This window comes from Heterodontus francisci, chromosome 19, assembly GCF_036365525.1.
Source record: "Heterodontus francisci isolate sHetFra1 chromosome 19, sHetFra1.hap1, whole genome shotgun sequence".
Classification (NCBI taxonomy): domain Eukaryota; kingdom Metazoa; phylum Chordata; class Chondrichthyes; order Heterodontiformes; family Heterodontidae; genus Heterodontus; species Heterodontus francisci.
The window spans coordinates 89,192,580-89,264,668 of record NC_090389.1 but is presented as its reverse complement, the minus strand read 5'-3'; the positions used below and the strand labels follow the sequence as shown (position 1 = coordinate 89,264,668).

Genomic DNA, 72,089 nt, shown 5'->3' with positions numbered 1-72,089 from the left:
TAGATGATGTGCACAATGCTCATGGACAAAAAAAATCACTAGCAAGAAAAGCAAGATACCATCAAGTAAAACACATACCACAGGCCAAATTTAGAGAGATTAAGAAACTGCTCTGTCACCTTAGGAGAATACGAGCTCCCCATCTGCCGCGATCTACGGAGAGTGACCATCACTCTGAGGCCACCTGTGTGCAGACCCGAAAAATCAGATGGGCAAAGGTAGCCTAAATGAGGAGTTCATAGAATGTTTTCGGGATTGTTTTACAGTATGTTCTTGAGCCAACCAGAGAGCAGGCTACACTGGACCTGGTATTATTCAATGAGATAGGATTAATTGATGACCTCATAGTGAAGGCACCCCTAGGTAGCAGCGATCATAATATGATTGAATTTTACATTCAGTTTGAGGGAGAGAAGAGTGGATCCAAGACTAGTATTTTAAATTTAAATAAGGGCAATTATGAGGGCACGAAAGCAGAACTACTAAAGTGAACTGGCAAATTAAGTTAAGGGATAGATCAACAGAAGTGCAGTGGCAGACATTTAAGGGGATCATAAGATCATAAGAACTAGGAGCAGGAGTAGACTGTCCGGCCCCTTGAGCCTGCTCCGCCATTCAATAAGATCATGGCTGATCTTTTCGTGGACTCAGATCCACTTACCCGCGCTCTCACCGTATCCCTTAATTCCTTTATTGTTCAAAAACATATCTACCTTAGCTTTAAAAACGTTTACTGAAGAAGCGTCAACTACTTCACTGGGCAAGGAATTCCATAGATTAACAACCCTCTGGGTGAAGAAGTTCCTTCTTAATTCAGTCCTAAATCTGCTCCCTCTAATCTTGAGGCTATGCCCTCTTGTTCTAGCTTCACCTGCCAGTGGAAACATCCTCTCTACTTGTATCTTATCTATTCCCTTCATAATTTTATATGTTTCTATAAGATCCCCCCTCATTCTTCTGAATTCCAATGAATATAATCCCAATCTACTCAGTCTTTCCTCATAAGCCAACCCCCTCAACTCCGGAATCAACCTAGTGAACCTCCTCTGCACCCTCTCCAGTGCCAGTATATCCTTTCTCAAGTAAGGAGACCAAAACTGCACACAGTACTCCAGGTGCGGCCTCACCAGTACCTTATACAGCTGCAACATAACCTCTCTGCTTTTAAACTCAATCCCTTTAGCAATGAAGGACAAAATTCCATTTGTCTTCCTAATTACTTGCTGTACCTGCAGACCAACCTTCTGCGATTCATGCACAAGGACACCCAGGTCCCTCTGCATAGCAGCATGCTGCAACTTTTTACCATTCAAGTAATAATCCTTTTTACTGTTACTCCTACCGAAATGAATGACTTCACATTTATTAACATTGTATTCCATCTGCCAGACCTTTGCCCACTCACTCAATGTATCTATGTTCCTCTGCAAAGTTTCACAGTCATCTGCACACTTTGCTCTGCCACTCATCTTAGTGTCATCTGCAAACTTTGACAACCTACACGTGGTCCCCAACTCCAAATCATCTATATAAATTGTAAATAATTGCGGTCCCAACACCGATCCCTGAGGCACACCACTAGTGACTGATTGCCAACCAGAATAGCACTCATTTATCCCCACTCTCTGCTTCCTGTTAGTCAACCAATCCTCTATTCATGCTTTACCCCTAACGCCATGCATCCTTATCTTATGCAGCATCCTCTTGTGCGAATACACAGAATAGATAGATTCAAACAAGAGAGAAAAATTCCAAGCTATCTGTGGTTAACTAAAACATTTTAAGATAGTATCAAACTTAAAGAAAAAGCATGTAATTGTGCAAAGAATGAATAGATAGGACTAGAAAAGAGGATCTGCTGAGTGACTATGAGCAACTCAGGGCCAAATTAAAAAGCAGAACCTCAAAGGTAATAATCTCCAGATTACTACCTGAGCCACGTGCTAATTTGCATAGGGTAAATAAGATTAGAGAAGTGAATGTGTGGCTCAAAGATTAGTGTGGGAGAAATGGGTTCTGATTCATGGGGCACTGGCACCAGTACTGGGGAAAGAGAGAGCTGTTCCGTTGGGATGGGCTTCACTTGAACCATACTGGGACCAGTGTCCTGGCGAATCGTATAACTAGGGTTGTAGATAAGGCTTGAAACTAAATAATAGGTGAGCGGGTTCAATTGAAAGGAAGTTTAAAAAGTCGAATAGTAACGAAAGAGCAGAGGTGCAGGGTAGTGAAGGAACATACATTAATCAGAGACTGACAGGAAGGGACAGAGAATACACGCATAAGAGTGCAGCAGAAATTAGAACCAGAGTAGGTAAAAATGGTAAAAAGTCAAAGCTTAAGGCTCTTTATCTGAATGCACATAGCATTTGTAACAAGATAGATGAGCTGACGGCACAGCTAGAAATAAATGAATATGATTTGATAGCTATCACTGAGACGTGGTTGCAGGATGACCAGGACTGGAAACTCAATGTTCAAGGATATTCAGCATTCCGGAAGAATAGGCAGAAAGGAAAAGGAGGTGAGGTAGCCTTGCTATTAAAGGGAGGGATCTGTGCATCTGTGAGTAATGATATAGGTGTAATAGATCGTGATGTAGAATCAGTTTGAGTGGAAATAAGAAATAGCAAGGGAAAGAAATCACGGGTGGGAGTGGTCTATAGGCCCCCGAAGAGTTGCCTCTCTAGGACAAGATATTAATCAGGAAATAATGGAGGCGTGTAAGAAGGGCACTGCAATTATCATGGGTGATTTTAATCTGCATATTGGCTGGACAAATCAAATTGGCAAGGGTAGCATGGAAGACAAATTTGTACAGTGCATCAGGGATTGTTACTTAGAGCAATATGTTGCAGAACCTTCCAGGGAACAGGCTATTTTAGATTTGGTATTGTGTAATGAGGTAGGATTAATAAGAGATCTCATAGTTAAGGATCCTTTAGGGGGAAGCGATCATAACATGGTAGAATTTCAAATTCAGTTTGAGGGCGAATAACTTGGGTCTCAAACCAGTGTCTTCAACTTAAACAAGGGCAATTACAGAGGTATGAAGAAAGAGTTGTCTAAAGCGGGCTGGGAAGATAGACTACGGGGAAAGTCAGTAGATGAGCAGTGGCAGACTTTTAAGCAGATATTTCATAACACTCAGCAAACATTTATTCCAGTAAGAAGGAAGGACTCGAAGAGAACGATGAACCACCCGTGGATAACAAAGGAAGTTAAGGAGAGTATCAAATCAAAAACAAAGGCGTGCAATGCGGCGAAAATAAGTGGTAGGTCAGAGGATTGGGAACTTTTTAGAAACCAGCAGCGGATGACTAAAAAACTAATAAAGAGGGAGAAAATTGATTATGAGAGTAAATTGGCAAGAAATATAAAAACAAACAGTAAGAGCTTCTACGGGTATATAAAAAGGAAGAGAGTAGCTAAAGTAAGTGTGGGGCCCTTAGAGGATGAAAATGGAGAATTAATAACAGGGAAATGGCAGATAATTTAAACCAATATTATGCATCGGTCTTCACGGTGGAGGACACTAGAAACATCCCAACAATAATAGACGAACAAGGAGGGAGGGAGGAACTTGTAACTATCTCTATCACGAGGGAAAAGATGCTGGACAAACTGATGGGACTAAAGGCAGACAAGTTGCCAGAACCTGATGGCCTCCATCCAAGGGTTTTAAAAGAAGTGGCTGCAGAGATAGTGGAGGCATTGGTCATAATATACCAAAACTCACTGGATTCCGGTAGGGTACCAGCGGATTGGAAAACAGCTAATGTGACATCCCTAATCAAGAAAGGAAGGAGACAGAAAGCAGGAAACTATAGACCAGTTAGCTTAACATCTATCATTGGGAAAATGCTAGAGTCCATTATTAAAGAAGAAATAGCAGGACATTTAGAAAAATATAATGCAATCAAACAGAGTCAACGTGGTTTTATGAAAGGGAAATCATGTTTGACAGATTTTTTAGGGTTCTTTGAGGATTTAACAAGCAGAGTGGATAAAGGGGAACCAGTAGATGTTGAGTATTTGGATTTTCAGAAGGCGTTTGATAAGGTGCCACATAAAAGGTTATTACACAAAATAGGAGCTCAGGGTATTGGGGGTAATGTGTTGGCATGGATTGAGGATTGGCGAACACACAGAAGACAGAGAGTCGGGATCAATGGGTCTTTTTCAGGTTGGAAAGCCGTAACTAGTGGGGTGCCACAAGGATCGGTCCTAGGGCCTCAACTATTTACTATCTATATTAATGACTTGGAGGAAGGGACAGAGTGTAGAGTATCCAAATTTGCTGACGATACAAAAATAGGTGGGAGGGCATGTTGTGATGAGGACACAAAGAATCTGCAAAGGGATATAGATAGGTTAAGTGAGTGGGCAAAAACGTGACAGATGGAGTTCAATGTGGGAAAGTGTGAGGTAATCCACTTTGGTAGGAAGAATAAAAAGCAGATTATTATTTAGATGGAGAAAGACTACAAAATACTGCAGTACAGAGGGATATGGGTGTTCTTGTACATGAAACACAAAAGGTTAGCATGCAGGTGCAGCAAGTAATTAAGAAGGCAAATGGAATTTTGGCCTTTATTGTTAGGGGGTTAGAGTTTAAAAATAGGGAAGTCTTGTTACAACTGTACAGGGTGTTGGTGAGGCCACACCTGGAGTACTGTGTACAGTTTTGGTCCCCGTATTTAAAGAAGGATATACTAACATTGGAGGCAGTTCAGAAAAGGTTCACTAGGCTGATTCCTGGAATGAAAGGGTTGTCTTATCAAGAACGGCTAAACAGGTTAGGCCTTTATTCATTGGAGTTTAGAAGAATGAGAGGTGATGTGACAGAAACATATAAGATTCTAAGGGGGCTTGACAGGTAGATGTTGAGAAGATGTTTCCACTAGTGGGGGAATCTCGAACTAGGGGATATAGTTACAGAATAAGGGGACACACATTTAAAACTGAGATTTAGTTTTTTAGTTTTAGTTTTAGAGATACAGCACTGAAACAGGCCCTTCGGCCCACCGAGTCTGTGCCGACCATCAACCACCCATCTATACTAATCCTACACTAATTCCATATTCCTACCACATCCCCACTTGTCCCTATATTTCCCTACCACCTACCTATACTAGGGGCAATTGCTAATGGCCAATTTACCTATCAACCTGCAAGTCTTTGGCATGTGGGAGGAAACCGGAGCACCCGGAGAAAACCTACGCAGACACAAGGAGAACTTACAAACTCCACACAGGCAGTACCCAGAATTGAACCCAGGTCACTGGAGCTGTGAGGCTGCGGTGCTAACCACTGCGCCACTGTGTCGCCCACCACTGCGCCACTGTGATGCAAAGGAATTTCTTCTCTCAGAGGGTGGGGAATCTCTGGAATTCTCTACCTCAGAGAGTTGTGGAGGCTAGGTCACTAAATGTATTTAAGGAGGAGGTAGATAGATTTTTGAAATCTCGGGGAGTTGTGGGTTAGGCAGAGCAGACCCGAAAGAGGAGTTGAGGCCTGGGACAGATCAGCCATGATTTTACTGAATGGCGGGGCAGGCTTGAGGGGCTAAATGGCCTACTCCTGTTCCTATTTCTTATGTTCTTATGCTGGCCTAGCCAGTGAAGCCCACATCCCACGAATGAATAAAACAAAACTTGTTGGTGCTGCGGGCTGACAAGTCCCTGGGTCCTGATGGACTTCATCCTAGGTCCTAAAAGAAGTGGCTAGTGAGATAGTTGAGGCGTTCGTTTTAATTTTCCAAAATTCCCTAGATTCGGGGAAGGTTCCATTAGATTGGAAAATAATGAATGTAACTCTTTCCTTCAAAAAGGGAGGGAGACAGAAAGCAGGAAACTACAGGCCAGTTAGCTCAACATTTTTTTTATTCATTCATGGGATGTGGGCGTCGCTGGCTAGGCCAGCATTTATTGCCTATCCCTAATTGCCCTTGAGAAGGTGGTGGTGAGCTGCCTTCTTGAACCGCTGCAGTCCATGTGGGGTAGGTATACTCACAGTGCTGTTAGGAAGGGAGTTCCAGGATTTTGACCCAGCAACAGTGAAGGAACGGCAATATAGTTCCAAGTCAGGACAGTGTGTGACTTGGACGGGAACTTGCAGGTGGTGGTGTTCCCATGTATTTGCTGCCCTTGTCCTTCAAGTTGGTAGAGGTCGTGGGTTTGGAAGGTGCTGTCTAAGGAGCCTTGGTGCATTGCTGCAGTGCATCTTGACATGTGCCTTAGGGAAAATGTTAGAAGCTATTATTAAAGACGTTATAGCAGGACACTTAGAAAAATTCAAGGTAATCAGGCAGAGTCAACATGGTTTTGTGAAAGGGAAATCATGTTTAACCAATTTATTGGAGTTCTTTGAGGGAGTTACATGTGTTGTGGATAAAGGGGAACTAGTGGATGTATTGTACTTAGATTTCCATAGACATTTGATAAGGTGCCACATCAAAGGTTATTGTGGAAAATAAAAGCTCATAGAATCATAGAAATGTTATGGCACAGAAAGAGGCCACTTGGCCCATCGTGTCTGTGCCAGCCGAAAAAACATTCCACCCATTCTAATCCCACCTTCCAGCATTTGGTCCGGAGCCCTGCAGATTGCGGCACTTGAGGTGCATATCCAGACTCCGTTTGAATGAGTTGCGGGTTTCTGCCTCAACTACCCTTTCAGGCAGTGAGTTCCAGACCTCCACCACCCTCTGGGTGCAAAAATGTTTCCTCATCTCTCCTCTAATCTTTCTACCAATCGCTTTAAAATCTGCCGCCTAGTTACTGACCTCTCTGCTAAGGCAAATAGGCCCTTCACCTCCACTCTATCCAGGCCCCTCAAAATTTTGTACATTTCAATCAGATCCCCCCTCAGCCTTCTCTGTTCCAAGGAGAACAATCCCAGCCTATCCAATCTTTCCTCAGAGCTGCATTTTTCCAGTCTGGGCAACATCCTCGTAAATCTCCTCTGTACCCTCTCTAGTGCAATTACATCCTTTCTGTAATGAGATGACCAGAATTGCACACAGTACTCAAGTTGTGGCCTAACCAATGATTTATACAGTTCCAGCATAACCTCCCTGCTCCTATATTCTATACCTCAGCAAATAAAGGAAAGGATTCCATATGCCTTCTTAACCACCTTATCGACCTGTCCTGCTACCTTCAGGGATCTGTGGACATTTACTCCAAGGTCCCTGACTTCCTCTACACCTCTCAGTATTCTCCCATTAATCGTGTATTCCTTTGCCTTTTTGGACCTCCCCAAATGCATCACCTCACACTTCTCCAGGTTGAATTCCATTTGCCATTTTTCTGCCCTTCTGACCAGACCATCAATATCTTCCTGCAGACTACAGCTATCCTCCTCGCTATCTACCACACGGCAAATCTTTGTGTCGTCTGCAAACTTCTTGATCATGCCCCCAACATTTATTTCCAAATCGTTAATATACACCACAAAAAGCAGGGGACTCAGTACTGAGCCCTGTGGAATGCCACTGGAAATAGCCCTCCAGTCGCAAAAACAGCCGTCAACAATTACCCTTTGTTTGCTGCCACTGAGCCAATTTTGTATCCACATGGGATTTAATTTTTTTAACCAGTCTGCCATGTGGAACCTTGTCAAAAGCCTTGCTAAAATGCTTGTACACCACATGGGGAGGCGGTGGTGTAGTGGTATTGTCATTGGACTAGTAACCCAGAGATTGCTCTGGGGACATGGGTTCAAATCCCAACACAGCAGATGGTGGAATTTGAATTCAATTTATAAATCTGGAATTAAAACCTAGTCTAATGATGAAACCATTGTCGATGGTTGTAAAAACCCATCTGGTTCACTAATGTCCTTTAGAGAAAGAAATCTGCTGGTCTGGCCTACATGTGACTCCAGACCCACAGCAATGTGGTTGACTCTTACATGCCCTCTGAAATGGCCTAGCAAGCCACTCAGTTGTATCTAACCACTATGAAGTCAATAAAAAAAAAGGAATGAAACCGGATGGACCACCCGGCATCGACCTAAGCACCGGATATGACAACGGCAAACCCAGCCCTGTCGACCCTGCAAAGTCCTCCTTACTAACATCTGGGGGCTTGTGCCAAAGTTGGGAGAGCTGTCCCACAGACTAGTCAAGCAACAGCCTGACATAGTCATACTCACGGAATCATACCTAACAGACAATGTCCCAGACACTGCCATCACCATCCCTGGGTATGTCCTGTCCCACCGGCAGGACAGACCCAGCAGAGGTGGTGGCACAGTGGTATACAGGAGGGAGGGAGTTTCCCTGGGAGCCCTCAACATCGACTCTGGACCCATGAAGTTTCATGGCATCAGTCAAACATGGACAAGGAAACTTCCTGCTGATTACCACCTACCGCTGTCCCTCAGCTGATGAGTCAGTACTCCTCCATGTTGAGCACCACCACTGAGGGTAACAAGGGCACAGAATGTACTCTGTGTGGGAGACTTCAATGTCCATCACCAAGAGTGGCTCGGTAGCACCACTACTGACCGAGCTGGCTGAGTCCTAAAGGACGTATCTGCTAGACTGGGTATGCGGCAGGTGGTGAGGGACCCAAGAGGGAAAAACATACTTGACCTCGTCCTCACCAATCTGCCTGCCACAGATGCATCTGTCCATGACAGTATTGGTAGGAGTGACCATCCCACAGTCGTTGTGGAGACGAAGTCCCACCTTCACATTGAGGATACCCTCCATCGTGTTGTGTGGAACTACCACCGTGCTAAATGGGATAGATTTCGAACAGATCTAGCAGCAGAATTATACTCAACCACAATCTGTAAACTCATGGCCCAGCATTTCCCCCACTCTACCATTACCATCAAGCCAGGAGACCAACCCCGGTTCAATGAAGAGTGCAGGAGGGCGTGCCAGGAGCAGCACCAGGCAAACCTCAAAATGAGGTGTCAACCTGGTGAAGCTACAACCCAGGGCTACTTGCGTGCCAAACTGCATAAGCAGCATGCGATAGACAGAGCTAAGCAATCCCATAACCAACGGATCAGATCTAAGCTCTGCAATCCTGCCACACCCAGCTGTGAATGATGGTGGACAATTAAACAACTAACTGGAGGAGGTGGCTCCACAAATATCCCCATCCTCAATGATGGGGGAGCCCAGCACATCAGTGCAACAATCTTCAACCAGAAGTGCCGAGCTGATGATCCATCTTGGCCTCCTCCTGAAGTCCCCAGCATCACAGATGCCAGACTTCAGCCAATTCGATTCACTCCGCATGATATCAAAAAACGACTAAAGTCACTGGATACTGCAAAGGCTATGGGTCCTGACAATATTCCGGCAATAGTACTGAAGACCAGTGCTCCAGAACTTGCCGCGCCCCTAGCCAAGCTGTTCCAGTACAGCTACAACACTGGCATCTACCCTGCAATGTGGAAAATTGCCCAGGTATGTCCTGTACACAAAAGGCAGGACAAGTCCAACCCGGCCAATTACTGCCCCATTAGCCTACTCTCAATCATCAGTAAAGTGATGGAAGGTGTCATCAATAGTGCCATCAAGGGGCACTTGCTTAGCAATAACCTGCTCAGTGACGCTCAGTTTGGGTTCCGCCAGGGCCACTCAGCTCCTGATCTCATTACAGCCTTGGTTCAAACATGGACAAAAGAGCTGAACTCCAGAGGTGAGGTGAGAGTGACTGCCCTTGACATCAAGGCAGCATTTGACCGAGTATGGCATCAAGGAGCCCTAGCAAAACTGAGGCGAATGGGAATCAGGGAGAAAACCCTCCGCTGGCTGGAGTCATATCTAGCACAAAGGAAGATGGTTGTGGTTGTTGGAGGTAAATCATCTCAGCTTCAGGACATCACTACAGGAGTTCCTCGGGGTAGTGCCCTAGGCCCAACCATCTTCAGCTGCTTCATCAATGACTTTCCTTCAATCATAAGGTCAGAAGTGGGGATGTTCGCTGATGATTGCACAATGTTCAGCACCATTCGTGACTCCTCAGATACTGAAGCAGATACAGAAATGCAGCAAGACTTGGACAATATGCAGGCTTGGGCTGATAAGTGGCAAGTAACATTTGTGCCACACAAGTGCCAGGCAATGACCATCTCCAACAAGAGAGAATCTAACCATCTCCCCTTGACATTCAATGGCATTGCCATCGCTGAATTCCCTACTATCAACATCCTAGGGGCTACCATTGACCAGAAACTGAACTGGAGTAGCCATATAAATACCGTGGCTACAAGAGCAGGTCAGAGGCTAGGAATCCTGTGGCGAGTAACTCACCTCCTGACTCCCCAAAGCCTGTCCACCATCTACAAGGCACAAGTCAGGAGTGTGATGGAATACTCTCCACTTGCCTGGATGGGTGCAGCTCCAACAACACTCAAGAAGCTCGACACCATCCAGGACAAAGCAGCCCACTTGATTGGCACCCCATCCACAAACATTCACTCCCTCCACCACTGACGCACAGTGGCAGCAGTGTGTACCATCTACAAGATGCACTGCAGCAACGCAACAAGGCTCCTTAGACATCACCTTCCAAACCCGCGACCTCTACCAACTAGAAGGACAAGGGTAGCAAATGCATGGGAACACCACCACCTGCAAGTTCCCCTCCAAGTCACACACCATCCTGACTTGGAACTATATCGCCGTTCCTTCACTGTCACTGGGTCAAAATCCCGGAACTCCCTTCCTGACAGCACTGTGGGTGTACCTACCCCACATGGACTGCAGCAGTTCAAGAAGGCAGCTCACCACCACTTTCTCAAGGGCAGTTAGGGATGGGCAATAAATGCTGGCCTGGCCAGCAATGCCCACATCCATGATGAATTTAAAAAAAACTGCACTACCTTCATCTACCTTCCTTGTTACTTCAAAAAATTCGATCAAGTTGGTCAGACAAGATCTTCCCTTAAACAAATCCACGCTAACTATCCTTGATTAATCTGTGCCTTTCTAAATGACAGTTTATCCTGTCTCTCAGAATAGATTCCAATATTTGCCTACTACTGAGTTTAGACTGACTGGCCTGTAATTATTCGGTCTATCCCTCACTCCCTTTTTAAACAGAGGTACAATGTTAGCTGTCCTCCAATCCTGTGGCACCACACGTGTATCCAGTGAGAACTAGAAAATGATGGTCAGACCTTCTGCTATTTCCTCCCTTGCTTCTTTTAACAGCCTGGGGTTCATTTCATCCGGCCGTGGTGATTTATCAGCTCTTAAGGATGCTAATCCCATTGATACGTCCTCTCGCCCTATGTTGATCACAACCAATACTTCACACCCCTCTTCCTTAACTACAATATCTGCATCGTCCCCCTCTTCTGTGAAGACAGATGCAAAGTTCATTCAGAACAATACATCTTCCGCCCCTACACATAGGTTACCTTTTTGGTCTTTTATGAGCCCTACTTTTCCATGGTGTAGGGGGTAACATATTGGCATGGATTGGCTAGCTAACAGGAAACAGAGAGTCGGCATAAAGTGGTCATTTTCTGGTTGACAAGATGTAACGAGTGGTGTGCCGCAGGGATCAGTGCTAGGGCCTCAACTTTTTACAATTTCTATAAATGATTTGGATGAAGGGAACAAAGGTATGGTTGCTAAATTTGCTTATGACACAAAGTTAGGTAGGAAAGTAAATTGTGAACAGGACCTAAGGAGGCTACAAAGGGATATCGATAAGTGAATCGGCAAAGTTCTGGCAAATGGAGTATAATGTGGGAAAATGTGAAATTGTCCAATTTGGCAGGAAGAATAAAAAAGAAGCATATTATCTAAATGGTGAGAGATTGCAGAGCTCTGAGATGCAGAGGGATCTGGGTGACCTGGTGCATGAATCGCAAAAGGTTAGTATGCAGGTACAGCACGTAATTAGGAAAGCTAATAGAATGTTATCATTTATTGCGAGGGGAATTGAATACAAAAGTAGGGAGGTTATGCTTCAGTTATACAGGGCAATGGTGAGACCACATCTGGAGTACTGGGTACAGTAATGGTCTCCTTATTTAAGGAAGGATGTAAAAGCGTTGGAGGCAGTACAGAGAAGTTTTACTAGACTAATACCTGGAATGGGTGGGCTGCCTTATGAGGAAAGATTGGACAGGCTAGGCTTGTATCTACTGGAATTTAGAAGAGTAAGAGGTGACATGATTGAAACATATAAGATCCTGAGGGGTCTTGACAGGGTGGATGTGGAAAGGATGTTTCCTCTTGTGGGAGAATCTAGAACTAGGGGTCGCTATTTAAAAATAAGGGGTTGTCCATTTAAGACAGAGATGAGGAGAAATTATTTCTGTCAGAGGGTCGTGAGTCTTTGGAATTCTCTTCCTCAAAAGGCAGTAGAAGCAGAGTCTTTAAATCTTTTTAAGGCAGAGGTAGATAGATTCTTGATAAGCAAGGGGGTGAAAGGTTATCGGGGGTAGGTGGGAATGTGGAGTCGAGGTTACAATCAGATCAGCAATGATCTTATTGAATAGCGGTGCAGGCTCGAGGGGCCGAGTGGCCTACTCCTGCTCTTAATTCATATGTTCATGTGAAGCACTCCCTCAGTACCACACTGGGAGTGTCAGCCTGACTTACCTGCTCAAGTCTCTGGAGTGGGACTTGAACCATGACCTTCGGACTCAGAGGTGAGGGAGCGCATGCTGAGGGATGGCTGAGACTAATTCAGGGTGGGTCAGGGAGGTTGTGGGGATGGAGGAGGTTACAGAGATAGGAAGGGGCAATGGAGGTATTTGACACAAGAATGGGAATTTTAAAATCGAGGTGTTGCTGGACTGGGAGCCAATATGTCAGCGAGTACAGGGGTGAGGGGTGAATGGAACTTGGTGCGTTAGGATACAGGCAGCAGAGTTTTGGATGAGCTGAAGTTTACAGAGGGTGGAAGGTGGGAGGCCGGCCAGGAGAGCACTGGAATAGTTGAGTCCGGAGGTGACTAAGGCAACGGACGAGGGTTTCAACAGGAGACAAGCTGAGGCAGGGTGGAGTCAGGTGGCATTAGACATGGAGATGGTGAGGAGATGGAGCTGGAAACTCAAAGTCACCGAGGAAATGAAGATTGAGGCCACACCAGCAACGACTGGGATGGGAGAGTATAGGAGATGTTCCCAGGGCCAAAAGCATCAAAAAGGTGGAGCAGAAGTTGTGATTGATTGAGTAGATCAGAAGCATCGAGGCAAATGGAGGACCAAAGGCTCGACAATTAGGAGTTTACAAGTGTCACTGTAAATGATTTGGCTGAGTGTCTTTTCCAGGGAAAGAAGCAGGGAACAGGATGTGGGTGGAGTGAGTGAAGTGTCAGCTAATTCGTATGTTCATTTGTGCAGGATTTTAACTGAAGACTGCTAGTAGCATCCTCTACCTGTCCCCATCGCCACAGGGCATGCTTGTCTGATATGTTGATCGATGATTGCTGAACAACCTGCATATTGATAATATTCAAGTGGGTGAGTTTTGTGCAGAGCTGCTCTCACTCTCTCATCCAAGGCAGCTAATGTTGCTTGGTGCAACTTCTGCCACAAGCGCTGTAGTGGAAAGGATGCATGTTTTAATTTTGGAGTTATCCTTCTCCTAGATGAGCTGCTAAACAAGCTGGGGAGCCTCACCTGCCCTTTCTACATTGCCACCTAGTCCGTTGACACTGTCTGTGTTCTTCTGCACTGTCGGCTGACAAAGACTTTATCATTTGTTTAAAATCAGAGTTTTCTGTCTCCTAGGTAGGCTGCCAAGGCTTACGGGTTCCACTCTCTCCCCATAACCCTATATCAATCCCAAACTAATCCCACAGCCCTGCTCTCTCCCCATAACACTATCAATCCCCAAACTAATCCCACAGCCCTGCTCTCTCCCCATAACCCTGTATCAATCCCAAACTAATCCCACAGCCCTGCTCTCTCCCCATAACACTATCAATCCCCAAACTAATCCCACAGCCCTGCTCTCTCCCCATAACCCTGTATCAATCCCCAAACTAATCCCACAGCCCTGCTCTCTCCCCATAACCCTGTATCAATCCCCAAACTAATCCCACAGCCCTGCTCTCTCCCCATAACCCTGTATCAATCCCAAACTAATCCCACTTCCCTGCTGTCTCCCTGTAGCCCTGTATCAATCCCCAAACTAATCCCACAGCCCTGCTCTCTCCCCATAACCCTGTATCAATCCCCAAACTAATCCCACAGCCCTGCTCTCTCCCCATAACCCTGTATCAATCCCCAAACTAATCCCACAGCCCTGCTCTCTCCCCATAACCCTGTATCAATCCCCAAACTAATCCCACAGCCCTGCTTTCTCCCCATAACCCTATATCAATCCCCAAACTAATCCCACTTCCCTGCTGTCTCCCTGTAGCCCTGTATCAATCCCCAAACTAATCCCACAGCCCTGCTCTCTCCCCATAACCCTGTATCAATCCCCAAACTAATCCCACAGCCCTGCTCTCTCCCCATAACCCTGTATCAATCCCCAAACTAATCCCACAGCCCTGCTCTCTCCCCATAACCCTATATCAATCCCCAAACTAATCCTACAGCCCTGCTCTCTCCCCATAGCCCTGTTTCAATCCCCAAACTAATCCCACTTCCCTGCTGTCTCCCTGTAGCCCTGTATCAATCCCCAAACTAATCCCACAGCCCTGCTCTCTCCCCATAGCCCTGTTTCAATCCCCAAACTAATCCCACTTCCCTGCTGTCTCCCTGTAGCCCTGTATCAATCCCCAAACTAATCCCACTGCCCTGCTCTCTCTCCATAGTCCTTTATCAATCCCAAACTAATCCCACTGCCCCACTCTCTCTCCATAGCCCTGTATCAATCCCAAACTAATCCCACAGCCCTGCTCTCTCCCCATAACCCTGTATCAATCCCCAAACTAATCCCACAGCCCTGCTCTCTCCCCATAACCCTATATCAATCCCCAAACTAATCCCACAGCCCTGCTCTCTCCCCATAACCCTATATCAATCCCAAACTAATCCTACAGCCCTGCTCTCTCCCCATAACACTATCAATCCCCAAACTAATCCCACTTCCCTGCTGTCTCCCTGTAGCCCTGTATCAATCTCAAACTAATCCCACAGCCCCGTTCTCTCCCCATAACACTATCAATCCCAAAATAATCTCACTGCTCCGCTCTCTCCCCATAGCCCTGTATCACTCCTAAACAAATCCTTTTGGTCCTCAAACCCATTTAGACATTATTTTCCAAGGTGTATATGGCCTCCTTAATTTTCTTACCAACTGTAATATTTCACACTTATCGATATTGAAGTGCATTTGCCAATTACACACCCATTCTGCAGCTTTATTAATGTCTTCCTGTATGTTGTCATTGTCTTCCTCTGTATTAACTACTCCTCCCCAATTTGGTGTCCACACATTTTGTTGTATTATGTACTTGCAGCAATTGCCATGGAAACCACTTCCTAAGGCAAGTCCTGGATTCTCTGCAGATCACCATATTCTGCTTACAATCCTGACAGACCATGAATCCAACGGCAGAGTTTCTACGTTCCAGAAATTAATTTAAGGCAAATTTGTGAGTTAAATTCCAGCTGCTCCTCAGCCCCGTACTACACACTGTACGGTTTACATTCAAACACCAATGTCTGCTTCCTTTCCGATGATTCTGCAATGACATTGTCAAATTGTACACATTGTAGGTGGCACTCTCACCACTGAATTGGAAGGTCGTGGGATCAGCAGCACTCCCTCAGTACTGACCCTCTGCCAGTGCAGCACTCCCTCAGTACTGACTCTGTGACAGTGCAGCACTCCCTCCATACTAACCCTCCGACAGTGCAGCACTCCCTCAGCACTGACCCTCTGCCAGTGCAGCACTCCCTCAATACTGACTCTGTGACAGTGTAGCACTCCCTCAGTACTGACCCTCTGACAGTGCAGCACTCCCTCAGTACTGACCCTCTGACAGTGCAGCACTCCCTCAGTACTGACCCTCCGACAGTGCAGCACTCCCTCAGTAATGACCCTCCGACAGTGCAGAGCTCCCTCAGTACTGACCCTCCGACAGTGCAGCACTCCCTCAGTACTGACCCTCCGACAGTGCAGCAAAATCCTGGCTGACATTCCCGCTACAGTACTGAGGGAGTGCTCCACTGTTGGAGGAGCAGTACTGAGGGAGTGCTGCACTGTCAGAGGGGCAGTACTGAGGGAGTGCTGCACTGTCAGAGGGGCAGTACTGATGGTGTGCTGCACTGTTGGAGGGGCAATACTGAGGGAGTGCTGCACTGTCAGAGGAGCAGTACTGAGGGAGTGCCACACTGTCAGAGGGGCAGTACTGAGGGAGTGCTGCACTGTCAAAGGGTCAGTACTGAGGGAGTGCTACACTGTCAGAGGGTCAGTACTGAGGGAGAGCTGCATGGTCGGAGGGACAATACTTAGGGAGCACTGCACTGTCAGAGGGTCAGTACTGAGGGAGTGCTGCACCGTTGGAGTTGCCAATTTTCAGATCAGATGTTAAACCAAGGTCCTGTCTGCCCTCTAAGATACACATACACGTTCCCACAGCCACTAATTCAATGAAGGGCAGTGGTGTTCTCCTCAGTGTCCTGGCCAATATTTATTACTCAACCAACATCAAACAGATTATCTGGTCATTATCACATTGCTGTTTATGGGAGCTTGCTGTGTGCAAATTGGCTGGCGGGTTTCCCACATGACAACAATGACTACTTTTCAAAAAGTACTTTAATGTCTGTGAAGTGCTTTGGGATGTCCTGAGATTATGAAAGGCAGGATAGACATGCAAATCTTTCTTTGTAATGTAGTACTGTGACGGTGAGCTTTTAACAAAGGGTTATAGAGTCATAGACCAAGGTTATGCTTATAGATCAAAAAATAATGCAGAGGTGTTACATTTTAAAATTGTAATGCTGGTGATATTTTCTGTGAGGTTGTTGAGAGTCAGTTTCTTTTCTTTTGGGCCTCCTTATCTCGAGAGACAATGGATACGCGCCTGGAGGTGGTCAGTGGTTTGTGAAGCAGCGCCTGGAGTGGCTATAAAGGCCAATTCTGGAGTGACAGGCTCTTCCACAGGTGCTGCAGAGAAATTTGTTTGTTGGGGCTGTTGCACAGTTGGCTCTCCCCTTGCGCCTCTGTCTTTTTTCCTGCCAACTACTAAGTCTCTTCGACTCGCCACAATTTAGCCCTGTCTTTATGGCTGCCCGCCAGCTCTGGCGAATGCTGGCAACTGACTCCCACGACTTGTGATCAATGTCACACGATTTCATGTCACGTTTGCAGACGTCTTTATAACGGAGACATGGACGGCCGGTGGGTCTGATACCAGTGGCGAGCTCGCTGTACAATGTGTCTTTGGGGATCCTGCCATCTTCCATGCGGCTCACATGGCCAAGCCATCTCAAGCGCCGCTGACTCAGTAGTGTGTATAAGCTGGGGGTGTTGGCCGCTTCAAGGACTTCTGTGTTGGAGATATAGTCCTGCCACCTGATGCCAAGTATTCTCCGAAGGCAGCGAAGATGGAATGAATTGAGACGTCGCTCTTGGCTGGCATACGTTGTCCAGGCCTCGCTGCCGTAGAGCAAGGTACTGAGGACACAGGCCTGATACACTCGGACTTTTGTGTTCCGTGTCAGTGCGCCATTTTCCCACACTCTCTTGGCCAGTCTGCACATAGCAGTGGAAGCCTTACCCATGCGCTTGTTGATTTCTGCATCTAGAGACAGGTTACTGGTGATAGTTGAGCCTAGGTAGGTGAACTCTTGAACCACTTCCAGAGCGTGGTCGCCAATATTGATGGATGGAGCATTTCTGACATCCTGCCCCATGATGTTCGTTTTCTTGAGGCTGATGGTTAGGCCAAATTCATTGCAGGCAGACGCAAACCTGTCGATGAGACTCTGCAGGCATTCTTCAGTGTGAGATGTTAAAGCAGCATCGTCAGCAAAGAGGAGTTCTCTGATGAGGACTTTCCGTACTTTGGACTTCGCTCTTAGATGGGCAAGGTTGAACAACCTGCCCCCTGATCTTGTGTGGAGGAAAATTCCTTCTTCAGAGGATTTGAACGCATGTGAAAGCAGCAGGGAGAAGAAAATCCCAAAAAGTGTGGGTGCGAGAACACAGCCCTGTTTCACACCACTCAGGATAGGAAAGGGCTCTGATGAGGAGCCACCATGTTGAATTGTGCCTTTCATATTGTCATGGAATGAGGTGATGATACTTAGTAGCTTTGGTGGACATCCGATCTTTTCTAGTAGTCTGAAGAGACCACGTCTGCTGACGAGGTCAAAGGCTTTGGTGAGATCAATGAAAGCAATGTAGAGGGGCATCTGTTGTTCACGGCATTTCTCCTGTATCTGACGAAGGGAGAACAGCATGTCAATAGTCGATCTCTCTGCACGAAAGCCACACTGTGCCTCAGGGTAGACGCGCTCGGCCAGCTTCTGGAGCCTGTTCAGAGCGACTCGAGCAAAGACTTTCCCCACTATGCTGAGCAGGGAGATTCCACGGTAGTTGTTGCAGTCACCGCGGTCACCTTTGTTTTTATAGAGGGTGATGATGTTGGCATCGCGCATGTCCTGGGGTACTGCTCCCTCGTCCCAGCACAGGCATAGCAGTTCATGTAGTGCTGAGAGTATAGCAGGCTTGGCACTCTTGATTATTTCAGGGGTAATGCTGTCCTTCCCAGGGGCTTTTCCGCTGGCTAGGGAATCAATGGCATCACTGAGTTCCGATTTGGTTGGCTGTATGTCCAGCTCATCCATGACTGGTAGAGGCTGGGCTGCATTGAGGGCAGTCTCAGTGACAGCATTCTCCCTGGAGTACAGTTCTAGGTAGTGCTCAACCCAGCGGTCCATCTGTTTGCGTTGGTCAGTGATTATGTCCCCCGATTTAGATTTGAGGGGGGTGATCTTCTTGATGGTTGGCCCAAGAGCTCTCTTCATGCCATCATACATTCCTCTGATGTTTCCAGTGTCTGAGGCCAGCTGAATATGACTGCATAGGTGTTGCCAGTAGTCGTTTGCGCAACGCCTAGCTGTTCTTTGTGCAGTACTTCTGGCTGCTTTAAGTGCTGCGGATGTTAAATCGCTGGGGGCTTTCTTGTAGTTCAAAAGTGCAATGCGCTTAGCGGCTATGACAGGTTCCAGCTCTTCATTATGAGATTGAAACCAGTCTGCATTTCTCTTCGCACTTTTGCCGTAGGTGGTCAAAGCTGACTCATAGATGGCGTCTCTGATGTGGGCCCACTTGGTCTCAGCATCCCCTGTGGGAGTGTTTTGAAGGGCTGTTACAAGTGAATTTAGAAATTTTTGTAACAGCTGTGGGTGAGAAATTCTGCTCGTGTTGATGCGCGGGTGGCCCTTCTGCTTGGAATGATGCAACTTCTTTGGTCTGAGTCTAACCTTGCTGCACACCAGGGAGTGGTCGGTGTCGCAGTCCGCACTGTGGAAGCTGCGTGTGATTTGAACACTGTTTAAGGCGGCTCGCCTTGTGACAATGAGGTCTAGCTGGTGCCAACGACGTGATCTTGGGTGCCTCCATGAAACCTGGTGACAGGGTTTAGTGTGAAAGAACGAGTTGGTGATGCAGAGGTTATGATAGGTACACAACTCAAGCAGTTTCTGCCCGTTCTCATTCATCCTTCCAACGCCATAGCGCCCAAGGCAGGAGGGCCATGAGTCATGGTAACCCAGGAATATCCAGCACTTTGATTCACGTTACTCATTGCTGCTAAGGAAAACTCTCCACATAAATAAAAATAAAGATTGTATATTTGAAATGAGAACTGTTTAATTTTAATAAAATACAAAAAGCTCCAACCATTGGGGGAAGGTAAATCTGGCCTGCAGCTTGGCGCCAGAGTGCGCATGCGCGGAATTCCGGGATAGGGCAGTTTCCCTGTCGCTAGGGATGCTGGGAAAGAGCTCGCCATTGTTCGCAGCCGTTTCCTGCTCACAAATTCCCGGATGAACTGCGTGCGACCCAAGGAAAATCCCTGGGGTCGTCCCCATTCTCTGCCTCAGCATCAGGATAAGTTCAAAGGGAAAGATGGAGGACTTTAATATGTAAGAACAATATATATAATGCATTCATTCATTTATTTTAAATAATCAGTATGAAATCCGATCGTGTCATTTTCGTCCAATAGATTATAACATTACGGTTTGAACAAACACACCTGAACAAATGTGTTTGACTCTCAATTGCTTCTTGTTCAATTTAGATCACCAGTGTTGCTATCAACAAAGTGTAAAAGTTGTTTTAGTTGTGTAGTGCCTTTCAAATCAAATGTCTTTAAAGACATCACTTAAAGTTTGTCTGACTTCCAGTCTTGGATGAGCCCCAATTTCCTCCAATTAAACATTAGGAAAACATTGTCTTCGGTCCCCATTCTGTTCTCTGACGAGCAATTACATCCCCCTCCTTGACCACTGTCTCAGCCTGAACCAGATTTTTTGCAGACTCAGTATCCGATTTGACCCTGAACCTTCTCAGATGTTCAATGCTCATTTGTTACTGAGCTTGGCAGAGGAGTGGCAATAAAGGATGATATAACAGGTACTGAAAGGCTGAAAATAACAACAACAGGGAGATAGCAGAAGAACTTTGGATAGAAATGATTAATAAGGGCACGTTAATAATGGTCTAGTGCTGTACCAACCGAAGGTCAGCAGATAAATGGGGAAGTGTGCAAGCTAGAGAAAGCACAAGGAATTGATTTTTTTATCATAATTGCAGGCTGTTTCAAAATCCTGGAGATGAAGTGAGCAGATAAAGAATAAGGTGAATGAAGTTACAGAGATTATCGATAATTCCACTAAATCCAACATAGGAACCCAGTAGAAAATCTGATATTACATTCAATAAACAATATGCCAAAAGGAGGATTGTTCTCTGGGGGAATGGTGAAGACTCCAAGATATAACAAAGAACAAAGATAAGAACAAAGATAATTACAGCACAGGAACAGGCCCTTCGGCCCTCCAAGCCTGCGCCGATCCAGATCCTCTCTCTAAACATGTCGCCTATTTTCTAAGGTTCTGTATCTCTTTGCTTCCTGCCCATTCATGTATCTGTCTAGATACATCTTAAAAGACTCCATCGTGCCCGCATCTACCACCTCCGCTGGCAATGCGTTCCAGGCACCCACCACCCTCTGCGTAAAGAACTTTCCACGCATATCCCCCCTAAACTTTTCCCCTTTCACTTTGAACTCGTGTCGTCTAGTAATTGAAACCCCCACTCTGGGAAAAAGCCTCTTGCTATCCACCCTGTCTATACCTCTCATGATTTTGTACACCTCAATCAGGTCCCCCCTCAACCTCCGTCTTTCTAATGAAAATAATCCTAATCTGCTCAACCTCTCTTCATAGCTAGCGCCCTCCATACCAGGCAACATCCTGGTGAACCTCCTCTGCACCCTCTCCAAAGCATCCACATCCTTTTGATAATGTGGCGACCAGAACTGTACGCAGTATTCCAAATGTGGCCGAACCAAAGTCCTATACAACTGTAACATGACCTGCCAACTCTTGTACTCAATGCCCCGTCCGATGAAGGAAAGCATGCCGTATGCCTTCTTGACCACTCTATTGACCTGCGTTGCCACCTTCAGGGAACAGTGGACCTGAACACCCAAATCTCTCTGGACATCAATTTTCCCCAGGACTTGTCCATTTACTGTATAGTTCACTCTTGAATTGGATCTTCCAAAATGCATCACCTCGCATTTGCCCTGATTGAACTCCATCTGCCATTTCTCTGCCCAACTCTCCAATCTATCGATATTCTGCTGTATTCTCTGACAGTCCCCTTCACTATCTGCTACTCCACCAATCTTAGTGTCGTCTGCAAATTTGCTAATCAGTCCACCTATACTTTCCTCCAAATCATTAATGTATATCACAAACAACAGTGGTCCCAGCACGGATCCCTGTGGAACACCACTGGTCACACGTCTCCATTTTGAGAAACTCCCTTCTACTGCTACTCTCTGTCTCCTGTTGCCCAGCCAGTTCTTTATCCATCTAGCTAGTACACCTTGGACCCCAAGCGCCTTCACTTTCTCCATCAGCCTGCCATGGGGAACCTTATCAAACGCCTTACTGAAGTCCATGTATATGACATCGACAGCCCTTCCCTCATCAATCAACTTTGTCACTTCCTCAAAGAATTCTATTAAGTTGGTAAGACATGACCTTCCCTGCACAAAACCATGTTGCCTATCACTGATGAGCCCATTTTCTTCCAAATGGGAATAGATCCTATCCCTCAGTATCTTCTCCAGCAGCTTCCCTACCACTGACGTCAGGCTCACCGGTCTATAATTACCTGGATTATCCCTGCTACCCTTCTTAAACAAGGGGACAACATTAGCAATTCTCCAGTCCTCCGGGACCTCACCCGTGTTTAAGGATGCTGCAAAGATATCTGTTAAGGCCCCAGCTATTTCCTCTCTCGCTTCCCTCAGTAACCTGGGATAGATCCCATCCGGACCTGGGGACTTGTCCACCTTAAAGCCCTTTAGAATACCCAACACTTCCTCCCTCCTTATGCCGACTTGACCTAGAGTAATCAAACATCTGTTCCTAACCTCAACATCCGTCATGTCCCTCTCCTCGGTGAATACCGATGCAAAGTACTCGTTTAGAATCTCACCCATTTTCTCTGAGTCCAAGCATAACATTCCTCCTTTGTCCTTCAGTGGGCCAATCCTTTCTCTAGTTACCCTCTTTCTCCTTATATATGAATAAAAGGCTTTGGGATTTTCCTTAACCCTGTTTGCTAAAGATATTTCATGACCCCTTTTAGCCCTCTTAATTCCTCGTTTCAGATTGGTCCTACATTCCCGATATTCTTTCAAAGCTTCGTCTTTCATCAGCCGCCTAGACCTTATGTATGCTTCCTTTTTCCTCTTAGCTAGTCTCACAATTTCACCTGTCATCCATGGTTCCCTAATCTTGCCATTTCTATCCCTCATTTTCACAGGAACATGTCTCTCCTGCACGCTAATCAACCTCTCTTTAAAAGCCTCCCACATATCACATGTGGATTTACCTTCAAGCAGCTGCTCCCAATCTACATTTCCCAGCTCCTGCCGAATTTTGGTGTAGTTGGCCTTCCCCCAATTTAGCACTCTCCCTTTTGGACCACTCTCGTCTTTGTCCATGAGTATTTTAAAGCTTACGGAATTGTGATCACTATTCCCAAAGTAGTCCCCTACTGAAACTTCAACAACCTGGCCGGGCTCATTCCCCAACACCAGGTCCAGTATGGCCCCTTCCCGAGTTGGACTATTTACATACTGTTCTAGAAAACCCTCCTGGATGCTCCTTACAAATTCTGCTCCATCTGGACCTCTAACACTAAGCGAATCCCAGTCAATGTTGGGAAAATTAAAATCTCCTATCACCACCACCCTGTTGCTCCTACATCTTTCCATAATCTGTTTAAATATTTGTACCTCTATCTCACGCTCGCTGTTGGGAGGCCTGTAGTACAGCCCCAACATTGTTACCGCACCCTTCCTATTTCTGAGTTCTGTCCATATTGCCTCACTACTCGAGTCCTCCATAGTGCCCTCCTTCAGCACAGCTGTGATATCCTCTTTGACCAGTAATGCAACTCCTCCACCCCTTTTACCTCCCTCTCTATCCCGCCTGAAGCATCGATATCCTGGGATATTTAGTTGCCAATCATGCCCTTCCCTCAACCAAGTCTCAGTAATAGCAATAACATCATACTCCCAGGTACTAATCCAAGCCCTAAGTTCATCTGCCTTACCTACTACACTTCTTGCATTAAAACAAATGCACCTCAGACCACCAGTCCCTTTATATTCATCATCTGCTCCCTGCCTGCTCTTCCCCTTAGTCACACTGACTTCATTATCTAGTTCCTTACAGGCTTTTGTTACTACCTCCTTACTGTCAACTGACCTCAATTGGTTCCCATCCCCCTGCCACATTAGTTTAAACCCTCCCCAACAGCGTTAGCAAAAGCACCTCCAAGGACATTGGTTCCAGTCCGGCCCAGGTGTAGACCGTCCAATTTGTAATAGTCCCACCTCTCCCAGAACCGGTCCCAATGTCCCAAAAATCTGAACCCCTCCTTCCTGCACCATCTCTCAAGCCACGCATTCATCCTGACTATTCTTTCATTTTTACTCTGACTATCACGTGGCACTGGTAGTAATCCTGAGATTACTACCTTTGAGGTCCTACTTTTTAACTTGGCTCCTAACTCCCTAAACTCTGCTTGTAGGACCTCATCCCGTTTTTTACCTATATCATTAGTGCCTATGTGCACAATGACAACTGGCTGTTCACCCTCCCCCTTTAGAATGTTCTGCAGCCGATCTGAGACGTCCCTGACCCGTGCACCTGGGAGGCAACATACCATTCGGGAGCCTCGTTTTCGACCACAGAACCGCCTATCTACTCCCCTTACAATCGAATCCCCTACGACTATAGCCCTTCCACTCTTTTTCCCGCCCTTCGGAACAGCAGAGCCAGCCACGGTGCCATGGACCTGGCTACTGCTGCCTTCCCCTGGTGAGCCATCTCCCTCAACAGTATCCAAAACGGTATACTTGTTTTGGAGGGAGATGACCGCAGGGGACTCCTGCGCTGCCTTCCTGCTCTTTCTCTGCCTTTTGGTCACCCATTCCCTTTCTCCCTCAGCAATCCTAATCTGCGGTGTGACCAATTCACTAAACGTGCTATCCACGACCTCCTCAGCATCGCGCATGCTCCAAAGTGAGTCCATCCGCAGCTCGAGAGCCGTCATGCGGTCTAACAAGAGCTGCAGCTGGACACACTTCCTGCACGTGAAGGAGTCAGGGTCATCAGCCATGTCCCTGAGCTCCCACATTGAGCAAGAGGAGCATGATACGGGTCTGAGATCTCCTGCCATTTTTAATCTTAAGTTTAAACTTAGTTAAATGAAAAAGGAACGAAAAGTTTTTACCAATCACAATAAAACCAGAGAAATCGAAAAAGCCTTACCTTATAAACACCCCACCGAGTCCTTTTTTTTGGTTAGAGGAGGAGGGCGGATGGGAGACACTACAAGTGTGGTGTCTCGGGTTCAGAAACCGCCCAAATATATAGTGTTTTACTTACCCAGCAGCCCCCTGGCCTCCGCCGAAAAACAAAAGGAAATTAAATTTACTTTCAAACGGACTTTCCCAGCTGCTCACTCGCTCACACGCTGCTCCCGAAAAAGCTGCTGCACTGAAAGGAAAGTTATTTTAAACCGCCCAAATATATAGTGTTTTACTTACCCAGCAGCCCCCTAGCCTCCGCCGAAAAACAAAAGGAAATTAAATTTACTTTCAAACGGACTTTCCCAGCTGCTCACTCGCTCACACGCTGCTCCCGAAAAAGCTGCTGCTTTCATTCATCATAAATCATTAGATTTATTCTGTAATAAAGGAAGAATTTTCATTTTATAGAGCCTTTCTCATTCTCAGGATGTCCTGAAGGGCACCACAGCCTGTGAGTTACTTTTTGATACATTGGAAAATGGTGCAGCTAATTTATCCACAGTAAATGAGATAGATGTCCAGATAATCTGTTTTTAAGTGATGTTGGTTGAGGGATAAACGTTGGCCCAGGACACCAGGGAGAACGTCCCTGCTTTTTATCAAATAATGCCATGGGAACTTTTACATCCACATGAACTGCAGACAGGGCCTCAGTTTAATGTCTCATCTGCAAGACTGTGCCTCCAACAGCGTAGCACTCCCTCACTACTGCCCCATTGACATTGCACAGAATCATAGCATCGTTACAGCACAGAAGGAGGCCATTCAGCTCATCGTGTCTGGCACTAGCTCTCTGAAAGAGCAGCTCCCTCAGTTCCATTCCCCAACCTTTTCCCTATAATCTTGCACATTCTTCCTTTTCATATACCTGTCTAATTCCCTTTTGAATGCTTCATTTGAACCTGCCTCCACCACGTTCTCAGGCAGCACATTCCAGACCTTAACCACTCGCTGCTTAAGAGGTTTTTCCTCATGTCACTTTTGCTTCTCTTACCAAATACTTTAAATCTGTGCCCTCTCATTCTCAATCCTTTCACAAGTGGAAACAGTTTCTCTCTATCCAGACCCTCTTGATTTTGAATACTTCTATCAAATCACCTCTTAGCCTTCTCTTCTCTAAGGAAAACAGCCCTAACTTCTCCAATCTATCTTCATAACTGAAATTATTGCCACCAAAAGACCCTAAAGCAGTGGATCTCTTCACCTCCAACAATTTTCTCTTCAGTATTGCTGAAAATAGAGACATGTTGTTGAAGCTTTTCATCTTGCACTCATCAGGACAATCCGAAAGAATACCAATGTAAGGGAAAACAATAACTTTATACAGTATGAGAAGAGAGTTCTGATTGGTTGGTAAGTGAACTCTGATTGGTAGAGCAATAGCAACACCTCTCCAACTAATCACTAGACTGGGAGCGTCAGCTTGGATTATGTGCTCAAGTCTCTGGAGTGGGGCTTGAACCCACAAACTTCTGCCAACAAGGTGAGAGTGCTACTAGTTGAACCACACTAAACCTATCAGAGCCTAATACAGTTGCTAAAAGATTTCTATGCTTCTGTCTGCTGCTCTAGTTTGTGTTATTGCCCTTCAGTGTTCACTTTCCAATGGTGTCATCAAATTGGCTTACCCCATAGGGAGATGGGAAAAATGAGTCTACACTCATCAACGGACCCACACAGGACAGACTTGCATTTACCTAGTGCCTTATCACATCTCCACCGAAATATCTCAGGGCCTTTCACACGCTTTGAGAATTACTTTGATATCCAGTTACTGTCCTAATGTCAGGTGATAAAGCTTCCAGGAATTTGTCCAACCAGAGTTGGGAACACCTGCACCAATATAACCTCCTACAGCCCTACGAGATCTCTGATTTCCTCTAATTCCGGCCTCTTGCCCATCTCCGATTTTAATCGTTCCACAATTGGCAGTTGTGCCTTCAGCTGCCTGGGACCAAAGGTCAGGGAAAGAACCAGGTTACATGTTGGATGTTCTTTTCCCTGCAGGAGGTCGGCCTATGGAACAAGTTGCGGGCTCATGCAGTGAGTTTTTTGATGTACTGGGGGGGTACATCCGGAAGGGAGCTGGCCAATCCATAGCTGGAAAGGAGATTACAGCCTATCAAAGTTTGGGAAAATACCAGGTAATACAAGCAACAACAACAACTTGCATTTATATAGTGCCTTTAGCCGAGTAAACCATTTCCAGGCGCTTCACAGGAGCATTATCAAACATAAATCTGACACCCAAACCACATAAGGGGATATTAAGACAGGTGACTGAAAGCTTGGTCAAAAAGGTAGGTTTTAAGGAGTGTCTTAAAGAAGGAGGGAGAGGTGGAGAGGTTTAGGGAGGGAATTCCAGAGCTTAGGGCCCAGGCAGCTGAAGGCATGGCTGCCCATGGTGGAGCAACTAAAATTGGGGATGCTCAAGAGGCCAGAATTAGAGGAGACCAGAGATCTGGGAGGGTGGTAGGGCTGGAGGGGGTTCCAGAAATAGGGGAGGGGTGGGAATGAGGCTATGGAGGGATTTGAAAGTTCCAATTGGCTATGGGAAGGAACTTTATTGATTTTTTTTCTCCTTATTTGGCTTTGGGCTTCCATCTGAGTTTGTTTTTACTTCTCCCGGGGAGATTGCAGGGCTGCTGGTGGGGTCAGGCACAATGCTTCAGATATTGTGACTGTGGAGCAGGCTTGATGGCCTTTTCCCCTCCATTGTTTTTGTATGTTCGTTATCCTTGTACAGTTTACTCTGAATGAATTTAGGCTCCTCCTCAAATTACCACAGAAACCCTTTAGCCCTTCATCAAACTTAGTTGCTATAAGGATTCAGGTCCCAGTGGCTTTGTGGGCAGCTCCAGCCCTTAGCACATATTAACCGATGGAGAGTTACACTCTTGACTACATTGCATGAAAGCAGCAATTGAGCTTTATTTGGATTAGATGTTCCAGAGGGAGAACAAAGCCTTTTGTAGGAACTTTCAAGAAAACAATTGGACATGTACTTGAAGAGGAATAGATTGCAGGGTTATGGGAGAATATTCCTCACCGCAATTTTGCACCTCACCTCTGGAGTGGAGATGACCTACGGGATGGACGCGAAATTATTCAACCTCCGTCGCCTCGGCTCCAAAACAAAGGTCACTCCAACTTCAGTCATTGAGCTTCAGTACACAGACGATGCTTGTGTGTGTCCTCACTCAGGGACTGAGCTCCAAGTCATCATTGACTCCTTCACTGAAGCATACAAGAGGATGGGCCTTACTTTAAACATTCAGAAAACTAAGATCCTCTTCCAACCCACTCCCACAGCAATCATCACCCCCCGATCAGGATCCACAGTGAGACCTGAAAGCATAGACCAATTTCCATATAAAATCATAGAAAGTTTACGGCACAGAAAGAGGCTAATTGGCTCATCTCGGGAGTCACCTCTCAAGGTATCCCTGAGGAAATCATTAGCCATGTTAGAACTAACTGAGCCAAGTGGAAGCAAGTCTTCCTTGGTGCTGAGGGACTGCCTAAGAAGAAGAAGAAGACGATGGAGAGAAATCTTTGATGTGGGACCGAATTAGATAGTTCTTTCAAAGAACCAGCACTGGCATGATGTGCTGAATGGCCTCCTTCTCTGCTCTAACATTATTAAGCTTCAGGTAAACATAAACAGCTAATGGTTCGCGCCAAGCACAGGGAGGAAGGGAGTAATGTTGCTTGGAGTGAAGGATGGAATGCAAATAAAATCAAAGGGTTCAAAGAGGAGCAATAAATACATTGCAGGAGAAGCTTAAGTGCTTTTATATTAATACAATCGCATTAGAGGATCAACTCTTACAGCCAGATACATGTCCAGTGAGCGCAAATACTGATCTATTGGCAGCAGAGAGATTTTACCTGTTCAGGACACTAGAGCAGGGAAAGAGTAAATCAAGCAAGGGTTAGATTTTATAAGAAAAACCATGCAGGTGGATCATCATCTGTAAAGAGGTGAGGTGTGTGAAGTGTGTAGCCTTTGCAAGGACTGCTGATTGGCCTGGTCTGGAGTTTTTAGCGTTTTTCTGCTCTTATTTCCCTTTAATTTAAAAAAAAATTCATTCGTGGGATGTGGGTGTCACTGGCTAGGCCAGCATTTATTGCCCATCCCTAATTGCCCTTGAGAAGGTGGTGGTGAGCTGCCTTCTTGAACCACTGCAGTCCATGTGGAAGGAATGGCGATATAGTTCCAAGTCAGGATGCTGTGTGAGGTTTGGAGGGGAACTTGTAGGTGGTGATGTTCCCATGTATTTGCTGCCCTTGTCCTTCTAGTTGGTAGTGGTCACGGGTTTGGTAGGTGCTGTTGAAGGAGCTCTGGTACTTTGCTGCACTATATCGCCATTCCTTCACTGTCGCAGGGTCAAAATCCTGGAACTCCCTTCTTAGCAGCACTGTGGGTGTACCGTCTTGTAGATGGTACACACTGCTGCCACTTTGCGTCGGTGGTGGAGGGAGTGAATGTTTGTGGATGGGGTGCCAATCAACCGGGCTGCTTTCTCCTGGATGGTGTCGAGCTTCTTGAGTGTTGTTGGAGCTGCACCCATCCAGGCAAGTGGAGAGTATTCCATCACACACCTGACTTGTGCCTTGTAGATAGTGGACAGGCTTTGGGGAGTCAGGAGGTGAATTACTCACTGCAGGATTCCTAGCCTCTGACCTGCTCTTGTCGCCACGGTATTTATATGGCTACTCCAGTTCAGTTTCTGGACAATGGTAGCCCCTAAAATGTTGATAGTGGGGGATTTAGTGATGGTATTGCCATTGAATGTCAAGGGGAGATGGTTAAATTCTCATTTGTTGGAGATGGTCATTGCCTGGCACTTGTGTGGCGCGAATGTTATTTGCCACTTATCAGCCCAAGCCTGGATATTGTCCAGGTCTTGCTGCATTTCTACACGGACTGCTTCAGTATTTGAGGAGTCACGAATGGTGCTGAAAATTGTGCAATCATCAGCGAACATCCCCACTTCTGACCTTATGATTGAAGGAAGGTCATTGATGAAGCAGCTGAAGATGGTTGGGCCTAAACACTACCCTGAGGAACTCCTGCAGTGATGTCCTGGAGCTCAGATGATTGACCTCCAACAACCACAACCATCTTCCTTTGCGCTAGGTATGACTCCAGCCAGCGGAGAGTTTTCCCCCGATTTCCATTGACCAGTTTTGCTAGGGCTCCTTGATGCCATATTTGGTCAAATACTGCTTTGATGTCAAGGGCAGTCACTCAATTTGCATTGAGTTTTAAAGCTGCAGATTTAAGGATGGAGGGAAGACTGAAGGAGGTAAGGAGATGGTGGGAAGGAACAAGTTTGAGTCAGACACAGAGCGATGAGTCCTAATTCCAGCTCTGTGTATGTAGGACAGGATATTTGCAACGTGAAAGGAACAAGAAAGGAAAGGCATAGCAGTATGGAAAAGTAGAGATGATGGATAGGCAAGGATAAAGAATGGGAAGAAAGACTGTAATGTCAGTCATGGTTCAATGGTTGTGCTCTTGCCTCTAAGTCAGAATGTTGTGGGTTTTAAGTTCCAACTCCTGCAATTTGAGCACAAAATTTATGCTGACACTTCAGTCCAAAACTGAGGGAGTGCTGCACTGTCTCTCTGGCGAGATGTTAAACTGAGGTCCAGTCTCCCCTCTCTGTGGATGTAAAAGGCACTATTTGAAGAACAGTCGGATGTGTTCTTTTCCATGTCCTGGGGCCAATATTTATTGCTCAACCAACATCACTAAAACAGATATAAAAACAAGAAATGCTGGAACCACTCAGCAGGTCTGGCAGCATCTGTGAAAAGAGAAGCAGACTTAACGTTTCGGGTCAGTGACCCTTCTTTGGAACCCGAAGAAGGGTCACTGACCCGAAATGTTAACTCTGCTTCTCTTTTCACAGATGCTGCCAGACCTGCTGAGTGGTTCCAGCATTTCTTGTTTTTATTTCAGATTTCCAGCATCCGCAGTATTTTGCTTTCACTAAAACAGATTAGCTGGTCTTCTGGTTTTAAGGAGCAATTTAAAGGAGGAGAGAGAAGTGGAGAGGTTTAGGGAGGAAATTCCAGAGCTTTTAGAGTCCAGGCAGCTGAAGGCACAGCCACCAATGATGGATTGATGGAAATCGGGGATGCTCAAAAGGCCAGAATTAGAGGAGCACGGATATTTTGGAGGGTTGTGATGCTGGAGGAGGTTCCGGACATAGGGGAGAGGAGGGGCGAGGCCATGGAAGGATTTGTAAACAAGGATGAGAATTTTTAAATCGGGGCATTGTTTGACCGGGAGCACAGGGAATGATGGGTGAATGGGACATGGCACGTGTAAAGATTGGGGCCTGGTGGTTCATGGGTCACAGTATGAACATTCCTGGTGTAGCCCACTGACACTTACTGCCAAGGGTCACCAGAGGAATAGCCATTTGGACGAGGCATCGAAAGGCATCAGACAATTTATGGAACAATATCTCCGGATGAGTCAACACCTTCAGGAGTCTGGGGAAAGAAATAGTGGACACTATCAACATTGTTGTAACCCTATATCCAGCATCGAGTACAGGATGTGCCCTGACTGTTCCCTCTGAACTGGAAGTGATGTATGATTGACAGTTGCGTGTAGTTTAGTTGAAACAGTTGATCAATTACCCACCACATGTTTTGATGAAGTCTTTACAAGTGTGTTGCCAGTTGAAACTTATTAACAACTTTTTTTATTCTTTCATGGGATGTGGGCGTCACTGGCAAGGCCAGCATTTATTGCCCATCCCTGATTACCCTTGAGAAGGTGTTGGTGAGCTGCCTTCTTGAACCACTGCAGTCCATGTGGGGTAGGTACACCCACAGTGCTGTTAGGAAAGGAGTTCCAGGATTTTGACCCAGCGACAGTGAAGGAACGGCGATATAGTTCCAAGTCAGGATGGTGTGTGACTTGGAGGGAAACTTGCAGGTAGTGATGTTCCCATGCATCTGGTACCCTTGTCTTTCTAGGTGGTAGAGGTCGTGGGTTTGGAAGGTGCTATTGATGGAGCCTTGGTGAGTTGCTGCAGTGCATCTTGTAGATGGTAGACACTGCTGCCAGTGTGTGCCAGTGGTGGAGGGAGTAAATGTTGAAGGTGATGGATGGGGTGTCAATCAAGCGGGCTGCTTTGTCCTAAATGGTGCCAAGCTTACTGAGTGTTGGAGCCACAGGCAAGTGGAGAATATTCCATCACACTCCTGACTTGTGCCTTGTAGATGGTGGACAGGTATTGGAGAGTCAGAAGGTGAGTTACGCGCCTTAGAATTCCCAGCCTCTGACTGGTGTTTGTAGCCACAGTATTTATGTGGCTGCTCCAGTTCTGTTTCTGGTCAATGGTAACCCTCAGGATGTTGATAATTGGGGATTCAGTGATGGTAATGCCATTGACTGTCAAGGAGAGGTGGTTAGACTCCCTGTTGTTGGAGAGGGTCATTGCCTGGCCCTTGTGTGGCATGGATGTTACTTGCCACTTATCAGCCCAAACCTCAGTGTTGTCCAGATCTTGCTGCTTAATGACATGGGCTGCTTCAGGATCTGAGTAGTTGTGAATGGTACTGAACATTGTGCAATCATCAGCGAACATCCCAAATTCTGATTTTATAATGGAAGAAAGGTCATTGATGAAGCAGCTGAAGATGGTTGGTCCTAGGACACTACCCTGAGGAACTCCTGCAGTGATGTCCTGTGACTGAGATGATTGGCCTCCAACAACCACAACAATCTTCCTTTGTGCTCAGTATAACTACAAACAGTGGAAAGCTTTCCCTCTGATTTCCATTGATTTCAATTTTGCCAGGGCTCCTTGATGCCACACTCAGTCAAATGCTGCCTTGATGTAAAGGGCAATCACTCTCACCCCCTCTCTTGAGTTCAGCTCTTTTATCCATGTTTGCACCAAGGCTGTAATGAGGTCATGAGCTGAGTGGCCCTGGAGGAACCCAAAATGAGCATCAGTGAGTAGGTTATTGCTGTGTAAGTGTCGCTTGATAGCACTGTCGATGACACCTTCCATCTTTTTGCTGATGATCGAGAGGAGACTCATGGAGAAGTAATTTGCTGGATTGGATTTCTCATACGTTTTGTGAACAGGACATACCTGGACAATTTTCCACATTGTCGGTAGGTGCCAGTGTTGTAGCTATACTGGAGCAGCTTGGCTAGAGGCATGGCAAGTTCTGGAACACAAGTCTTCAGTACTACAGTTGGGATGTTGTCAGGGCCTATAGCCTTTGCAGTAAATGACTAGTTAATCAATAAGATAAAGAGAAGGAACTAAGATAAGGAACAGGAAGGCCTTTGTTGTAATTGTCAACGGTGCCTCTGTTGGTAGCACTCACCTCTGAGTCAGAAAGTTGTGGGTTCAAGTCTCATTCAGACTTGAACACAAAAATCTAGGGTGCCACTTCAGTGCAGTACTGAGGGAATGCTACGCTGTTGGAGGTGCTGTCTTTTGGATGAGACGTTGAATCAAGACCCCACCTGCCCTCTCAGGTGGACCTATAAGATCCCATGGCACTGTTTTAAAGAAGAGCAGGGGAGTTCTCCCTGGTGTCCTCGCCAATATTTACCCCTCAATTAACATCACAAAAACAGAGGAGCTGGTCATTATCACTTTGCTGTTTGTGGGATCTTGCCGTGCACAAATTGGCTGCTGCATTTTCTACATTACAACAGTGACTACATTTGAAAAGTACTTCATTGGCTGTGATGTCCCGAGGTTGTGAAAGGTGCTATAGAAATGCAAGTCTTTCTTTCCTTGTAATTGTCAGGTTGCCAGTTCTGAATGCCGTGCTCCCACACATTCTACTGACTCTGCTGCACAGGAGATCAGTGCAGTGCATCTCGCCAGACTTCACAAACCTGTGGTTGTTGTACAGTGGCTGCTGATAAATCGCCATGTGACTTAAATGCAGTAGTGATTGGATTATCTTTAAGTACGGACTCTGACCAGGTGTTTCTGCTCTTTGTTAATGAATGTGGGAGCTGATTAGAGCATCGTATAAATTAATATTTAAATTGTCATCCTCTGCAGAATAGTTTATCAAGTCAAAATACGTTTTTTATTCCTTCTTGAAATATAGGCGTCACTGGCAAGGCCAGCATTTTTTGCCCATCCCTAATTGCCCTGAAATAAAAATAGAAAATGCTGGAAATACTCAGCAGGTCTGGCAACATCCTTGGAGTGAGAAGCAGAGTTAACGTTTCAGCTCAATGTCCTCTCGTCACAACTGAAAAACATTATAGAGATTAAACAGGTTTTAAGCAAGTACAGAGGCAGGGAAACGGGGGGAGGGGGAAAGAACAAAAGGGGAGTTCTGTGATTGGGTGGAAAACAGGAGAGGTTGAATGACAAAAGTGATGATGGTACAGGGTAAAAGGGATGGTAACGGAACAGAAGAAGTGTCAACAGGAGATATAAATGGTTAACACAGAATAGCAGAGGGGTTGGGAAACACAGGAAATCTGACAACGAGGAGAAGGTTCCCGTGGCCCAGGAATGTGGCAGAGAAAGTGTGGGGGGAGACCTCAGGGGTGCGGACTGCCCCTCACTGACTGTGTGCCAATGGTGGACACCCCTGCCCAAGTGGTCCAGTAACATAACCATTACACGATCGTACCTATTCCAACTTAAAGAGTTGAAGGATGTCGATATGATGCACAGGTAAACCTGTCTATCTGATGCACTAGTTATCACTTTGGAACATGCATAGTCTCTGAGTACCAGTGATCTCGCAGATCAAGCTTAGATGTTAGGAGGTTAGAATCATTGACTGAGCACAGGAGAAAAAGTGCAAAAGAACCCGAGGTGACACATGGAAACATTTTTTTACGTGGGGAGTTGTGATCAGGGTTGCACTGCCTGATAGGGCGGTGGAAGCAGATTCAGTAGTAACTTTCAAAAGGGAAAAATTGGATAAATACTTGAAAGAAAACAATTTACAGGGCTATGGGGGAAGTGCAGGGGGAGTGGGACTAATTGGATAGCTCTTTCAAAGAACCAGCACAGGCACGATGGACTGAATGGCCTCCTTCTGTACTTTATCATTCTATGATTGTATAAGGAGACTATTCAACCCATCATGCCTGTGCTAGCGCTTTGAAAGAACTGTCCAGTTTAGTCCACAACCCGGTGTTTTCCCTATAACTCTGCTAGTCCTCTTAAGTATACATCCAATTGCGTTTCGAAAATTCCTACAGCATCTTCTTCTGCTTCTCTTTCATGTAGTGTGTCCCACATCTTAACATCCCTCTGTATGAAAATTATTTTTAATCTATAGCCTTTGGTTACTGACCCACTTGCCAGAGGAAACCGAGAAAACTGTTTCCTCCATCTACACCATATCTTCTCTCTCTGTATCTACTCCATCAAAACTCCTCATATTTTTTAAACTCTCTATCAAATCTCTCTTTAACCTTCTCTGCTTGAAGGAAAACAATCCCAGTTTCTGCAGTCCCTCCACACATCTGAATTCCCTCATCCCTGGTATCATCCTGGTAAATCTCCTCTTCACCCTCTCCAAGGCCCTGACATCCTTCCTGAAGTGTGTCGCCCAGAACTGGACACAATCCTCCGGCTGAGGCCTAGCCAGGGATTTGTAGTTTAGCATGACTTCCTTGTTTTTCTATTCAATGTCCCTCTTTTCAATGTCCCATTACTGCCTTATCAACTTGCCCTGCTTCCTTCAAAGATTTGTGAATATGCACCTCCAGGTCCCTCTGCTCCTGCATCCCCCTGGACTATATTACACTGCCTCTCCATGTTTTTCCTCCTGAGTCCATCACTTCATGCTTATCCACATTAAATTGCATCTGCCCTGTGTCTGTGCATTCACCAGTCTGCCTATAACTTCCTGAGTCTACTATTATCATGTTATGTTACCAAGTTATGTATCAACCACAAACTTTGAAATCGTACTCCCTATGCCCAAGTCCAAGTCATTTATAGAGAAAAAGAAAAGCAATGGTCTTATTATTGTCTCCTGGGGCCCCCACAGTATACTTCTCTCCAATCAGAAAAACATCCGTTCACCACAACTCTCTGCTTCCTATCCTTTAGCCAATTCTGCACCCTTGTGCTTGTATCTTCCAAATAGTTCCAAATGGTTATTTTCCCAGAGAATAGCCAATCTCTGGCTGTTAGCTGGATCTGTGGATAGGCCGATTCACTGAATCCCTTTGAGCGGGAGCTGGGGCTGAGATCACCTTTTTCAAGGTGGGGAGTTAACCTGGTAACATTAATCAGACTCAGAGTGATTTCTTGGACTTGTTTCGATCACCTCTTTGGGAGCACGGGGGAAGGGTAGTCAGTGAGGAATTTCCCAGATTTTATTTGCCCCCTAATTGGGCGGCACAGTGGCGCAGTGGTTAGCACCGCAGCCTCACAGCTCCAGCGACCCAGGTTCGATTCTGGGTACTGCCTGCGCGGAGTTTGCAAATTCTCCCTGTGACCGCGTGGGTTTCCGCTGGGTGCTCTGGTTTCCTCCCACAGCCAAAGACTTGCAGGTTGGTAGGTAAATTGGTCATTGTAAATTGCCCCTAGTATAGGTAGGTGGTAGGAGAATGGTGGGGATGTGGTAGGGAATATAGGGTTAATGTAGGATTAGTATAAATGGGTGGTTGTTGGTCAGCACAGACTCGGTGGGCTGAAGGGCCTGTTTCAGTGCTGTATCTCTAAATAAATAAATAATTGGACCTGCGATTATAGCTTTTTTTTAAGCTTCTTTCGTGACATGGCTGTGGCTGGCAATGATCACTGTGTGACAACTGTGTGGGACAGGCTGGATGGAACAGTAGGTTGTTTCTTGTCTGTCATTTCCGTGCGTGTGCGTGTTAACACCTCCCAACTGAACAATGCGAGTCTGGCAATCATGAAGCAACCAGTAAAGGTGACAGGATGGCTGCTCCTGGTTTCAACAGGGATTTATGAGATTTTCTACATTCATAATCCTGCCAAACAACAGCTGGGAGGCCGCAGTGGAAATTAAATGAGTGTAATGGATAGTCTCTCCAGTCCTTGAAATACGTGCCACTTTAACTATCAGCAATAAACAAACGTTTGGTATGTGGTGAGTGCAAGCAGGATGATGACATTTGTTTTGATATGAAGCCCTCTTGACACTTAATCAAGAATGACGCTGCTAACCAGCTTGCCTGGACTCATTCATCGTCTCACCCTCTCTCTTGCCTTAATTAGGATGGGAATAATCAGGGAATGGGAACAAGTTCTCCTGGTGTCCCTGTTGCGCAGTCCTTGGCCAAACTAAGCAGCAGGAATGTTAAAACCCACAATCAACGGATACATCAAGGTCAGCCAGACTGTGGGCTCAAGGCCACTTGGAACTGAGATGAGAGCGCAAAGTTTCATCTTGACAGATATAATAAACAACAAAAGAAAGACCTGCATTTCTATAGCGACTTTCAAAACCTCAGGATGTCCCAAAGTGCTTTTACAGCCAATGAAGTACTTTTGAACTGTCGTCACTGTTGTAATGTGGGAAACACAGCAGCCAGTTTGCGCACAACAAGATCCCACAAGTGCAGTGTAATAATGATCAGATTATCTGTTCATATGATGTTCGTTCAGAGATAAATTATTGGCCCAGGACACCGGGAGAACGCCCCTGCTCCTCTTCAAAATCATGCCATGGGATCATTTAGGTCTACCTGAGAGGACAGACAGCACCTCGGTTTAACAGCTAGTTCAAAAGACGGCAACTCTGCCAGTTAAACACACCCTCAGTACTGCCCCTCCAACAATGCAGCACCTCCTCAGTACTGTCCCTCTGACAGTGCAGCACTCCCTCAGTACTGTCCCTCCAACAGTGCAGTATTCCCTCAGTACTGTCCCTCCAACAGTGCAGTATTCCCTCAGTACTGTCCCTCCGACAGTGCAGTACTCCATCAGTACTGTCCTTCCGACAGTGCAGTACTCCCGCAGTACCGCCCCTCCAACAGTGCAGCACTGCCCCTCCGACAATGCAGCACTCCCTCAGTAATGGTGCTGCAACAGTGCAGCACTCCCTCAGTACTGTTCCTCTGACAGTGCAGCACTCCCTCTGTACTGTTCCTCTGACAGTGCAGCACTCCCTCAGTACTGTTCCTCTGACAGTGCAGCACTCCCTCAGTACTGTTCCTCTGACAGTGCAGCACTCGTTCAGTACTGTCCCTCTGACAGTGCAGCATTCCCTCAGTACTGTTCCTCTGACAGTGCAGTACTATCTCAGTACTGTCCTTCTGAAAGTGCAGCACCCACTCAATGCTGCCCCTCTGACAATGCAGCACTCCCTCAGTACTGTCCCTCTGACAATGCAGAACCCCCTCAGCACTGCCCCTTTGACAGTGCAGCACTTCCTCAGTACTGCCTCCTTGTCAATGCTGAACTCCCTCAGTACTGCCCCCTGACAGTTCAGCACTGACCCTCCGACAATGCAGTGCTCCCTCAGTACTGCCCCTCCCACGGCGCAGTGCTACCTCAGTTCTGCCTCTCTGACGACACAGCGCTCCCTCAGTACTGCCCTTCTGACAGTGCAGCGCTCCCTCAGTACTGTCCCTCTGACAGTGCAGTGCTCCCTCAGTATTGACCCTCCAACAGTGCCTCTGGAAATAGTGAATGGTGGTTATCTTCCAAAATTCTATAGACTCTGGAGTTCCTACAGATTGGAGGGTGGCAAATGAAACCCCACTATTTAAAAAAGGAGAGAGAGAAGAAACAGGGAACTACAGACCAGTTAACCTTACATCAGTATTAGGGAAAATGCTAGAGTCTGTTATAAAGGATGTGATAGCAGAACACCTGGAAAACATAAATGGGATTGGACAAAGTCAGCATGGGTTTACGAAAGGGAAAGCATGCTTAACAAATCTACTGGTGTATTTGAGGATTTAACTAGTAGAATAGATATGGGAGAGCCAGTGCATGTGGTGTATTTGGATGTTCAGAAGGCTTTTGATAAGGTTCCACATAAGAGGTTAGTGGGCAAAATTAAAGCACATTGGATTGGGGGTAATATACAGGCATGGATTGAGAATTGGTTGTAGACAGGAAACAGAGAGTAGGAATAAACAGGTTTTTTTTCCGGGTGACCGGCAGTGACGAGTGGGGTACCGCAGGCATCAGTGCTTGGGCCCTAGCTATTCACAATATATATTAATAACTTGGATGAGGGAATTAGATGTAACATTTCCAAGTTTGCAGACGACACTAAGCTGGGGGGGGATGTGAGCTGTGAGGAGGATGCAAAGCAGCTCCAATGTGATTTGGACAAGTTGGGTGAGTGGGCAAATGCATGGCAGATGCAGTATAATGTGGATAAATGTGAGGTTATCCACTTTGGTTGTAAAAACAGAAAGACAGATTATTATTTGAATGGTGATAGATTGGGAAAGGGGGAGGTGCAACGAGACCTGGGTGTCCTTATACACCAGTTGCTGAAAGCAAGCGTTCAGGTGCGGCAAGCAATTAAGAAGGCGAATGGTATGTTGGCCTTCATTGCAAGAGGATTCGAATACGAGAAAAGATGTCTTACTGCAGTTATACAGGGCCTTGGTGAGACCACATCTGGAGTATTTTGTACCGTTTTGGTCTCCTTATCTGAGGAAGGATGTTCTTGCCATGGAGGGCGTGCAAAGAAGATTAATTCCTGGGATGGCAGGATTGGCGTATGAGGAGAGATTGGGTCGACTAGGCCTGTATACACTAGAGTTTAGACGAATGAGAGGGGATCTCATAGAAACCTATAAAATTCTAACAGGACTAGACAGGCTAGATGCAGGGACGACGTTCCCGATGGCTGGGGAGTCCAGAACCAGGGGTCACAGTCTCAGGATACGGGGAATGCCATTTAGAACTGAGATGAGGAGAAATTTCTTCACTCAGAGGGTGGTGAACCTGTGGAATTCTCTACCGCAGAAGGCAGTGGAAACCAAGTCATTAAATACATTCAAGAAGGAGATAGATATATTTCTTAATGCCAAAGGGATCAAGGGATGTGGGGAGAAAAGGGTAACAGGATACTGAATTAGAGGATCAGCCATGATCTTTTTTGAATGGCGGAGCAGGTCCGAAGGGCCGAATGGCCTACTCCTGCTCCTAGTTTCTATGTTTCTATGTGTGGTATTTCTCGGTGAGATCTAGTTTGCTGAAAATTGTGTTCAACGAAAAGTAGATTCCGCAATGTTTTATTGGTATCAGGTATCTTCATGATGCACATTGTTGATTTCTTATTGGGTGAATTCTTATTGCAGAATTTGAGAAATGTTCCTAGATTAGGATGGTATTTAAGATTGGGAGTCAGGTTTGTGGGGCTTTTAAATATATTGGTTCAGATATTAAGCAGAGTAGGTTTGGACTAACTTTAAATCAACAATCCTAATTAGAGAGTGTTACTCCCATCCCGGTTAATCGTGCTAGGTTGTCACAGAAAGATGATATATCTAAAGAAGAGATAGAGCAATTGCGAAGCTTGATTGGTCAATTAAATTGGTTGTATACTCAGCCATAAAGACAGGGCTAAATTGTGGCGAGTCGAAGAGACTTAGTAGTTGGCAGGAAAAAAGACAGAGGCGCAAGGGGAGAGCCAACTGTGCAACAGCCCCAACAAACAAATTTCTCTGCAGCACCTGTGGAAGAGCCTGTCACTCCAGAATTGGCCTTTATAGCCACTCCAGGCGCTGCTTCACAAACCACTGACCACCTCCAGGCGCGTATCCATTGTCTCTCGAGATAAGGAGGCCCAAAAGAATACTCTGACTAGACCTGATGCTAATTTTGATGTGTTGGAGTTCAGTACTATGATGAAACACCCAAAAGTCGAATGTTTTAAGGGCAAATAAAACATTTAAAAACATTAAATCTGGAGAAATGTGTACTAAAGTTCCCATCCTTGGGTGACCCAAAGGATATGAGACTCGTCAGTTTTAGTGATGCTTCACATGCGAATCTTGCTGATAGGTATTGAAGTGCAGCTGGTTTCATAATAGTTTTGATGGGTGGAAATGGAAAATGTTGTCCCATAGCTTGGGAAGATAAGAAAATAAAAAGGTTGTTAAAAGTGCTTTAGCTGCGGAAACACTGGCTCTTGTGGAGGCAGTGGATATAGGGTTCTATTTATAAATATTTTAGATGAGATTCTGTACAAGGGGTGTGCTGAAGATCAGATACCCATTGAATGTTATGTAGATAATTGTTCCTTGTGGGATAATGTACACTCTACAAAAAGTGTGAGCGAAGAAAGGTTATGGATTGATCTTGCTGGATTGAAACAAAAACTGGAGAGAAAGGAAGTCTCTAAAATTAAATGGGTACATGCAAGTCATCAACGATCGGCACAAGCATTTCTTTTCATAAAACAAAGATTATTAGGGGTCCAAGAGGAGGGGCGTCATGCAATATAATGCTTTGTACAGAACGTGGAATTTATTTTTATTTGTTTTGAAATGTTTGTGCATGTTAAACTTGAGTTTTAATTAAAGAACAAGAAGGGAATCTGTTAATTGTGTTTAATCATGTGCAGGTGAAGGGTGTTAATTAGGGTCTTGAGTATATATCAGGAGACACTGAGACTGGGGAAGGTTTGAGTGAGGATCTGCATGTTTGTAGTCTTTTAACTTTGTAAAATAAATGCAAGACTAAATAAAGATTGGCTTCCCCCTTAATCCTTCAACAACAATGTGGCTCACCACCACCTTCTCAAAGGCAATTAGGAATAATGGCTGGCCTAGCCAGCGATGCCCAAATCCTGTGAAAGAATTTTTAAAAAAAATTCTGGAGTAGAACAGCCCTGTATACCAAAATCCAGGTTATTAACGTATACCAAAACTAGAAGTGGTCCTAATACCAACATCTGGAGAACACCACTGTATACCTCCCTCCAGTATATAAAAAAAAAACATTCATCACTACCCTCTTTCTGTCCCTTAGCTAATTTCATAGCCATACTCTTTAACTCCATGGCCTTTATTTTGCCAACAAGCCTATATATGGTATTTTATCAAATAACTTTTTGAAAGTCCATATACACATCAACAGCACACTATCCTCATCAGCCATCTCCAAAGAGCTCAATCAAATTATTCAAAGATAATTTGCCTTTAACAATCTGTACAGGTTTCATTTATTAACCCACACTTTTTAAAAGTGCCAATTAATTATGTCTTGGATTATTGACTCTAAAGATTTCCCCACCACCAGTGGACTGTAATTGCCTTGTTTATCCCTCTTTTTGACCAGATATAGTGATGTTGATTGAGGGATAAATATTGGCCAGGACGCTGAGGAGAACGCCCCTACTCTTATTCAAAATAGTGTCATGGGATCTTTTATGTCCACATGAGACCCAGATGGGGCCTTGGCTTAAGGTTTTATCCAAAGGCTGCATCTCTGACAGTGCAGCACTCCCTCAGTACTACACTGGGAGTGTCAGCCTGGATTTTGTGTTCAAATCATTGGAGTGGGACTTGCCTCTGAATTAGATTGACGGTTCGAGAGTGTAGTTTCTGCCCTTTCCTGCTCCTGCTACTGCTCTACTCCTCCTCATTCTCTAGAAAATTTGAAATTATCAGAAGAATCAGAATGTAGAAAAATGTGCGTGACCAGAACCTCGAACCCCCCACTCCCCCCAGCCCAAAAAAATCCACCAAACTCAATTTTGGTATTTTCAATTGAGCACCAGCATCCACTGCTTTCTGGGGGAGAGAGTTCCAGATTCCCACTCCCCTTTGTGTGAAGAAGTGCTTCCTGACATCACCCCTGAACGGCCTGGCTCCAATTTTAAGGTTGTGCCACTTGTTCTGGACTCTCTCCACCAGAGGAAATCTTCTTCTTAGGCAGTCCCTCGGCATTGAGGATGACTTGTATCCACTACGGTTCAGTACGTTTGAACATAGCTAACAAGTCCAATACATTAACCTCAGACTCTACCACATGTGGGGCAGATGACTTTTGAAGAGTTGGATAGGCGAGTTACTTGGGGGTCTGTGCGCTGCTTCTACTGCCTGGACTCGGCTTCTGTGTGCTCCTGTTGAAATCTCACAAGATGTTTGGTACCTTCCCGAATGCACCTTCTCCATTTTGAACGGTCGAGGGAAAGGGAGTCCCATGAGTCGGTGGGTATGTTTGATTTCTTCAGAGATGCTTTGAACACATTACGAAAGCATTTCCTCTGTCCTCTGGGAGCCTTTTGCCACAGTGAAGCTTAGAGTAGAATAGTTGCATCAGGAGCTTGGTGTCAGGCATGCGGGTGATGTGGCCCACCCAGCGAAGATGGCTTTGCGTGATTAGCACCTCAATGCTGGGAATGTTGGCTTGGTGGAGGATGTTGACATTAGACCGCCTATCCTGCCAACGAATGTGAAAGATTTTGCAGAGACAGCATTGGTGGTTTTTCTCCAATGCCTTGAGGTGCCTGCTGTAGATTGTCCAAGTCTCCAAAGCATGTAGGAGCACGGAGATCACAGCAGCCTGGTAAACCATGATCTCGGTCCCGGGTTAGAGGTCCTGGTTCTTGAATATCGTCTTCTGCCATCAGCTGAAGGCAGAGCTGGAACATTGAAGCTGGTGGTTTGTCATCTATGTCTGCCTTCGTTGGGAGGAGACTCCTGAGGTATGGAAAATGGTCCATGCTCTCCAGGGTCTCACTGTGGATCCTGTTGGGGCTGCGGGGGTGCTGTTATGCTATGGGAGTGGGTTGGAAGAGGACATTATTCTGGTTGGTTTAAAGTAAGACCCATCCTCTTGTATGCTTCAGTGAAGGAATCAACGATGACTCGGAGCTCAGTCTCCGAGTGAGGCCACAGACAAGCATCGTTTGTGTACTGAAGCTCAATGACTGAAGTTGGAGTAACCTTTGTTTTGGAGCCGAGGCGACGGAGGTTGAATAATTTCCCATCCATCCTGTAGGTTATCTCCACTCCTGTGGGGAACTTGCTGGAGGTGAAGTGCTAAGTTTTGGTGTAGAAGATGGAGAAGAGGGTTGTTTGATGCCAGACTTCACTGAAACAGGGTCTGTGGTGGTCCCGTTGGTCAGGATTCTGGCTTGCATATTATCATGTAGTATGCCAAGGATGGTAACAAATTTCTGAGGGCAGCCAATCTTGAGGAGGACTCTCCATAAACCCTCATCTTTGACAGATTCAAAGGCTCTCTCTATCTACCCTATTAACTCCTTTAATTATCTTAAACACCTGAACTAGAATAATGCTTAATCTTCTCTACTCGAGGGAATACAAGCCGAGTGCATGCAACCTATTCTCATAATTTTAACCCTCTTAACCTCAGTATCATTCTGGTGAACCTGTGCTACTCCCCCTCCAAGGCCAATATCTCCTTCCTGAGGTGCGGGGCCCAGAACTGAACACAGTTACTCCAGAGGGGGTCTGATCAGAGTTTGATACAACTTAAGGATAACTTTCACCCTTTTGTAGTTCATTTGCGCTAAGGTAACAGCTGTAAATGGTATGTCAGGGTTTTTGACACAGGCTGTTCCAGGAATTTAACTGGATCTAAAATAACAGTGCTTCCCTTTAAATAGCAGATGATTACGCAGTGAAATATGAAGATTGGAGTACGAGCAAAGCTAATGAGTCCTGAGCTTCACATTTCACCCTGGCCTGTTGGATTTTTTGCACTTTCTTTGTGTTAACTCTTGGAACCCTGCACCTCAGCTTTGTGGCTTTCGATTAATCCTGTGGCACTCAGCGGTCGGGCTGATTAGTTCAGTCTGCCTATAAATTCTCTCACATTTAGTCCGAGGTCTGAATGTCCGTGCCCCTGCTTTCTTCCTCTCGGCATCTGATGCTCCCCCGCCCCCAATGCCCCCACATGTGCTGCAGGGCAGTCATTAAAATTGTTGGCAGGTCTGTTGTGAGGTTTTTCTGTCTGAGGAATGCGTTTGAGTGCTAGCTCAGCCGAGTTGGTGGCTCTCCTGCCTCAACCTCACAAGGATCTGTGTCCGAGTCCCACTCTGGGAACACACAATCTTAGCTAACATCACAGTGCTGCGTAGGCAAGGTCCCACCTGTTAGACCCGGCAGAGGCCCCGATCTCTCTGTTCCAAAGCCAACTTTTAAGCTGGGAGCAGTGGGGGGTGGAATTTCGACTTGATTTGACTTCATCCATCTGAACAGCTGTGGCTCAGTGGGTAGCACTCACTCTCCCATCACTGTGTCAGAAGGCCATGGGTTCAAATCCTACTCCAGAGACCTAAACCCATAATCCAAGCTGACGTTCCCAGTGCAGTGCCGGGGGAGCGCCACACTGTCGGAGGGACAGTGCCGAATGAGCGCCGCACTGTCGGAGGGACGGTGCCGAATGAGCGCTGTGCTGTCGGAGGGGCAGTGCCGGGGGAGTGCTGTGCTGTTGCCGGGGGAGTGCTGTGCTGTCAGAAGGACTGTGCTGGGGGAGTGCTGTGCTGTCGGAGGGGCAGTGCGGGGGGAGTGCTGTGCTGTTGGAGAAGCAGTGCCGGGGGAGTGCTGTGCTGTTGGAGGGGCAGTGCCGGGAGAGTGCTGTGCTGTTGGAGGGGCAGTGCCGGGGGAGTTCTGTGCTGTTGGAGGGGCAGTGCTGGGGGAGTGCTGTGCTGTTGGAGGGGCAGTGCCGGGGGAGTGCTGTGCTGTTGGAAGGAAAGTGCTGGGGGATGCTGTGCTGTCAGAGGGGCAGTGCTGGGGGAGTGCTGTGCTGTTGGAGGGGCAGTGCAGGGGGAGTGCTGTGCTGTTGGAGGGGCAGTGCAGTGGGAGTGCTGTGCTGTCGGAGGGGCAGTGCCGGGGGATGCTGTGCTGTCAGAGGGGCAGTGCCGGGGGAGTGCTGTGCTGTTGGAGGGGCAGTGCAGGGGGATGCTGTGCTGTCAGAGGGGCAGTGCAGGGGGAGTGCTGTGCTGTTGGAGGGGCAGTGCCGGGGGAGTGCTGTGCTGTTGAAGGGGCAGTGCCGGGGGAGTGTTATGCTGTCAGCGGGGCAGTGCAGGGGGAGTGCTGTGCTGTTGGAGGGGCAGTGCCGGGGGAGTGCTGCGCTGTTGGAGGGGCAGTGCCGGGGGAGTGTTATGCTGTCAGCGGGGCAGTGCAGGGGGAGTGCTGTGCTGTTGGAGGGGCAGTGCCGGGGGAGTGCTGCGCTGTTGGAGGGGCAGTGCCGGGGGAGTGCTGTGCTGTCAGAGGGGCAGTGCAGGGGGAGTGCTGTGCTGTTGGAGGGGCAGTGCCGAGGGAGTGCTGTGCTGTTGGAGGGGCAGTGCCGGGGGAGTGCTGTGCTGTTGGAGGGGCAGTGCAGGGGGAGTGCTGTGCTGTTGGAGGGGCAGTGCCGGGGGAGTGCTGCGCTGTTGGAGGGGCAGTGCCGGGGGAGTGCTGTGCTGTCAGAGGGGCAGTGCAGGGGGAGTGCTGTGCTGTTGGAGGGGCAGTGCCGGGGGAATGGTGTGCTGTCGGAGGGGCAGTGCCGGGGGAGTGCTGTGCTGTTGGAGGGGCAGTGCCGGGGGAGTGCTGTGCTGTTGGAGGGGCAGTGCAGGGGGAGTGCTGTGCTGTTGGAGGGGCAGTGCCGAGGAAGTGCTGTGCTGTTGGAGGGGCAGTGCAGGGGGAGTGCCGTGCTGTTGGAGGGGCAGTGCCGGGGGAGTGCTGCGCTGTTGGAGGGGCAGTGCCGGGGGAGTGTTATGCTGTTGGAGGGGCAGTGCCGGGGGAGTGCTGCGCTGTTGGAAGGGCAGTGCCGGGGGAGTGCTGTGCTGTTGGAGGGGCAGTGCCGGGGAAGTGCTGTGCTGTTGGAGGGGCAGTGCAGGGGGAGTGCTGTGCTGTTGGAGGGGCAGTGCCGGGGGAGTGCTGCGCTGTTGGAGGGGCAGTGCCGGGGGAGTGTTCTGCTGTCAGCGGGGCAGTGCAGGGGGAGTGCTGTGCTGTTGGAGGGGCAGTGCCGGGGGAGTGCTGCGCTGTTGGAGGCGCAGTGCCGGGGGAGTGCTGTGCTGTCAGAGGGGCAGTGCAGGAGGAGTGCTGTGCTGTTGGAGGGGCAGTGCCGGGGGAGTGTTATGCTGTCAGCGGGGCAGTGCAGGGGGAGTGCTGTGCTGTTGGAGGGGCAGTGCCGGGGGAGTGCTGCGCTGTTGGAGGGGCAGTGCCGGGGGAGTGCTGTGCTGTCAGAGGGGCAGTGCAGGAGGAGTGCTGTGCTGTTGGAGGGGCAGTGCCGGGGGAGTGCTGTGCTGTCGGAGGGGCAGTGCAGGGGGAGTGCTGTGCTGTTGGAGGGGCAGTGCCGGGGGAGTGCTGTGCTGTTGGAGGGGCAGTGCCGGGGGAGTGCTGTGCTGCCGGATGTGCCATCTTTTGGATGTAACATTAAACCAGGTGAATGATCCCATGGCCTCTATTTCAAAGAAGAGCAGAGTGGTTTTCCCTGGTGTCCCGGCCAATATTTATCCCTCAATCACCATCACTAAAACAAATTATTATCACATTGCAGATTGTGACATCCAGCTGTGTGCAAATTGACTGCCGTGGTTTCTCATATTATAACTGTTACTACATTTCGTAAAAGTATCTAATTGGCTGCAAAGCACTTTGGGGCGTCCTGAGGTTGTGAAAGACTCTGTATAAATGCAAGGTGTCATTGCTGTTGTGCTCAGTTCCAATCTCCGAGGCGCAGTCTCTAGACACAATGCTGACAAGAGCCACATGGTCGACTTGAAGTCTGAGAGGGTCGAGTAATGAGAAAATGTGAACTCTTCAGCTTTGAAAGGAAGAGGCTGTGTAGATGAATACGGTGACATGGGAAAGGTGAACAATGAGCATTAATTCAAATTAAAGTGGGACAAGGGGACCCATTGGGAAAGTGGAAGGAGTGGGGTTTGAGGGCAATAATTCTAGAACTTGGTGTGATGGGCTGTAGGTTTATCTGGCAAGCAAGAACTTGGTTTAAAGTGTGTCTACTTCAACGCCAGGAGCATCCGGAATAAGGTGGGTGAGCTTGCAGCATGGGTTGGTACCTGGGATCTCGATGTTGTGGCCATTTCGGAGACATGGGTAGAGCAGGGGCAGGAATGGATGTTGCAGGTTCCGGAATTTAGATGTTTCAGTAAGAACAGGGAAGATGGTAAAAGAGGGGGGGGGGGTGTGGCATTGTTAATCAAGGAGAGTATTACAGCGGCAGAAAGGACGTTTGAGGACTCGTCTACTGAGGTAGTATGGGCCGAGGTTAGAAACAGGAGAGGAGAGGTCACCCTGTTGGGAGTCTTTTATAGACCTCCGAATAGTTCCAGAGATGTAGAGGAAAGGATAGCGAAGATGATTCTCGACAGGGGCGAGAGTAACAGAGTAGTTGTTATGGGGGACTTTAACTTTCCAAATATTGACTGGAAATATGCTAGTTCGAGTACTTTAGATGGGTCAGTTTTTGTCCAGTGTTTGCAGGAGGGTTTTCTGACACAGTATGTAGACAGGCCAACCAGGGGCGATGCCACATTGGATTTGGTACTGGGAAATGAACCCGGCCAGGTGTTAGATTTAGATGTAGGTGAGCACTTTGGTGATAGTGATCACAATTCGGTTAGGTTTACCTTAGCGATGGGCAGGGACAGGTATATACCGCAGGGCAAGAATTATAGCTGGGGGAAAGGAAATTATGATGCGATTAGGCAAGATTTGGGATGCGTAGGATGGGGAAGGAAACTGCAGGGGATGGGCACAATCGAAATGTAGAGCTTATTCAAGGAGCAGCTACTGCGTGTCCTTGATAAGTATGTACCTGTCAGGCAGGGAGGAAGTTGTCGAGTGAGGGAACCGTGGTTTACTAAAGAAGTTGAAGCGCTTGTCAGGAGGAAGAAGAAGGCTTATGTTAGGATGAGACGTGAAGGCTCAGTTAGGGCGCTTGAGAGCTACAAGCTAGCCAGGAAGGATCTAAAGGGAGAGCTAAGAAGAGCAAGGAGAGGACACGAGAAGTCATTGGCCGATAGGATCAAGGAAAACCCTAAGGCTTTCTATAGGTATATCAGGAATAAAAGAATGACTAGAGTTAGATTAGGGCCAATCAAGGATCGTAGTGGGAAGTTGTGTGTGGAATCAGAGGAGATAGGGGAAGCGTTAAATGAATATTTTTCGTCAGTATTTACAGTAGAGAAAGAAAATGTTGTCGAGGAGAATACTGAGATTCAGACTACTAGGCTAGATGGGATTGAGGTTCACAAGGAGGAGGTGTTATCAATTTTGGAAAGTGTGAAAATAGATAAGTCCCCTGGGCCAGATGGGATTTATCCTAGGATTCTCTGGGAAGCCAGGGAGGAGATTGCAGAGCCTTTGTCCTTGATCTTTATGTCGTCATTGTCGACAGGAATAGTGCCGGAAGACTGGAGGATAGCAAATGTTGTCCCCTTGTTCAAGAAGGGGAGTAGAGACAGCCCTGGTAATTATAGACCTGTGAGCCTTACTTTGGTTGTGGGTAAAATGTTGGAAAAGGTTATAAGAGACAGGATTTATAATCATCTTAAAAAGAATAAGTTCATTAGCGATAGTCAGCACGGTTTTGTGAAGGGTAGGTCGTGCCTCACAAACCTTATTGAGTTTTTCGAGAAGGTGACCAAACAGGTGGATGAGGGTAAAGCAGTGGATGTGGTGTATATGGATTTCAGTAAGGCGTTTGATAAGGTTCCCCACGGTAGGCTATTGCAGAAAATACGGAAGTATGGGATTGAAGGTGATTTAGTGCTTTGGATCAGAAATTGGCTAGCTGAAAGAAGACAGAGGGCAAATGTTCATCCTGGAGTTTAGTTACTAGTGGTGTACTGCAAGGATCTGTTTTGGGGCCACTGCTGTTTGTCATTTTTATAAATGACCTGGAAGAGGGTGTAGAAGGGTGGGTTAGTAAATTTGCGGATGACACGAAGGTCGGTGGAGTTGTGGATAGTGCCGAAGGATGTTGTAGGTTACAGAGGGACATAGGTAGGCTGCAGAGCTGGGCTGAGAGATGGCAAATGGAGTTTAGTGCGGAAAAGTGTGAGGTGATTCACTTTGGAAGGAGTAACAGGAATGCAGAGTACTGGGCTAATGGGAAGATTCTTGGTAGTGTAGATGAACAGAGAGATCTTGGTGTCCAGGTACATAAATCTCTGAAAGTTGCTACCCAGGTTAATAGGGCTGTTAAGAAGGCATATGGTGTGTTAGCTTTTATTAGTAGGGGGATCGAGTTTCGGAGCCACGAGGTCATGCTGCAGCTGTGCAAAACTCTGGTGAGACCGCACCTGGAGTATTGCGTGCAGTTCTGGTCACCGCATTATAGGAAGGATGTGGAAGCTTTGGAAAGGGTGCAGAGGAGATTTACTAGGATGTTGCCTGGTATGGAGGGAAGGTCTTATGAGGAAAGGCTGAGGGACTTGAGGTTGTTTTCGTTGGAGAGAAGGAGGAGGAGAGGTGACTTAATAGAGACATATAAGATAATCAGAGGGTTGGACAGGGTGGATAGTGAGAGTCTTTTTCCTCGGATGGTGATGGCAAACATTAGGGGACATAGCTTTAAGTTGAGGGGTGATAGATATAGGACAGATGTTAGAGGTAGTTTCTTTACTCAGAGAGTAGTAGGGGCGTGGAACGCCCTGCCTGCAGCAGTAGTAGACTCGCCAACTTTAAGGGCATTTAAATGGTCATTGGAAAGACATATGGATGAAAATGGAACAGTGTAGGTCAGATAGTTTCACAGGTCGGCGCAACATCGAGGGCCGAAGGGCCTGTACTGCGCTGTAATGTTCTAATTCTAATTCTAATTCTAATGTGGCGAATTGGTTGAATGAATGAATGGAGTCTTCGCTGTTTATCTCTGAATTTACTATTTTTTTGTCCCCTAGCCTTAAAGTTGAAAGCTGACGATCTGGGCCATTGCATCACCCAAACTCAGAGCATTGGATGTCTGTTTTAGTTTGAACATGAAGTGACAGGCACGAATGCAAGGTAGTTCCTCAGTCCATCCTGAATTTACATGGTTAAATTTGAAAAGTTGGAAGACAAGAAATAAATCCGAGGTGTGTGAAATGCTGGCAATTTGCCTGTGTCCAATCATTGTAAAGTCACTTGGGAACAATATCACAAAGCATCCAAATAGTTACCAAGTGATCGGCATTTTTAAAATTATTAAAGTCTGCCAAGCTTCTAATTAAAAATTGACTGAGACTTTAAAGTGCAAGTTAAATGCAAAATCTCAGCATGGAATTTCTGGCATTTAAAGGTCTTCGCCAATAAATCGAATCTTTCAAGAGAACTTTTAAAATGGTAGGTGTTGTACCCGGAGCAAGGGGGAAGGAAATTCAGGGACATCCTCTGACTGAAAGGGTATTCGAACTGTGGACCATAACCAGGCCAGATCAACAGCTTGCATTTATATAGCACCTTTAATGCCGTAAAACGGCCCAAGGTAGGCGGTGGCGTAGTGGTATTCTCACTGGACTAGTAACCCAGAGACCCAGGGTATTCCTCTGGGGACATGGGTTCGAATCCCACCACAGCAGAAGATGGAATTTGAACTTAATAAAATAAAATCTGGAATTAAAAACTAGTCTAATGATGGCCATGAAACCATTGTCGATTGTGACTCCAGACCCACAGCAATGTGGTTAACTCTTACATGCCCTCTGAAATGGCCTAGCAAGCCACTCAGTTGTATCTAACCGCTACGAAGTCTATAAAAAGGAATGAAACCGGACGGACCACCTGGCATCGACCTAGGCACCGGAAACGACAACGGCAAACCCAGCCCTGTCGACCCTGCAAAGTCCTCCTTACTAACATCTGGGGGCTTGTGCCAAAGTTGGGAGAGCTGTCCCACAGACTCGTCAAGCAACAGCCTGACATAGTCATACTCACGGAATCATACCTTACAGACAATGTCCCAGACACTGCCATCACCATCCCCGGGTATGTCCTGTCCAACCGGCAGGACAGACTCACCAGAGGTGGTGGCACAGTGGTATACAGTAGGGAGGGAGTTGCCCTGGGAGTCCTCAACGTCGACTCCGGACCTCATGAAGTCTCATGGCATCAGTTTAAATATGGGCAAGGTAACCTCCTACTGATTACCACCTACCGCCCTCCCTCAGCTGATGACTCAGTCCTCCTCCATGTTGAACACCACTTGGAGGAAGCTCTGAGGGTGGCAAGGGCACAAAATGTACTCTGGGTGGGGGACTTCAATGTCCATCACCATGAGTGGCTCAGTAGCACCACTACTGACCGAGCTGGCCGAGTCCTAAAGGACATGGCTGCTAGACTGGGTCTGCGGCAGGTGGTGGGGGAACCAACACGAGGGAAGAACATACTCGACCTCGTCCTCCCCAATCTGCCTGCCGCGGATGCATCTGTCCATGACAGTATTGGTAGGAGTGACCACCGCACAGTCCTTGTGGAGACGAAGTCCTGCCTTCACATTGAGGATACCGTCCATCGTGTTGTGTGGCACTATCACCATGCTGAATGGGATAGATTTTGAACAGATCTAGCAATGCAAAACTGGGCATCCTTGAGGCGCTGTGGGCCATCAGCAGAAGCAGAATTGTACTCAACCACAATCTGTAACCTCATGGCCCGGCATATCCCCCACTCTACCATTACCATGAAGCCAGGAGACCAACCCTGGTTCAATGAAGAGTGCAGGAGGGCATGCCAGGAGCAGCACCAGGCATACCTCAAAATGAGGTGTCAACCTGGTGAAGCTACAACCCAGGACTACTTGCATGCCAAACTGCGTAAGCAGCATGCAATAGACAGAGCTAAGCGATCCCATAACCAACGGATCAGACCTAAGTTCTGCAGTCCTGCCACATCCAGCCGTGAATGGTGGTGGACAATTAAACAACTAACTGGAGGAGGTGGCTCCACAAATATCCCCATCCTCAATGATGGGGGAGCCCAGCACATCAGTGCGAAAGATAAGGCTGAAGCATTTGCAACAATCTTCAGCCAGAAGTGCCGAGTTGATGATCCATCTCGGCCTCCTCCTGAAGTCCCCAGCATCACAGATGCCAAACTTCAGCCAATTCGATTCACTCCACGTGATATCAAGAAACGACTGAAGGCACTGGATACTGCAAAAGCTATGGGCCCTGACAATAATCCGGCAATAGTACTGAAGACCTGTGCTCCAGAACTTGCCGCGTCCCTAGCCAAGCTGTTCCAGTACAGCTACAACACTGGCATCTACCCTGCAATGTGGAAAATTGCCCAGGTATGTCCCGTACACAAAAAGCAGGACAAGTCCAACCCGGCCAATTACCGCCCCATTAGCCTACTCTCAATCATCAGTAAAGTGATGGAAGGTGTCATCAACAGTGCCATCAAGCGGCACTTGCTTAGCAACAACCTGCTCAGTGATGCTCAGTTTGGGTTCCGCCAGGGCCACTCAGCTCCTGACCTCATTACAGCCTTGGTTCAAACATGGACAAAAGAGCTGAACTCAAGAGGTGAGGTGAGAGTGACTGCCCTTGACATCAAGGCAGCATTTGACCGAGTATGGCATCAAGGAGCCCTAGCAAAACTGAGGTGAATGGGAATCAGGGGGAAAACCCTCCGCTGGCTGGAGTCATACCTAGCGCAAAGGAAGATGGTTGTGGTTGTTGGAGGTCAATCATCTGAGCTCCAGGACATCACTGCAGGAGTACCTCAGGGTAGTGTCCTCGGCCTAACCATCTTTAGCTGCTTCATCAATGACCTTCCTTCAATCATAAGGCCAGAAATGGGAATGTTCACTGATGATTGCACAATGTTCAGCACCATTCGCAACTCCTCAGATACTGAAGCAGTCTGTGTAGAAATGCAGCAAGACCTGGACAATATCCAGGCTTGGGCTGATAAGTGGCAAGTAACATTTGCGCCACACAAGTGCCAGGCAATGACCATCTCCAACAAAAGAGAATCTAACCATCTCGCCTTGACACTCAACGGCATTACCATCGCTGAAACCCCCACTATCAACATCCTAGGGGCTACCATTGACCGAAAACTGAACTGGAGTAGCCATATAAATACCCTGGCTACAAGAGCAGGTCAGAGGCTGGGAATCCTGAGGCGAGTAACTCACCTCCTGACTCCCCAAAGCCTGTCCACCATCTACAAGGCACATGTCAGGAGTGTGATGGAATACTCTCCACTTGCCTGGATGGGTGCAGCTCCAACAACACTCAAGAAGCTCGACACCATCCAGGACAAAGCGGCCCGTTTGATTTGCACCCCATCTACAAACATTCACTCCCTCCACCACCGACGCACAGTGGCAGCAGTGTGTACCATCTACAAGATGCACTGCAGCAATGCACCAAGGCTCCTTCGAAAGCACCTTCCAAACACGCGACCTCTACCAACTAGAAGGACAAGGGCAGCAAATACATGGGAACACGCCACCTGCAAGATCCCCTCCAAGTCACACACCATCCTGACTTGGAACTATATCACTGTTCCTTCACTGTCGCTGGGTCAAAATCCTGGAACTCCCTTCCTAACAGCACTGTGGGTGTCCCTACCCCACATGGACTGCAGTGGTTCAAGAAGGCTGCTCCCCACCACCTTCTCGAGGGCAATTAGGGATGGGCAATAAATGCTGGCCTGGCCAGTGACACCCACAACCCATGAATGAATTTTAAAAAAAGGAGAGATTATTGAACAAAATCTGACACCGAGCCACATCAGGAGATATTAGGACAGGGCATTAAAAGCTTGGTCAAAGGGGGAGGTTTTAATGAGTGTCTTAAAGTAGGAAAGTGAGGTAGAGAGCTGGAGAGGTTTAGGGAGGGAATTCCAGAGATTAGGGCCCAGGCAGCAGAAGGCACAGCTGCCAACAGAAGCGGGGGGATGCACAAGAGGCCAGAATTGAAGGAGTGCAGAGATCTTGGAAGATTGTTAGGGCTAGAGTAGGTTACAGAGATGGGGAGGGGGTGAGGCCATGGAGGGACTTAAAAATAAGGATGAGAATTTTATGTTTGAGATGTTGGATAGGGAGCCAGTGCTGGTCAGCGAGCACAGGGGTTGATCAGGGCAGGCACTGCAATAGGGTGAATGAAATGGGTAGAGGTGATTGAGCAAAACCAGTGCAAAGGTGGGGTAGAGATTACCCAAAAGAGATGACTTGTTGCTTATATAACAGTTAAGAACAGGGCATGAATTGAGAGGGCTCCTAATGTCATGATAATAATGCAGTCAAAAGGAGCACACAGGCAGAATTAAATCCACTGCTTAACTGCACACACTGTGACTGTAGTAAACCTGAGGACTGGGAGGATGTTAGAATGCAGCAAAGGAGGACCAATAACGATAAAATATGAATGTAATCTAGCAAAAAATATAAAAATGGACTGTAAAAACTTCTATAGGTATGTAAAAAGGAAACATTTGGCTAAGACAAATGTGGGTCCATTACAGGCAGAGTCAGGAGAATTTATCATGGGGAATAGAGAAATGGCAGAGAAACTAAATGATTACTTTGTGTCTGTCTTCACTGAGGAAGATACAAGAAATCTCCAAGAATTAGAGATCCAAGAGACTAGGGAGAATGAAGAATTGAAGGAAATTCGTATTAGTATTGGAGAAATTAATGGGGCTGATAGTTGATAAGTCCCCAGATCCCAGAGTGTTGAAAGAGGTCGCTATGGAAATAGTAGATGCATTGGTGATCATCTTCCAAAATTCTATAGATTCTGGAGCAGTTCCTGCAGATTGGAAGGTCGCAAATGTCACCCCACTAGTTAAGAAGGGAGGGAGAGAGAAAACAGGGAACTACAGACCTGTTAGCCTTACATCAGTCATTGGGAAAATGCTGGAGTCTATTCTAAAGGATGTGATAAATGGACACTTGGATAATAATGATCTGATTGGGCAGAGTCAACATGGATTTATGAATGGGAAATCATGTTTGACAAACCTGTTGGAGTTTTTTGAGGATGTTACTAACAGAAATAATAAAGGGGAGTCGGTGGACGTGGTATACTTGGATTTTCAAAAGGCTTTTGATAAAGTCCCCCACAGGAGGTTGGTTAGCAAAATTAAAGCACATGAAATAGGAGGTAATATACTGGCATGGATTAAAGATTGGTTAACAGGCAGAAAACAGAGAGTAGGAATAAACGAGTCATTCTTGCATTGGCAGGTTGTGACTAGTGGGGTACCGCAGGGATCAGTGCTTGGGCCCCAATGTTCACAATATATATCAATGATTTGGATGTGGGGACCAAATGTAATATTTCCAAGTTCACGGATGACACAAAACTAGGTGGGAATGTGTGTTGTGAGGAAGATGCAAAGCAGCTTCAAGGGGATTTGGATAGGCTTAGTGAATGTGGCAGATGGAATGTAATGTGGAAAAATGTGAGGTTATCCACTTTGGTAGGAGGAATAGATGTGCAGAGTATTTCTTAAATGGTACGAGATTAGAAAGTGTAGATGTACACCGGGACCTGGGTGTCCTTGTCAATAAGACACTGAAAACTAACATGCAGGTGCAGCAAGCAATTAAGAAGGCTAATGGTATGTTAGCCTTTATCGCAAGAGGATTTGAGTACAGGAGTAGTGAAGTCTTACCTCAATTGTATAGAACCTTGGTTAGACCCCACCTGCAGTACTGTGAGCAGTTTTGGTCCCCTTACCTTAGGAAGGATATTGCCATAGAGGGAGTGCAATGGAGGTTCACCAGACTTGTTCCCGGCATGGTGGGAATGAGATTGGGGAAACTGGGCCTGTATTCTCTAGAGTTTTGAAGAATGAGAGGTGATCTCATTGAAACCTACAAAATACTTAAAGGGATAGACAGGGTAGATACAGCTAAGATGTTTTCCCTGGTTGGGGAAACCAGGGGACACAATTTCAAAATAAAGGGGAAGTCACTTAGGACAGAGATGACATAAAAACGAATATGGGGATAGTGTGGGAAAAAGGCATTGAAGTGGATGATCGGCCATGGTTGTGTTGAGTGGCGGAGCAGGCTCGATGGGCTGAATGGCCTACTCCTGCGTTCCTATGTAACAAGGCAAGGGATTTACTTTAGAGGAACTCCCTACGGATTTACACGAGGAGATTCCAAGCTTTGCCATTGTGGACAGTTCGGTATTTACCACGGCACCACATATAAACTTTACAAAGGTTGCTGGTACAGATGAATTACATCAAATGTACAGGACAGAAACAGCCAATTCTGCCTGTCAGATCTATGAAAGTGTTCAAACTGTGCATGAGCCTTCTTCCACCCTAATTGCCTTTCTGCTGCCTTGTACCTCCTCTGTCTATTTCTAGTCTGGAGAGGTGCTGTCTTTCAAATGGTCGTTAAACCAAGGCCAGCATGTACTTAATTGGCTGAAAAGTGCATTGAAATATCACAAGGTTCTGAACGTCATAGCACTCACCCTGGCATCCACACACAGCGCTCCCTGTAGTACTGGAGACAGTATACACCCTGGCACCCACGCACAGTGCCCCCTGTAGTGCTGAAGACAGTAGACACCCTGGCACCCACACACAGCGCTCTCTGTAGTACTGAAGACAGTGTACACCCTGGCACCCACGCACAGTGCCCCCTGTAGTACTGAAGACAGTGTACACCCTGGCATCCACACACAGCGCTCCCTGTAGTACTGAAGACAGTGTACACACTGGCACCCACACACAGCGCTCCCTGGAGTACTGGAGACAGTATGCACCCTGGCACCCACACACAGCGCTCCCTGTAGTACTGGAGACAGTATGCACCCTGGCACCCACACACAGCGCTCCCTGTAGTACTGGAGACAGTATACACCCTGGCACCCACGCACAGTGCCCCCTGTAGTACTGAAGACAGTGTACACCCTGGCACCCACACACAGCGCTCCCTGTAGTACTGGAGACAGTATACACCCTGGCACCCACGCACAGTGCCCCCTGTAGTACTGAAGACAGTGTACACACTGGCATCCACACACAGCGCTCCCTGTAGTACTGGAGACAGTATACACCCTGGCACCCATGCACAGCACCCCCTGTAGTGCTGGAGACAGTATGCACCCTGGCACCCACACACAGCGCTCCCTGTAGTACTGGAGACAGTATGCACCCTGGCACCCACACACAGCGCTCCCTGTAGTACTGGAGACAGTATACACCCTGGCACCCACGCACAGTTCCCCCTGTAGTACTGAAGACAGTGTACACCCTGGCACCCACACACAGCGCTCCCTGTAGTACTGGAGACAGTATACACCCTGGCACCCACGCACAGTGCCCCCTGTAGTACTGAAGACAGTGTACACACTGGCATCCACACACAGCGCTCCCTGTAGTACTGGAGACAGTATACACCCTGGCACCCATGCACAGCACCCCCTGTAGTGCTGGAGACAGTATACACCCTGGCACCCACACACGGCACCCCCTGTGGTACTGGAGACAGTATACACCCTGGCACCCACACACAGCGCCCCCTGTGGTACTGGAGACAGTATACACCCTGGCACCCAAACACAGCGCTCTCTGTAGTACTGAAGACAGTATACACCCTGGCATCCACACACAGCGCTCCCTGTAGTACTGGAGACAGTATGCACCCTGGCACCCACGCACAGTGCCCCCTGTAGTACTGAAGACAGTGTACACACTGGCATCCACACACAGCGCTCCCTGTAGTACTGGAGACAGTATGCACCCTGGCACCCACACACAGCGCTCCCTGTAGTACTGGAGACAGTATGCACCCTGGCACCCACACACAGCGCTCCCTGTAGTACTGGAGACAGTATACACCCTGTCACCCACGCACAGTGCCCCCTGTAGTACTGAAGACAGTGTCCACCCTGGCATCCACACACAGCGCTCCCTGTAGTACTGAAGACAGTGTCCACCCTGGCATCCACACACAGCGCTCCCTGTAGTACTGAAGACAGTGTACACACTGGCATCCACACACAGCGCTCCCTGTAGTACTGGAGACAGTATACACCCTGGCACCCACGCACAGCACTCCCTGTAGTACTGAAGACAGTATACACCCTGTCACCCAAACACAGTGTCCCATGTAGGACTGGAGACAGTATACACCCTGGCACCCACACACAGCGCTCCCTGTAGTACTGAAGACAGTAGACACCCTGGCACCCACACACAGCGCTCCCTGTAGTACTGAAGACAATATACGCCCTGGCACCCACAGATAGCACCCCCTGTAGAACTGGAGACAGTATACACCCTGGCACCCACGCACAGCACCCCCTGTAGTGCTGGAGACAGTAGACACCCTGGCACCCACACACAGCACCCCCTGTGGTACTGGAGACAGTATACACCCTGGCACCCACACACAGCGCCCCCTGTGGTACTGGAGACAGTATACACCCTGGCACTCAAACACAGCACCCCCTGTGGTACTGGAGACAGTATACACCCTGGCACCCACAGATAGCACCCCCTGTAGTACTGGAGACAGTATACACCCTGGCACTCACGCACAGCGCCCCCTGTAGTGCTGGAGACAGTAGACACCCTGGCACTCACGCACAGCGCCCCCTGTGGTACTGGAGACAGTATACACCCTGGCACCCACACAAAGCGCTCCCTGTGGTACTGGAGACAGTATACACCCTGGCACCCACGCACAGCACCCCCTGTAGTGCTGGAGACAGTATACACCCTGGCACCCACACAAAGCGCTCCCTGTGGTACTGGAGACAGTATACACCCTGGCACCCACGCACAGCACCCCCTGTGGTACTGGAGACAGTGTACACCCTGGCACCCATACACAGCGCTCCCTGTGGTACTGGAGACAGTGTACACCCTGGCACCCACACACAGCGCCCCCTGTAGTACTGGAGACAGTATGCACCCTGGCACTTACACACAGCACTCCCTGTAGTACTGGAGACAGTATACACCCTGGCACCCACACACAGCGCCCCTTGTGGTACTGGAGACAGTGTACACCCTGGCACCCACACACAGCGCTCCCTGTGGTACTGGAGACAGTATACACCCTGGCACCCACACACAGCGCCCCTTGTGGTACTGGAGACAGTGTACACCCTGGCACCCACACACAGCGCTCCCTGTAGTACTGGAGACAGTATGCACCCTGGCACTCACGCACAGCGCCCCCTGTAGTGCTGGAGACAGTAGACACCCTGGCACCCACACACAGTGCCCCCTGTAGAACTGGAGACAGTGTACACCCTGGCACCCACACACAGCGCTCCCTGTAGTACTGGAGACAGTATGCACCCTGGCACCCACACACAGTGCCCCCTATAGTACTGGAGACAGTATACACCCTGGCACCCACACACTGTGCCCCCTGTAGTACTGGAGACAGTATACACCCTGGCACCCACACACAGCGCTCCCTGTAGTACTGGAGACAGTATGCACCCTGGCACCCACACACAGCGCTCCCTGTAGTACTGGAGACAGTATGCACCCTGGCACCCACACACATCGCCCCCTGTAGTACTGGAGACAGTATGCACCCTGGCACCCACACACAGCGCCCCCTGTAGTACTGGAGACAGTATGCACCCTGGCACCCACACACAGCGCCCCCTGTAGTACTGGAGACAGTATGCACCCTGGCACCCACACACAGCGCCCCCTGTAGTACTGGAGACAGTATGCACCCTGGCACCCACACACTGCACCCCCTGTTGTACTGGAGACAGTATGCACGCAGACACACAGATCACACCCTAGCCAGGTCATGTAACTTCTAATTTAATTAATTAGCTGCTTTGTGAATGATCGATTGGGTGAAGATACAACTGCATGAAGCTGGGAACTGTACTTTTCAGCTAAATTACACAACACAAAGAAAATTAATAGGTTACAAAAATCAACAAAACTTAAGTTTTCGGGCTGTGGTATGGTATTAGCTCTGCACCGTAGCCAGTCCCCACCTCGAGCGAATGGAAGAAATTGCACTGAACCCTTTGGCCACCTTGGGAGCAGCATAGTTCCACCTCCCCCTTACTGCTGCTCCATTATATTCTTTTGGGCCTCCTTATCTCGAGAGACAATGGATACGCGCCTGGAGGTGGTCAGTGGTTTGTGAAGCAGCGCCTGGAGTGGCTATAAAGGCCAATTCTGGAGTAACAGGCTCTTCCACAGGTGCTGCAGAGAAATTTGTTTGTTGGGGCTGTTGCACAGTTGGCTCTCCCCTTGCGCCTCTGTCTTTTTTCCTGCCAACTACTAAGTCTCTTCGACTCGCCACAATTTAGCCCTGTCTTTATGGCTGCCCGCCATATACAGTGCTTCAAATGAACTCGAGCAGGCACCTCACGATCACAAGAATGTAGCAAGAGTGAAAGATTCATGAGCTGGATCTAGCTTGGGGTGCGAGACAGGTGAGAGTTGGTTCCACCTTCTGCAAGTTCTCTTGAACCACCCAACAAATGCCAGGGATACGACTGGCTTCAATTCCGCAATATCCCTTTTATTTGTTGATTTATGTTGTCAACTGACTGCCCACGATTACAAAATTACAGGTGGGTGATTCACTCAGCTTGATTAAAATAAAAGAGAAATGCAATCATTAAACACCTTATCACTTTCGAAACTTCCTAACTCTGCTTTAACCAGTGTTATGCAACACTGAATGCATGCCTGAACCCACAGCCTTGGTAACCCAGCACTCCCTCCACTCAGTGCTGCACCGAGAGTCACTCTATATTATATAGTTATATCCTGTAGTTTCATGAGACCCACAACCTTCCAGTTCACAGGTAACTCTGTTACTAACTGAACGAAACTAACATAATGCTGGGTTTAATTTTATTTGGTTCACTCACTCCCAGATTAGCATAAGGAATTGCTCCAGTATCCCTGCTCTCTTTATCCACATTCTCCAGTATCCTACTGCTATTATCCACATTCTCCAGTATCCTACTGCTATTATCCACATTCTCAAGACTCCCATCTCCTGTATCTACACAGTCCCATCAAACCCCCAGGACAGGTACAGCACTGGGATTGGCTGCTCTCTGATTTGGGAGCCTGAGTGCATCAACGAGGTGCAGCTGACTGTGGCTGTGTGCACAGGTTGGAGGCTGCAGGCTGTGTGACTGCTGCATGAGGGAGATTCAAACTGAAACAAAAGTTTTTTCCAAATTTCAACAAAGGAAGGAAGGCGAAGAACTGGAAGTTCTTTTGTGATTTTGTTTTATCCTGAAGTCTTTTTCATTGATTGTTGGGGGTGGGGAAAAGAAGAGACCTGAAGACCTTGGGTGGGGGTGTATTGTTCAATAGGGAGCTCCTGTGTTTAACATCTTTGTATAGGGAGCTCCCTCCCCACCCCAACTACTAAGCCTGGGACAGCTGGAGCTGCCCAGGTGAAGAGACTTCTCTTATCTGAACATCGAAGGAGGCGTGTGCCTTGGCAGCTTACAGTTGACCCAGGTGAAGACATCACCCCACCCTCCCAACTGGAAGACCAGCTACAAGACTTCTTTAAAATACCAACAAAGACTGATTCCTCCTGGCCTTCCTCTCCCTCAGCCTCTTCCCCTGTGCTACATCCTTTAAGTGTTGCTTTTTTGATTTATTGTATTTGCTCTTTTTTTTTCTCTCAACAAAGTGCCTGTAACTCTTCTACCCCATGACTTCTCAGTCCTCTCCGTGGCGGGGCCCTCCTATGCTGCAGCAGCTGCGACAGCTGCTCCTGTGGCCCCGTCACCATTTAAAATCTTACATCAAAGCATGGGGTGAAGAGTTCCACCCATCCTAATATGACTATTGAGGCTTGCAATGGCCGTGGTTCTCGGCCCCTCGGCCATTGTTGCAGCCTCAAAGATGTATGGGAAGGCTGTGTTCTTCCTGAAGACCGAGCGGGCTGTGTCCCTCGCCCTAAGTACGGGGTTCACAGTGGGTGGGATTTTCCTGCCAGTGGACCCTCTGGGGGCCACTGCGCATCGGGTAATCTTGTCGAACGTCCCACCCTTCATTCCTGATGAGCTCCTCCTCCCCCACCTACACCATCTGGGGGAGGTGAGGTCAGGGATCACCCCAGTCCCGCTCGGTCTTCGGGAGCACAGCCTCCGACATGTCTACTCCTTCCGCCGCCAGCTATTCATGCAGCTTGTCTTGGAGGTCTTGGAGGGCCACTTCGGTATAGAGTTTCAGGGGACGGCCTACCGCGTCTTCTGGACCTCGGATGGGGCGCGGTGCCACGTCTGCAAGGGGGTGGGGCATGTTCGTAAGAACTGCATGAGTCACCTCACCCCTATTTCTAGTGGGGTGGCTATCTTGTTGGCCCCGACTTTTCAGCCGGAGATCTTGGGTGTCAAGGAGCTAGTGCCGGGCTGCTTGCTCCACCTCGCCGTTCGCCTGGGTAGCGTGCCGCACCACTTTGTGAACGTGTACGCGCCCAGGCCCGGCGCGTTGCAAGCGCGCTTCTTTGAAGAAGTGTCCGCTCTCTTGAGCTCCATCGATAGCGGCGAGTGCATCATCCTCGGGGGGGATTTTAACTGCACCCTCGAGGTGGGGGATCGCTCCGGTCCCCAGCGCGGCCAAGCGTCGGTGGAGAAGTTGAGGGGACTGATCAGCTCCCTTAACTTGGTGGACGTCTGGCGGAATCTCCATCCCGACTCCAGCGCCTTCACGTGGAGGTCTGGAGGAGGAGGGTCGCGAATCGACCGCCTCTACATTTCGCAGGCGTACGCCTCCCGCGTCTCGGCGGCCTCCATGCGGCTGGTGCCGTGCTCGGACCACCGCTTGGTGTGGGCGGAGTTCACTCCGCACCGCACGCGGGCGGTGTCCGCGTACTGGCACTTTAACAACCGGCTGCTGGAGGACGTGCAATTTCGGGACTCGTTCTGTCGATTCTGGGCCGACTGGAGAAGGAAGCAGGGGGGCTTCCCCTCCTTGAGGCTATGGTGGGATGTGGGCAAGACTCACATCCGCGTCTTCTGTCAGGAGTACGCGAAGGGGTCGACCAAGAGGCGGGAAGCCGAGATCGGGCGCCTTGAGAGGGAGGTGCTCGACTTGGAGTCCCGCCTCGGTCATGCCGTCGTGGACCCGGCCCTGTGGCAGGCGTACAAAGAGAAGAAGGGCGCGCTGAGGGACCTGCAGCTCATAGGGTCCCGAGGCGCGTACGTGAGATCGCGGATCAAGATCCTGGAAGATTTGGACCGCGCCTCACCCTTCTTCTACTCGCTGGAAAAATGGCAGGGGGTCCGTAAGCAGCTCGTTGAGCTGCTGGCCGACGACGGATCCTCCATCACGGATCCGGAGGGAATGGGCCTCCTGGTCCGTAATTATTACAGTGCGTTGTTCTCTCCGGATCCGTCCAGCGAGGATGCGCGCAGAGTTTTGTGGGAGGACCTGCCGCAGGTCAGCCCAGAGGGCGCCGAAGGATTGGAGGCTCCGCTCACGTTGGCGGAGCTTACTGGCGCCCTCCACCAGCTCTCGAGGGGCAAATCCCCAGGGCTGGATGGGTTGACCGTGGAGTTCCTCAGGGCGTTCTGGGACGTCCTGGGGGACGATTACGCGCGGGTCCTGGGGGAAAGCCTGGCGACCGGGGAGATGCCCCTCTCGTGGCGCAGGGCGGGCATCGTCCTGCTGCCGAAGAGGGGCGATCTCCGCCTGCTTAAAAACTGGCGTCCGGTCTCCCTCCTTAGCACGGATTATAAGATCTTTGCCCGGGCTATGTCTACCCGCCTGGGCTCCGTGCTGGCCCACATGATCCACCCCGACCAGTCCTACACGGTGCCGGGCCGGTCCATCCAGGACAACATCCACCTGGTCCGGGACCTGATCCATCTTTCCCAGAGGACTGGTCAGTCGGTCGCCTTTCTCTCCCTCGATCAGGAGAAGGCGTTCGACAGGGTGGATCACGATTACCTTTTCGGGACTCTGCACGCATTCAGACTCGGGCCGCATTTTGTGGCCCGGGTCCGACTTTTATACGCAGCCGCAGAGTGTCTAGTCAAAGTTAACGGGTCCTTGACGGCGCCCCTTCGCTTTGGGAGAGGAGTGCGTCAGGGATGCCCCATGTCCGGCCAATTGTATACCATCTGCGTGGAGCCCTTCCTGTGCCTGCTTCGCAGGAGGTTGACGGGATTGGCTCTGCGCGAGCCGGCCATGCGGGTCGTCCTCTCGGCTTACGCCGATGACGTGCTCCTTGCAATCACAGATCCCGTTGACTTGCGGAGGATGCACGACTGCCAGCAGACCTTTTCTGCCGCGTCCTCCGCGAGGATCAATTGGGAGAAATGTTCCGGACTCCTGGTTGGTCAATGGCGGGTGGACTCCCTGCCGGAGGAGATGACACCTTTTGCGTGGAGCACCACGCACCTCCTCTATCTGGGAGTCCACCTTCGCCCCGCTGAGGAAGCCTGGCCGGCAAACTGGCAGGAGTTGGAGGCGAAAGTCACCGCTCGGCTGGGGCGCTGGACAGGAATGCTCCGAGTGCTTTCCTACAGGGGCCGAGCGTTGGTCATAAACCAACTGGTGGCCTCCATGTTGTGGTACCGGTTGGTCACTTTGGCCCCGCCCCCTGTATTTGCCAACAAGATCCAGAAAAAACTCGTCGATTTCTTCTGGGGCAAGAGGAAACACTGGGTCTCTGCCGCGGTTCTGAGTCTCCCGATTGAGGAGGGCGGTCAGTCGCTGGTGTGCATCTGCACCCAGGCTGCGACTCTCCACCTTTGGACCCTGCAGAGGTACTTGTACGTCGAGCGTCCTCCCAGATGGTGTGATCTGGCGACGTATTTTTTCCGCCAGTGTCACTGCCTTCAAGACGACACGCAGCTCCCGGTGGAGTCCGTTAGCCGCGCCTCTCTGAGGGAGTTGCCTGTCTTTTACTGGGATCTATTCCGAGTCTGGAATATGGTCGCCTCCAGTCAGGGCGCTCCCCCGCCGGCGGAGGAGAGCGCCTCGATTGTCCGGTTGGCCGACACCAGGGACGGACCGGTGGGCGGAGGAGTAGCCGAAGCCCCCGGCACGCCCCTCATTGCGGGTGGCGAGGGGACTCAGGAGAGCAGAGCGCTCCCGGCCGAGCTGACACCCGCTCGGCCGGAACTGCTCATTGGACTCAGGCCCCGAAACCCTCCTCAGGAGCCCGTCCCGCACAACCCGAGCCGCCTCTCGGAAATGCCATCATGTCCCATTCCAATCGGTGCGGATGGGTTTCCTGTACGGGCTGCTCCTGCACACTCTCCACTTCCTCGTCCTCATCAGCCGGCCGGACACGCCCTGGCGGTCCGCGTTGCCATCTAGCGGCGAGGGGAAACCCCGATGGAGGTCTCTCTACGCGGGAGTCTTCCCCCTTTACATCGGGGACCTGGGGTGGAGGGTGTTGCACAGAGCAGTCCCGTGCAATAGACTTTTAAGTAGGTTCACGGACTCCCAGGCTGCCTGTACTTTCTGCGGCCTGGACGAGTCCGTGTTCCACGTTTATACGGAGTGTGCGAGGTTGCAGCCCCTATTTGAGTATCTGGAGGGGCTGCTCCTCAAATTCTGGCTGCACTTCAGTCCCACGCTCCTGATCTTTGGGCACCCGGTGCGGAGGGGCGTGGGCCGGGAGGAGGATCACCTCGTCGGTCTGCTCCTGGGCCTGGCCAAGGTGGCAATTCACAGGTCCAGGTTGCGGGCCGTCGGGGGTTCCGTCCTCCCCGATTGCTTGCCCCTCTTCCGCGGTTACGTTCGCGCCCGGGTGTCCCTGGAGAAGGAGCATGCGGTGACCGCCGGTATGCTTGAGGCCTTCCGCGACCGGTGGGCACCGCAGGGACTGGAGTGCATTGTGGACACCGGGAATGGCATTTTAATTTGAGTTTTTTGTTTATTTATCTGGTTTTAATAAAGTTATTTTAAAACTGTAAATATGTACATCGAGGGGGCCTGAGGAATAAAGGCCCCCTCGATGTGAAAAATATAAAAGGGGCCTGGGGTATAAAGGCCACCTTGTGAAAAAAGAAAAAAAAACCGGGTTAGATGCAGAGTCAGAACAGTTCTGACGATAGGTCATTGACCTGAAATGTTAACTGTTTCTCTCTGCACAGTTGCTACCTAATCTGAGTTTTTTTTTTATTCATTCATGGGATGTGGGCATCATTGGCCAGGCCAGCATTTGTTACCCATCCCTAATTGCCCTTGAGAAGGGGGTGGTGAGCTGCCTTCTTGAACGGCTGCAGTCCATGTGGGGTAGGTACACCCACAGTGCTGTTAGGAAGGGAGTTCCAGGATTTTGACCCAGCGACAGGAACGGCGATATAGTTCCAAGTCAGGGTGGTGTGTGACTTGGAGGGAAACATGCATCTGCTGCTCTTGTCCTTCTAGTTGGTAGAGGTCGTTGGTTTGGAAGGTGCTGTCTAAGGAGCCTTGGTCCATTGCTGCAGTGCATCTTGTAGATGGTACACACAGCTGCTCCTGTGCGTTGGTGGTGGAGGGAGTGAATGTTTGTGAATGGAGTGCCAATCAAATGGGCTGCTTTGTTCTGGATGGTGTCGAGCTTCTTGAGTGTTGTTGGAGCTGCACCCATCCAGGCAAGTGGAGAGTATTCCATCACACTCCTGACTTGTGCCTTGTCGATGGTGGACAGGCTTTGGGGAGTCAGGAGGTGAGTTACTCGCCGCAGAATTCCTAGCCTCTGACCTGCTCTTGTAGCCACAGTATTTATATGGCTACTCCAGTTCAGTTTCTGGTCAATGGTAGCCCCTAGGATGTTAATAGTGGGGGGATTCAGCGATGGTAATGCCGTTGAATGTCAACGGGAGATGGTTAGATTTTCTCTTGTTGGAGATGGTCATTGCCTGGCACTTGTGTGGCGCGAATGTTACTTGCCACTTATCAGCCCAAGCCTGGATATTGTCCTGAAATGTTGTACTGAAATAGTCCTAAAATGCATTTCTGCACGGACTGTTTCAGTATTTGCAGCATTTTCTGTTTTTAATTAATGCTCTCTCTGTGCTATTAAAGGAGGTGTGCGGTGAGCAGGAGAGTGGGATTAGATCAGGCGGGATATTAATTGGATAGCTCTTTCAAAGAGCCAGCACAGGAATAGTGGGCCACATTGCCTCCTGCTGTGCTGTATGATTTGATGAGAGTCTCTCCTAGTATCACTGAGGCCTGAATCCAAACATTGCAAACGTGATTTTGCAGTATCTGCACTTTACTCAGGGGCTACAGTTTTATTGCTGGGAAATGCACTGGTCTTTGTAAATAGAAACATTAAACTCTGGGGGATCTGGGGGCGGAATGTGTGATGGAATTGCTTGCTGTGGAATATTAGCTGAGAAACAAAATTAAACAATTAACAGAAAAAGATTTGTTGGTGAGGAAACCACAGTGTGAAATAAAAACCTGTGTGAGGACAAAGTGAGATATTCTCTCCAAATATTTGTAAATTCGTGTTTTGATTTATATTACTGGACCAGCAATCCACTGGCCTGGATTCATAATCCAGGGAATTGTCTTCAAATCCCAACTCTGGGCATTTTGGGAATGCAGTTCTTAAAAAATCTGGAAATATAAATTTGGCATTCGTTAAAAAAAGTGATCATGAAGCTGTTGGATTGTTGTAAATACCCAACTGGTTCACTAATGTCCTTTAGGGAAGGAAATCTGCCGTCCTTACCCAGTCTGGGCAGATATGTGACTCCAAACCCACACCAATGTGGTTGACTTTTAACTTGCCTCTGAAGTGGGCCTATTGAAGCCGCTTAGTTGTATCAAACCCATTACCAGCAGTTCAAGAGGGAGGCTCACCACCACCTTGTCAGGGCAACTCGGGATGGGTAATAAATGCAAATGGGTGAACGTAGAGAACCAGAACAAAAAAAGTTAATTGGAGAACTGGTACCACAGCTTTCTAATATTTGTTGTTCAAATTTGGACAGTGTTGGCAAGGCCGACATTTATTGCCCCTTCCGAATTGCCTGCTGAGAATATTCAGGGTCAGCTGTATGATATGGGACTGAAATCAAGTGTAGGCCCAGAGTACTAGGACTTTCAGGTTCACAACCTTGAGTAGATTAAGGGAAGGTTTAAAAGAGGTGCTCAAAATTATGAGGTGTTTTTGTGGAGTAGATCAGGGGAAAGGGTTTCCAGTGCCAGCAGAGTTGGTAAGCAGAGAACACCAGTTGAAGATAATTGGCAAAAGAACCAGAGGGAAGATGAGGCAAAGTTTTTTACACAGTGAGTTGTTGTGATCTGGAACGCGCTGCCTGAAAGGGCGGTGGAATCAGATTCAATAGTAACTTTCAAAAGGGAATTGGATAAATACTTGAAAAGGAAACATTTCCAGGACCATGGGAAATGTGGAGGGTAGTGGGACTAATTAGATAGCTCTTTCACAGAGATGGATCACACACATGCTGATGATACAAAGCTCAGTGGAAAGGTAAGCTGTGGGGAGGACGCAGAGAAGCTGCAAAGAGATATAGACAGGTTAAGTGAGTGGGAAACAAGATGGCAGATGGAATATAATGTAGGGAAGTGTGAAGTTATTAATTTTGGTCGTAAGAATGGAAAAGCAGAATATTTTTTATAAGGTGTGAAACTTGTAAGTGTTGATGTTCAAAGAGACTTGGATGTGCTTGTACAAGGAACACAGAAAGTTAACATGCAGATACAGCAAGCAGTTAGGAAGGCAAATGGCATGTTGGCCTTTATTGCAAGGGCATTGGAGTACAGAAATGAGGAAGTATTGCTACAATTGTACAGGGTTTTGGTGAGACCACATCTGGAGTACTGTGTGCAGTTTTGGTCTCCACATTTAAGGAAGGATATACTTGCATTGGAGGTGATACAGCGAAGGTTCACTAGATTGGTCCCTGGAATGAAGGGGTTGACCTATGATGAGAGGCTGAGTAAATTGGGCCTATATTCTCTGGAGTTCAGAAGAATGAGAGGCAATCTCACTGAAACATACAAGATTCTGAAAGGGCTTGATAGGGTAGAAGCTGAGAGATTGTTCCCACTGGTCAGGGAATCTAGAACGCGGGGTCACAGTCTCAGGATAAGGGGCCGATCATTCAGGACTGAGATGAGGAGAAATTACTTCACTCAAAGGGTTGTGAATCTTTGGAATTCTCTACTCCAGAGGGTTGTGGATGCTCCATCGTTGAATATATTTAAGGCTGGGATAGATAGATTTTTGGTCTCTCAGGGAATCAAGGGATATGGGGAGCGGCAGGAAAGTGGAATTGAATCCTAAGATTAGCCATGATCTTTTTGAATGGAGGATCAGGCTCGATGGGCCATATGGTCTACTCCTGATTCTTGTGTTTTTTTTTATTCATGGGATGTGGGCGTTGCTGGCAAGGCCAGCATTTGTTACCCATCCCTAATTGTCCTTGAGGAGGTGGTGGTGAGCCACCTTCTTGAATCGCTGCAGTCCATGTGGTGTAGGTACACCCACAGTGCTGTTAGGGAAGGTTTTGATCCAGTGACAGTGAAGGAACGGCGATATAGCTCCAAGTCAGGATGGTGTGTGACTTGGAGGGGAACTTGCAGGTGGAGGTGTTCCCGTGCATTTGCTGCCCTTATCCTTCTAGCTGGTAGAGGTCATGGGTTTGGAAGGTGCTGTCATATGTGCCTTGGTGAATTGCTGCAGTGCATCTTGTATATGGCACACACTGCTGCCACTGTGCACTGGTGGTGGATGGCATGAATGTTTAAGGTGGTGGATGGGATGCCGATCAAGTGGGCTGCTTTGTCCTGGATCGTGATGAGTTTCTTGAGTGTTGTTGGAGTTTTTTTTCAAATATTCATTTTTTGGGATGTGGGCATCACTGGCTAGGCCAGCATTTGTTGCCCATCCCTAATTTGCCCTTGAACTGAGTGGCTTGCTAGGCCATTTCAGAGGGCATTTAAGAAACAACCACTTTGCTGTGGGTCTGGAGTCACATGTAGGCCAGACCAGATAAGGACAGCAGGTTTCCTTCCTTACTGAACCAGATGGGTCATCTCTAGACAAGCTTTTTAATTCCAGATTTTTATTAATTGAATTCAAATTTCATCATCTGTCATGGTGGGATTCAAACCCGTGTCCCAGAGCATTCGCCTGGACTCTGAATTACTGGTCCAGTGATATTACCACTATGCCACCACCTCCCCCTAGCTACACCCATCTCGGCAAACGGAGACTATTCCATCACACTCCTGACTCGTGCCTTGTTGATGGTGGTAGGGCTTTGGAGAGTCAGGAGGTGAGTTATTCGCCTCAGAATATCCAGCCTCTGACCTACTTTCGTAGCCACAGTATTAATGAGGCTGCTCCAGTTCCATTTCTGGTCAATGGAGACCCCCAGAATGTTGATAGTGGGGATTTCAGCGATGGTAATACCATTGAATGTCAAGGGGAGATGGTTAGATTTTCCTTTTTAGAGATGATCATTGCCTGGCACTTGTGTGGCACAAATGTAACTTGCCACTTATCAGCCCAAGCCTGAATGTTGTCCTGGTCTTGCTGCATGCGGGCAGGGACTGCTTCATCAGCTGAGGGATTGCAAATGGAATGGAACCCTGCAATCATCAGCGAGCATCCCCACTTATGTTGGAGGGAAGATCATTGAAGCAGCTGAAGATGGCATGTATGATTCAATGATATTCAGGAAGTAGTTGAACAAGGCAATGGACTGCAAGGAACATGCAGATAAGGATTGGGAAGGCACTAATGTTTATACCTTGAACACCAAAGGTGGGCATGTAGCCATACGAGTACAAGCAACAGCAGGCGACGTATTGGCTGCGAAGGGTCAGGGAGGAATGGGACAAGTGACAGTGCCAAAGAGATGGACTATGAAGGAGAGGCAGCAAAGGAGAATAGCAGCATTAAGCGTGCCAAATGCCATAGTGAGGTTCTGCACGACAAGGGGCAGTAGTGCACTTTGGACACACAGATGGTCACTGCTGTCAGTGTGGTGGTCAGACTGATGTCGAGTCACATAAAATTATATCAAGACCACAGCAGAGAAACAGGTCATTCGGCCCAACTAGTCCATGCCAGTGTTTATGTTCCACACAAGCCTCTTCCCTCACAACTTCATCTCACCTTTTCAACCTATCCTTCTATTTCTTTTTCCATCATGTGCTTATTTACGTTCCCACCAACTGCATCTACACGACTCACCTCAACCACTCCCTGTGGGAGTGAGTTCCACATTCTCACC

At 48.0% G+C, this 72,089-nt stretch overlaps 1 long non-coding RNA gene across 3 annotated transcripts; it reads left to right on the top strand.

The window, feature by feature from the left end:
- The first annotated feature begins 19,956 nt into the window (after positions 1 to 19,956).
- Positions 19,957 to 51,094, top strand: LOC137380430 (uncharacterized). 3 transcript variants are annotated; one of them, XR_010977023.1, is made up of 4 exons: positions 19,957 to 20,049; positions 20,723 to 20,767; positions 27,039 to 27,175; positions 50,841 to 51,094. It is a non-coding gene; the product is annotated as an uncharacterized lncRNA (long non-coding RNA). The 3 variants fall into 3 exon arrangements; XR_010977024.1 differs by lacking the exon at positions 20,723 to 20,767 and having other exon boundaries at positions 27,039 to 27,074; XR_010977022.1 differs by lacking the exon at positions 20,723 to 20,767.
- The last annotated feature ends 20,995 nt before the right edge of the window (positions 51,095 to 72,089 follow it).